At 33.9% G+C, this 72,089-nt stretch overlaps 1 protein-coding gene and 1 long non-coding RNA gene across 2 annotated transcripts; both read right to left on the reverse strand.

Annotated features, from left to right (window-relative positions):
- Window positions 1-21,264: 21,264 nt before the first annotated feature.
- Window positions 21,265-25,291, reverse strand: LOC127836210 (uncharacterized). Its single transcript, XR_008028658.1, has 4 exons — window positions 25,021-25,291; window positions 24,049-24,275; window positions 23,178-23,282; window positions 21,265-22,475 (listed from the first exon to the last, which is right to left on the reverse strand). It is a non-coding gene; the product is annotated as an uncharacterized LOC127836210 (long non-coding RNA).
- An 11,646-nt stretch (window positions 25,292-36,937) lies between these two features.
- LOC127836194 (gamma-aminobutyric acid type B receptor subunit 2-like) lies at window positions 36,938-51,622 on the reverse strand. The gene is made up of 16 exons (XM_052362673.1): window positions 51,492-51,622; window positions 50,180-50,347; window positions 49,185-49,295; window positions 46,951-47,016; window positions 44,246-44,435; window positions 43,532-43,681; window positions 42,469-42,600; window positions 42,112-42,201; window positions 41,632-41,782; window positions 41,247-41,361; window positions 40,863-40,973; window positions 40,566-40,691; window positions 40,294-40,437; window positions 39,616-39,804; window positions 39,337-39,472; window positions 36,938-39,294 (listed from the first exon to the last, which is right to left on the reverse strand). The coding sequence occupies exons 1-16, from the start codon at window positions 51,600-51,602 to the stop codon at window positions 39,143-39,145; spliced, it is 2,142 nt and encodes a 713-aa protein (XP_052218633.1). The 5' UTR covers window positions 51,603-51,622; the 3' UTR covers window positions 36,938-39,142.
- Window positions 51,623-72,089: the final 20,467 nt, after the last annotated feature.

Raw genomic sequence — 72,089 nt, forward strand, 5'->3', positions numbered from 1 at the left:
CTAATGATTTATGATAAACACATGTTTTGTGGATATTCTGAAGACATAGAATATTTTAATCGTTGTTCTTATATGTGTACTAAAGTGAATAACATAATATATTTAAATTTTCCATTGAAAATAAAGAAGTGAAACTCCAGGTGCTGGAGCAGTATTGCATGTTAGTGACATGCAATTAGTTGGTCATTAATTTAAGACAAGTGACCAATTGCCAAATAGTAAAACACAGCACAATTCAAAACAACATAAACATATATAAGAATAAACCTTGGGTCACCGCCTGGGAACGGTCAACCTCACACTTGGCCCAGCAATATTCATGATACATATTAGTGTGAATAAAATTTAACCTCATAGCATTGCAACTCAAATTAAACATTAATAAAAGGAAACCAAAACGCATTCATTTTAATTACCATTTAATTACTCAATGGTAGGGAAGAGACCAGTGCAACAAAGTTACAACCTTTTGAGGAACGATGAAATGAAATTACGAACAAGTGTCAACTACATCCCTTATTTTTAGAAAAAAGATTTGAGAATATAGCAAACCAACTTTTATTTGAATAACATAAATCTTTACTCAAATTAAAATATATAAGGCGTAGGTTAAACCTAAACCCATACATTCCAGAGTAGGTAAGCAGCTAGAAATTCTCGCATGATTTCTTGGCTTCCTCAACTGACTTTTTTCTCCTGGCAGTATTTGATGTAACATTATGCAGTCAATTTGTTTACTGAAAATGACGAACACATATTTTATAGAAAATGTTTAAAGATATATTCATGTTCTGTAATCAAATCCCTTATCAGTAAAACAAGGCAACAATTTTTCCCCATACATGTTGCAAACTGACACATATTGAGCAACATTTCAAGGACACGTTCTTGATCGTTCTTGTCGATGCCCTGTGTTAGTGTCATTTTCTTTACAGATTAAGATGGAACAATATTACATAAATTGGTTGAAAAGTTCGCAATTTATTTTAACAAATATTATTAAAGCGAGACTATACGATTTTTGTATGTGTTAAATTGTAATATATTGATTAAAATATGTTACAATAACGCAAAATAGGAAAGAACAAATATAGATTGAAAACGAATTTCATAAAATGCAGCAAAGACAAATTAGCGCCCCGAGCCGATTGTGACGAATATATTTCGTACATATTTTCCTACAATAACCGAAGCATTCATCTTTTTATTAGGTTCGGAGTTAGTGTTCGTGTGTCGTATGAATATATATCGTTGCTGGAAATCAAAATGATCCGTAAAACAAAATTTAGATTCACATCGTACATGCATGATATACATGCTGGCGAACTGGACTGTACAGACATTGTCGATTTCAGAATTAAATATCAGGCTTATTTTTCATTTTTCGACACATGTCCTTCTTAACTTTTATTTTAATTTATATTGGAATATATGTATAATAAGTTTTTACACGTTTTATATAAATTCATAAATATTTGACAAAATCGTACAGTCTCGGTTTAAAACGGAAATAATACAGTTTATGAAATGACATAAAATAAATATTGAACAAAGATACGCATGTCTATTAAAACATGCATACTTAAAATAATATACAGATAAAAAAAACAGTAAAAGCATATTACGATACCATACAATATGTACTGATATATATTTGTATAATTTGTAGTTACCGGTATATGTCTGTTTTTGTTTAATTTAAATTTGTTGCTGTATTAATTTGTTTTAGTTATATCACTGACTTATGTCAGTCAACCTTCTCACAAAATATGTGAACAAGCCCCTTCAAAATCTTACACTTTCTTCCTTCCATGACCATACCAGCCCATATAAAAATAAAAATGACCCCACAGGTTAGTACAGGGGCAAGGTGGGGACCATCCTTAACATGGTTAGAAGAGGCAGAATGAAAAAAAACTTTGAACAATTATTCAAAGCAAAATTAAATATATCAATATGTTTAAATGTATTTTGAAACAAATATAACTAGTTAATATAAAATGATTAAGAATAAACTAAATTTATACAGACATGTTTGTATTCATATTTAGATGTACAGTGGCATAGAGATGACATTTACTCCTCTTTTTTATAAACTGCACTCCTCTTTTTTCTATCTCGTTCCCACGACATACTAACTAGAGGGAACTATGTCGTGGGAATGATTTATTAAGTCGAGAGAACGAGATACAAAAAAGAGTAGTGCAAAACTAAATAAATAAAGAGTGCAATGAAAAATGTGCAGTGCAATAAATAAAGGAAAGTGCATTAAACACTTTACTGCACCGCTCTTTGTTTCGTTGCACTCCTCTTTTATTTAGTTTTGCACTCTTTTTTTTCTATCTCGATCGTTCTCTTTACTTAGTAGGTGTCGCACAACATAGCTTACTCGTTCCCACGAGTTAGTAAGTCGTTCCCTTGAGATAGTTAAAATGCTCTCTTCTTTTGTTTTATGCACCCCTCATATATTTACTGCTACGCTCTTTTTTATTGCACGCCTCTTTCATTTAGTTGTGCACTCCTGTTTTTTTCTATATCGTTCCCTCGACTTAGCTGACTGTTCCCTCGAGTTCGAGTCAGTAGGTCGTTCTCTCAAGTAAGTATGTCGTTGGAACGAGATAGAAAAAAGAGGAGTGCAATGTAAAAAAAGAGGAGTGATTAACAAAAAGGAGTGAATGTCACCTATATGCCACCGTACTACTGATGATCAATACATCCATCTTTCTGGAACGTTTTGAACAACTTTGATAGAGGATCACCCATTGATCATTTATGTGAAGGTTTGTTCGAATCTTCCCAGTGGTTGACGTGTATTTTGAAGCTGATTGTAGACTAAACAAACAGAAGCCAATAACCACGTTAGCTAACTCTCAGTAGAGGACAAAAATACAAGATGCAAGGAAAATACTAAAGCACAGAAGATTTAACAGTATGCAGTCGATAAAATTCTGATCAACCTTCAACTTAGGTAAGTCTCGGTTAATCTCTTAATTTTGTTATTCAAATTATGTGAACCTCGTTTTGTGACCAGCTTTTACCACTGCATTCACATTTAAACAACTGCTGTAGAGAATCACTATGCATTTACAGCATAGGCATCAATTTACATAACCTAATTGACAAGGCGGTTAAGAATATAATAAGTTATAAGTAGTTTTTGGTCTATCGATGTGTTTAAAAGGATGTTGTCCCTGGAGTGCGGAATGTAAAGACTCCAGTATCATAATTAACAAGGATGTTAGTCAATATATATAATATGAAACCTATTGGCATTGCATTTTGAATGCGCTGATGTTGAATATTATGTTGATATTTATAAAATATATATAACCTATGCGACCCTTCACCATTCAGGCTATATTTCATTTGACTAACTTAAAACAATCAAAGCATTTATAATGTTCATAAGCGTTTTCCTTTATTTGACGTGGTAACCTAAGTTTTGAATACACTTTACTTTGATTTCATCTTTGTTGTGATATTGTGATGATACAAATTCTTACCAAATGTGATCAACATTTAGTCATAAGGGTAGCTTCTACAGTTGTGACAACTTTAGCGTAACCTTTAACCTGTTGACCAGGTTTTTTTTTATATCAATTGGCCCAAATTTTACTTTGATTCAAATATTGTCGAGATAAACATTTTTCTTTTATATTTTATTTGGCCTTAACCGAAAATCGGAGTTTGCTTTATTAGATATGTACTGTCACTTTGCTCTACTTTGCTGCCGGTGTCATGAACTGTAATGGAATCCTTGTAGGTCCCGACTTTGATGGCATGAAAGTATTAAACTATGCATGTTTTGTTGATTTACCCAGACAAAATGGACATGAGTTAATTAGAAGCGAATTAATAATTGTCATCGTGAGGTAATCACCAACGGTTTGGAGTTCCGATGAATAGGAATTAATTACAAGCATCAGAATAACAAACCGTTGGTTATTACCTTAACAAACAACGTTAGCTATATATAATTTTAAATCTAAAATGATTGTTCATACATAATATGCCTTATTTCCACACAAAAATACATACATTTGTTTTCATGACGACAACACACTTAAATTATAATAACTTTTGTCAGGTTCATTAAGATTATTTGAGGAAATTACATTCAATAACAATATTAAGCTTATCATGCAAAATGTATACCAAGTAAACAGGTTTGGTAACTTATGTATGAACATTTTACTACTTTAATGTGGTTTCACTGGGCCGAATGCAGAAAAGATATGTTTGTCAAACGTCTCCTATATCACATATTTAAGGAGGCACATTTTACTGAACTGAACATCTGGGAATTCTTGAATTACCATGACAACAGAGGGCTCTCTTTCCTTTTTTGTGAAGTAAAAGACGCTCAATTTATTTGAAAAAAATCCCACAAATTTCTAAATTGTGAGAAATTTACTCACAAACTCCTCAAAATTTTACAAACAATATTCACATACTTGTAGAAATTGTAAAATGATGATTTTTATGCATAGGTATAGTAAAATATTTTCATTGGCTGGACACTTTTGCTTTCGAAAAATAAAATCATACATCATATGAGCAACTAAATTCTGACAGGTTTAACTGTATCTTCAATGATCCATAGTCAACACTTTTGACAAACATTAAAATGTTTGTCTATGTGATTTCTGTTGTGTGGCTAGACACATTAGTTATACATTGAATTTTAGTTCTCGTGTGAGAAATGTAAGCCATATATTTTTTCCAAGTTTAAAACCTTTGTCAATAACAATTGTGCTATGTCACATGCGCATAGGATTCCCTATAAATCATACATAGTAACAATATTTTACATTAAAAAGCATTTCATGAAAATGCAATTTAATATATTTGAAAAGAAATTATTCAAGCTTTAAAGAAAATTAACATATACAAACGGATAAGAATACGAAAATCTACTTCAAATTGCTGTCCTTGCCTCGCGCGCTGCCAATACTACATTACTCAAGTGTTTTCACTTTCGTCACATGATCTTTCTGATTCAAGGTATTTCCGTTGTAAAAGTGCATGCTTAAATCTTACTGTGATATCTTTAAAGTGTGACTCCTCATTCAAACAAATCTGGATCCCCATGCTGACTTTTTAAACAAAGGATCTCAAGTTTTACTAAACAATTTACTGACGGTCCAATGCACTGGTGTGTTTTATTTAGCCGAACTAACGTTACAACACTGGTTTCACCAGTTTCATACTTGTAATTCATTAACAACAAGCAAATGCGTTGAATTGATATCCCCCTTCTCCTCATTTATATATAGACACCTATGAAGTTGCTTGTTAAAAAATTTAAATAGTTTCTGAGATACAGCTCTAAAAAGTTTGTGACAGACAGACGGATAAATTGTACTTTTGAATATAAAATGTCTGTTAAATGTCAAACAACTTACAGAGACTGGTTTTGTAAAATAGTGTGGATATATTAGATTTGTGAAATGCTTGCATCAAAACTGTGAGATGGCTGACCCAGGCCACACGCAAAGAAGGAAGAAAGCCCAACAACATTTACAGGTTTTGAAAGCAGAATAACTCTATAATGTATTGCAGTATAACCACATGATTTGTCGCAAAATAATCTTAAATTTCAAACTCTGTCTACATAAAATAGGTAAAGGTGGTGGAAGAATGATAACTAATTAAAGCAAAGTTAAAAATGATTCTGTAAATTGCAGTGGAATTGTAAACTTGTTAAAATCCACTTTATACTGCAATTTAAACCAAAATGTTTGCTCATGCCATTTTACTAAAATAAGGCAAAAGGAAATTATTGCTTATATTGAGGTATAAAAACCATTGAAAACAAATGATAAAAAATTTATATGCAGAAATATGCAAGTACTATACTGCCATAGATGATCTAGGAGATAACATAGCACATGTATGTGTTCTATATGATTAAACTATATATGTCAGTCAATTACAAATAATTTGCAAAGTATCTCGTGGAGCTTGCTTAAAATTGTATAATAAGTGTACGAACTGAATGTTCTAAAAACAAACCTCTTTAACCATTGTTGGGTTTTCATACTCAAGATACTTTTTCCAAGTATATAAACACAATGATGGTATTGTTAAGTTGAGTGTGTCTTTCAAAAATCACTTTTAGTTTCAATTAAACATTTCTCATTATGAATAAAATCTTCCTTGTTGAGGAGAACAATCTAGTTATTAACTAGTGGTTGAAGTATGCATTCATGACTCTGTATTGAACCACTTGAGAACAATCTACCATTCATCCTCCTCCAGTATAAATGTCAAATTATTAAAAGTGTTTTTGGAAGAGAGCATAACAACATTGCCAACTAACTTTTTTTTATAGATTAAACAATGTCTAGCATTATTTCATGTACAGTAAATTGTGGCCTTCAATTGTTTGCGTAAAATCTACTTAAGTTTACATGGAAGGCAGATTGTTTGCGTGAAATCTACTAATGTTGACATGGGAGGAAGATGCAAATAGCATGAACATACAAAAACATTAACATGTGCGCAATTATATCTGCCATCAATTTTCTCGCTGCATACAAGTATGGAAAGGAATCTAGGTCAAAACCTCTGGATAAGACAGCGACAGTAAAACAAGAAGGTCAACACACTCCCTTGTTGACTGTGATTACTTAAATAGTGGATGGCTGGAAATAGCAATTAATAACAATTGCATCCGTTTTCTGAATAAGTGGCTCTTGACTGACTTCATAGAAATACATGTTGAATGATATAAAGCACGAATCTTTCCCCACTGCCATGTCTTGATAAAGATACATAATTATGTATATTGGGCACCTATTGTACATATTTCCATGTGAGCTGGTAGAGTCTTGATTGTGAAATTCTGTCTAAAAAGACTGTTAAAAACACATAATGAGACAGCATACTTTGCACAAGAAACAGATTTTAAGATACGATGTATAGATCAGTATTGTAAAGTCAGTAATTAGTCACTAGCCTTAAAGGGGCAGTCAACCAGATTGACGAAAAAAGAAAAGTTCTAAAATACCGTTCTAACTATAACCCTGCGAGTAACTCGCCGACTGTTCAGGTTTTTATGCTGCTTATCAGTATCTATGGGTTGATTGGACTCTGCATTAGTCTGAGCCAAATGTAGGTCAGCGTCAACAGCAACATGAGGTAAGGTTAGAGTGGGTGTGTTGATAGTGTTCAAGGACAACAGCCATGCAAGTATGAAAGCTTTGTAGGAAACATAATTGATATTCTATGGAATGTGCCATTTTGTGTCAACCATGTAGAGATGGAAGGATGAGTCAATCATTATATACCTCTCAGTCAGTCAATGCCGGGGCATACAAAATATTTTGGGATTGGGTCTACTTTTTAATATATTACTGTAAGTACCACATACAATTTGGTGTCACAATCAAGATCAACGGAAATAGCTACTTGTGAGGAGCGGCAAACAGATCTGGTAAACGAAAGGGCATACTTAAATGTTGACTGTGAAGGACCGATAGTTAAGTAGTGCTATTATAGTTCATAGATACAATAACAACCAAATTAAACACGATAAGAGTTAACAACTTAACAGATATATCAGATAGTCACTAACAAATTGTCCTATGTATATTTCGCTCCGGATTCATTCAAACATTGCTAATTTTGACCGGAAAAAAACTAGTTGGACTGCCACGATTGCATCGCATTGTTAATACACGATTTCTCACGTTCAAGCCCTCCTTTTGCCAAGTTTCTGCACCCCGCCAGAGGGCATTATAGATAGAGTTTATGCAATAATACCACAATAACCAACGGTTACCCGTCGATTATTTCTTAAATTACACACATCTACCAAAATCTACCCAAATCTACCTAAATCTTCCTACATCTACCTAAATCTACATCAAATTTATCCAAATCTTGTAAAAATAATTATTGAACATCATGTTTGTGTTATGTTTTATCTTTACTCGTCACAATGTTAAATCCCCCCCAAAAAAAAACAAACAAAAAAACTTCAAAATCAAATATAGGTTACACAGCACTTACTATTTTATCTCCCCAAATCTACATCCCAAAACCTTTTAAAAATAAGTATGCTACGTCTTGTTTGTGTAATGCTTCGTCTTAACTCGTCACAATGTTAAATTTCGCAATAAAAATACTTTAAATCAAATATAGGTTACACACTACTAAATATTTGATCTTCCCAAATCGACCCAAATTTACCCAAATCGGCATCAAATATACCCAAATCTTTTTAAAATAATTATTTTACATCATGTTTGTGTAATGCTTCATCTTATCTCGTCACAATGTTTAATTTCCCCCAAAAAATACTTTAAATCAAATATAGGTTACACGCCACGTACTATTTGATCTCCCCAAATCAACACAATTCCAAACTAATTCAAGCTACTTTTGTCATAAATTTATTGAAAAATGTTGAAAAGACCAACAAATGTCTAAAAATTATGAGATGGAGCTAAATCAAGGTACGTAATAACACATAGAACAGCCAATCAATCACAGCGTACTGAAAGCGCAGTGTCAGTATCGAAAGCGAACTGTTAAATGTAAGTACTGAAATAATCAGTTGACCAGTTAAATGTTCAATTATAGAATAACATGAAACTTTTGTATTAATTCAATTTTCATGGACTATATCGAACGAATTTGATGTAAAGCGCGCTACATAATGTCAATGAACGACGGCGCCCACTAAAACACTAAAACAAGATGCCTCAAATATTACGGGAATCAATTGCGTGACAAGTAACGCATAAATAAAGCACGGAACGCGCATCTTTGTTGTTACAAACAGGGGTTAAGTTTCGATAATCGGTACTATTCGTATGGTATAGTCGCAAACATTTAACTTGAGATCGGGGCGTGGGGTGGCGTTTAGCGTAGACGTAAATGGCGCGTTTATTTAAAACTGGTAAAGGCAATCGATTGAGACTTCGGTGTGATTATTTGATTATTAAATCTCCCCAAATATACCCAAATCTACCTTAATATTTGAACAAAAATTATTTGACATGGTGTGTGATGGACACTAGTGTTTTTGTTAATGCTTCATCTTTACTTGTGACAATATGTAATTTCCCCCAAAATAAAATACTTTAAATCAATTAAAGGTTACATACCACTTGCTAATTGATTTATTTTCTGGCTTCTCTGGTACCCAATACATTTTGGTCATTAATGTTATCGTTGTAGTTTATGTTATTGTCCTTGAGATCAAACTTGTTTAACACTTGTTTTTTTTTTAATTTGTTTGTTGCCGTACTCAACAATTTCAACAATCAACTCGAAATGGTTGGCTATTCAACTACCCAAATCTACCGCAAATCTACCGAAATATACACAAGTCTTTTAAAAAATCTACACAAGTCTTTTAAAAATAATTATTGTACATAATTTTGTGTGATGGACACTATTGTTTTTAATGCTTCATTTTCACTCGTGACAATATGTAATTTCCTAATTAAAATAATTAAAATTAAATATAGGTTGCACACCACTTACTAATTGATTTCTTTTCTGGCTACTCTGGTATCCAATACCTTTTTGGTCATAAATGTTATCGTTGTAGTATATGTTATTCACTATTGCTCTTTATATCAAACTGTTTCACATTTTTATGTGTATTTGTGTGTTGCCGAACAGTTTCAACGATCAGCTCGAACTGCCTGCTTAGTTAATTACCTAAATCTTCCCAAATCTACCCAAAATCTAACCAAATCTACACAAATCTTAAAAAAATAATTATTTTACATCATTTTTGTTTGATGAACACTTTTTTTTGTCCCCTACCGGTTTCATCGGAGGGGTTTTATGGTTTGCGCTCTGTGTGTGTGTCAGTGAGTCAGTGAGTCAGTGAGTGAGTCAGTGAGTGAGTCAGTCAGTGAGTGAGTCAGTGAGTGAGTAAGTGAGTGAGTGAGTGAGTCAGTGAGTGAGTGAGTCAGTCAGTTAGTCAGTGAGTTAGTGAGTGAGTGAGTGAGTCAGTCAGTCAGTCAGTCAGTCAGTCAGTCAGTCAGTCAGTCAGTCAGTCAGTCAGTCAGTCAGTCAGTCAGTCAGTCAGTCAGTCAGTCAGTCAGTCAGTCAGTCAGTCAGTCAGTCAGTCAGTCAGTCAGTCAGTCAGTCAGTCAGTCAGTCAGCAGCAGCCAGCAGCCAGCCAGCCAGCCAGCCAGCCAGCCAGCCAGCCAGCCAGCCAGCCAGCCAACCAGCCTGCCTGCCTGCCTGCCTGCCTGCCTGCCTGCCTGCCTGCCTGCCTGCCTGCCTGCCTGCCTGCCTGCCTGCCTGTCTGTCTGTCTGTCTGTCTGTCTGTCTGTCTGTCTGTCTGTCTTTCTGTCTGTCTGTCTGTCTCTTTCTCTGTCTGTCTCTCTGTCTGTCTCTCTGTCTGTCTGTCTGTCTGTCTGTCAATCCGTCACACTTTTCTGGATCCTGCGATAACTTTAAAAGTTCTTCATATTTATTCAGGAAACTTGAAACATGGATAGATGGCAATATCGTTAACAAAAATTGGGTTTTATGGCATATTTTATATAATAAAAGAAAAAAGACCATTTGTATATACCACTATTGTCACATATCAACTAAAGTTTAAGCAACACGATAGCTGACGTCGAAAGCTATGGGATGAAACTTCTTTACGCGCTACTTGGAAAAGGTATATATTCTACTTCAGACACTTCAGCGTTTGTGTATTTAGAGAAGGCTAACGTTGGAAAGAGGTATTCTGATACCCAATTGATCTTTGCAGCAACATTATACTCAGAAAACGTGTTCAATTACGAAGATCACATAGCGCATGCGCTGCTTAATAGCGGCGTAAACCAGCATGGCTTTACATCTGCTATATGCCTTACGAGACCGTTCAGTCGGGGGCAAATTACACTGAAAAGCAACGATCCATTCGACCATCCGACTATTGATCAAAAGTACATAGAAGATGAAAGAGATAAGAAAAAAAACGGATTGGAGGGAGAAGCTTATTGAGACACCAGAAATGAAGGCACTGGGTGTTTGAGATTTTGGGAAATGTTCGTTAACCATGTATCCAAATGTCGTTTATCTTTACACTTACAAAGCGTTTCTGCTCAAATGTGTATTTAAGCCAATATGTTTTATAAGCATATGTCTGTTAATTAGGGGGCATAATGTAATTTCAAGAAAATAATAGAGTTTTAACTCTTAAAACTGATGTATTTTATATGGAGTCAGAACATGCGTATGGTGTCATATGCTAAATGAAACAATATACACATGTATCACCCATTTTATTCGAACGAAAGATTTTCTATTCGTGTTTGAGATTAATTCATTTTAAGAAGATGATTGAAGTCAATATCATGAGGAATAACCAAGCATGTTGATAGCTGCTTTAAATGTTTATTTCTAAATATGGCATTTGTACACGACTTCTCATCTTATAATTACTTGTGAAAAAGTATTACATTTATATTTACATTCATCCCACGAAATGTTGTAGATAAAAACATACACGTTGAACGTTTAATTGGATAATAACTGAACTCGTCAATTGAAAATCTTAAGAAACGATATCTGTACAGTTTTATTTATTTTTAAATCACTTTTCCTGTTAGCAAGGATGTGTCAATAAAAGAGGTGCTTCAGTTTTTTTTCAAGATTTTAAAGTTGTCGTCAACACTTATGATATCTTTTATCGAAACATTGAGGTTTATGCTAATACAGGATCTTAATATACACCCAATATTTATCTATGATTATTTTCCCGGTGAACAAGGATACGTTGATAGTCGAAGTGGTTCGTGTTTTTTTTTTTTTTTTAAAGATGTACGTCATTATTTGTTTAGCAAGTGCAATAGCACGAGATTTACTTCAAATATCGGTAAAACGGTCAAATGTTTACATCCCTTTCAACCGTTAAATTGCGTGCCACTGCGTAGGTTCTGACCTTGCCCGAATTATATACGTATATATTTTAAAGCAAATGACAAATGATTTCCTACCCGGACAGAGTTCAACCTACTAGTATCCGGAAGACACTTACTGACCAACTGCGTCAAAACTGCACTTTTTTCGGAAAACAAAAACGTTGGTATACTTTAAATTACATTTCCATGAGGCGTAAACAAAGTTGTTTGCTTCCCCTAACCCGACCGAACCTTATTTTTATGTGCAGTCCCTTAACATGTTCTGGTATTAATGGTTAAGTTTGTGATCATGTTTGCTAAATTTGATCATATTCATAAAATAAACTATTTTATTTTGATTTAGTGTTTGTAACATGCGATCATATTTGCTAAATTAACTTTAAATTAACAACAAATACATATTAACTACTGTTAAATAGAGATTGGGAATGTTTCTGCATGTCTTACATATTCATATTAAAGTGGGAATCATCAAACACATGTTGAAGAACAAATTTAAGCCGACCTACTTATCGTCATTCTTATTGTGATGTTAGTTGACACAAATGGCATTTTCTATTTTGGCCTGAGGTTGAATCTTTGCACTTGTTCTTTATATGAGATACAGGATATAATATACATTCAGGATATAATACTTAAGCCGATTTTCAGACATGATTACGGATGTTTTGCAAAAGCAAAGACGTCAGCAGATGCGAATAATTGACACGAGCTACTTCATCCGGATAGGCAAAACACTTATTTTGTAGTGTCATAGAAAATGTAAGTCGTTAGAGGGGCATACAATGAAGTAAGATTATAACAACAGTATTAAAGCATTAACAAACACTCCACAACTTTTAACATATCAGTTATTGTACTAGTACTCTGCGATATCAACTTTCTGTTAAAATATATGAGGCTTTATTTTGTATCCCTCCAATACCTATGCCTTTATCTTTAAGATCTTGATGGCAGTGAGAAACTTTAGGCTAAAACAAATTTGATATTATTTCAAGATAATATGATTACACTTTAATTAAGATTTCGACGTAACTACGATTGCATAAGTTTGTAAATCGCGGTTTGCCGGTGCAGAACAGTAATTTATTAATTCGGGCTTACTCGCGGGATTTTTTTTAAATCAATGGCTCTTAAGATCTAATATACTCGCTTTAAACATAAGAGATAGTTTTACAATGTTGGTGACCCACACTTTTTATGTAAGCAGATTGAATGTCACGCTGAATGTATCGTCCTAATAACTCTCCTTAAAGACTAGCAGATGTTAACAAGAATTTTTCTCCTTATAATTATGTTAGTGAGTAGCAATTTATTGTTTTCCTATACAAATTTTGTATCGATCTATGTGAATTTAGTTTGATCAACTTTTTTTTGTAAAAGCTGGGCTTAATGCATGTGAAGTCTGAACTGGCTGATCAAGACGACACTTTTCGCCTAAATGGACTTATTTGTTTAAGGGACGTCTCTCTTAACCGAAAATCAAATTTTAGTTTCGTCTGTACAGGCTTATCAAGGACGACTCTCGAGGCCAAGCCTCGAAGGCTTTTTTTAAGCTTAACTCATATTTAGTCAATATTCCAACAATTTTAATACATGGCAAATTAGAGTTGTTCGATCAGCTTGTTTTACAAATTTCAAAGTATGGGTCAGAATCTGGGGCTTAACTGAGTCAATGGCAATTAATCATCATCATCATCATCATCATCATCATCATCATCATCATCATCATCATCATCATCATCATCATCATCATCATCATCATCATCATCATCATCATCATCATCATCATCATCATCATCATCATCATCATCATCATCATTACATCATCATCGTCACCATCATCGTCACCATCATCATCATCATCATCATCATCATCATCATCATCATCATCATCATCATCATCATCATCATCATCATCATCATCATCATCATCATCATCATCATCATCATCATCATCATCATCATCATCATCATCATCATCATCATCATAATCATCATCTAATAGGCCAGCACCTTCAAGATGAGAAAAAAAAAACTACCGAAAGAGTATAGTTTCACGATAAGAGAGAAATCGTTTAATTATCTAAACACAAATGTTTGCCGTACTTGGTCAGCCCGTCTGGAAATCGTTCCTAAACACCTGAATAGGCTACCCTTATTTGCCAGTTTGCTTTGAATTACACAGTTTGGATTCAATTTTATATTGAAAAGCATTGTGCTACAATGTGTCATTTTCAATACGCAATGAGATTTTTTTAAAGATCCTGCGAAAATGGGTCTTATGCCACATACGCCCCAGCATAGCTATAGCCCGGCCTGCGCATCTTGCAGTCTTGTCAGGAGATGAATAATGAGACCATTAAACCTTGCGTGATTATATAGCGGACAGCGTCGCCTCTGACCAGACTGCCCAATTGCACAGGCTGGGCTTGAGCTATGGCGGCCGAAACGCCTTAAGACCCATTTTCGCATGACGAGGCTATGAAAGCGTATTCTATTCAACGTACTCACCTCCACCCCATATGCTCCCCAGAGAGTCTGTTGGTGAGATCATGGAGGTCACTAATGGTTACACCTTGAGGTCAATGTCATTATCATATCTCACATTAGAGATAGGTCTGCAAGCGATGGAGATGGAGTTGTGGTGGTCTTGAAGGTCTCCTGCATAATCTTCGCAAGGAACATGTTATCCAACGATGTCCTGACGAAGTGTCCTATCTGTGCATTAAGAAGTAATGCGCTGCTGTCGTTTCCGTAGAGTTCTAGGAGGACTTGAACCAGCCCTAAGTCCATCAAATGCAATCGCCCGCTAGACCAGCATGTAATCTATCTCAGGGCTTAACATTTACGATAGTCTATTGTTCAGGATAACCAAAATATAGCTCCTGACACGTCAACCCAGGGGCATTTTTTGTGGTAGAAAACCACCATACGATGCTGTTCACCGAATATGAAACCACTGATCCCTGTGGTTTCAGAGAAGATTTTTTAAGTTATTTACATGTACTATATAAGTCTATATAAATCTTGTAACTCCTGGGCGTGGCCAGTTTTGACCCGTAAGAGCTTGATTTGTACAAACTTGGAAGACGACTGCCTACGAATTTTCATGCCGGATACCAAACCTCTCGGCCTTGCAGTTTCAGAGCGGAAGATTTTCACTATATACATATAAGGTAACAAGTAACCCCAAGCTATAGCTAATTTTGACCAAGGGCATGCTTTGTACAAACTTGATAGAGAACCTCGAGACGGTGTTGCACACCAAATATTAAACCCATGACCCTTGTGGTTTTAGAGAAAAATAGTGTATAGTTAACTCCTTTTATCTTTATATGCACTGCCCAGAACGATTTGAACAATTTTGAAAAAAAGAGTCGCCCAATGATCATTCCTGTGAAGTTTCATGAAAATCTGCCAAGCGGTTCAGAAGGAGAAGTCTTTAAAAGCAAAAGTTAACGGACGGACAGACACACGCACGGACAATGGACAACACGGTATCCTAAATTGTAATCATGAACATTAGATGATGAAATGAGCTTAAAAACAATGCAGATGCCAATACATGCGGTGTACAAATAAAAATTCGGTTTAACTGTTTAAAAAAGCAGCGTATAGCTCACAAATTAAAAACATAAAAGTTAAAATAATCAGCATATTTATTAAAGCATATTTTTTTCAATCGGCTACTATTTAGTGCGTTCTCAGTTGAACTTGGGTATGAGACCATTTATGTTTTCCATTTTTACAATTAAATAACAAGGTTTATAAAATAGTGTTAAATTCTCCTTTATGATTATCTCCAAGTTACTCTAAATTCAAGTACAGTATTAATTTACAGAGTCTAAAGTCGTGTTCACAGATTACCCCAATGTCAATTTGCCAACTTGTTTCAGAATCAAAAAGTGAAGAACAATGTACATCAGGAGCAGTATAACTCTAATGATTCATACCGAAAATATAGATATTCCTTCATGCGTAATCATAATTTGAAATTTGTTAAATTATAAAGCGTTACAAACACGATACCACTGACAAATTTAGTGTGTCATTTTTTTGTTACAAAACGTGGATCGCATATGCATGAAGTGTGCAATCCATTATTCAATATAACAGTTAGGCGATACCCTATCAATCAAAAGAGGACCGGTTCAAGCTCCGTTGGTGTAAATTTTAATAGGTTTTCAACGAAGTCGTTATACATATAGGACGTGTTGTTAAATATATATGGAGAGATATCATTATGTATGGAAAATACATAATATAGTTTCTTTGTAGGTGTTTGGGTGGTACACCAATGTTTTGTTTTAATCATTTTTCATTAAACTTAAAAGATCTAACCTGTTATCGCGTTAATCCCGTGATATTTCACACCTGTGTTATTTAAAACCGGATGACGGTACTGAAACCTGGCAGATGAATACAAGCAGTCTGAATGATTGGTTTGTTTTCCCTCGGAGCTTCGGTTATAAAAACCATTGTCCGAGCACTCTGCTTAACATCAATTCTCTGCTGTAAAAAGGCAGTGGACAGCCCGATTTTACTGGGCTGAACCATATATACATAGGGACTTCGCAGAGTGGGTGCGGTGCTTTAATAAAAAGCTAACTATTTACAAATATCTCTACATAGGACTATACTGTTTGAAAACGCGCTATAAATGCTAAGAAGAAGAAAACAACTCAACAGTGAAAAATCTATGCTTGCCTAACTTCGCAGAAAAAGCAGCTTTACCATTGGCTAATAGCAGTTTTATAACATGGCTCCGATTAGCCGAAATTGCTTAATTTAAAAGACAAGTAGGTCCATCCGTTTTCTGATACAAAACTTAATTTCGCATCAGAAAACGGCTTGACCTACATAGAAGGGCGTTGACAACATAAGCCGACGCCGATTGGTCTAATATAAATATCCACCAATCATCGTCAACTCATATTGTCAACGCTCTTCTATGTATTGACAATCGAAAGAAACACATGTCATACACTATACTAATAAAATGTTATTATTATTATTATTATTATTATTATTATTATTATTATTATTATTATTATTTTTATTATTATTATTATTATTATTATCATTATTATTATTATTATTATTATTATTATTATGATGATGATTATTATTATTATTATTATTATTATTATTATTATTATTATTATTATTATTACTATTATTAATATTATTACCATTACTAATATTATTATGATTATGAGTATTTTGTATATGTTATTATTCTTTGTCTTATTTTAAGTATTTTGCTGGGGGGGGAATCAAACATTGTGACGAGTAAAGATGACGCATTACACAAACATGATGTAAAAGAATTATATTTAAAAGATTTGGGTTTATTTGATGCAGATTTGGGTGAATTTGGAACGATTTATGAAGATCAAATAGTAAGTGATGTGTAATCTATATTTGATATAAAGTATTTCATATGGGAAATTAAACATTGTGACGAGTAAAGATGAAGCATTACACAAACAAGATGTAAAATAATTAGTTTGAAACGATTTGGGTATATTTGATGTAGATTTGGCTAGATTTGGGGGAGATCAAATAGTAAGAGGTGTGTAACCTATATTTGATTTAAAGTATTTTTATTGGGAAATTAAACATTATGACGAGTAAATATGAAGCATTACACAAACATGATGTAAAATAATTATTTAAAAAAGATTTGGGTATATTTGATGCCGATTTGGGAAGATCAAATATTAATTGGTGTGTAACCTATATTTGATTTAAAGTATTTTTATTGGGAAATTAAACATTGTGACGAGTAAAGATGAAGCATCACACAAACATGATGTAAATTATTTATTTTTAAAAGATTTGGGTATATTTGATGTAGATTTGGGAAGATTTGTGTAGATTTGGGTAATTCGTGTCACCAGTCAAAATGGAAGAAAAAAGGAAACGCAATTCAAACTTTTCGCTACAAGATTCCTTGCTTCTTACGCAAATAATGGGAGAGACGCATCCCGACTTCAAAGATATGGACATGCCTTTCTACAAGGTGGATAAGGCTAGATTCAGCAATCGTACGTATCAAAATATTGTAATCAAGCTTTAGACACCAACCAGAGAATAATTTGCATAACACTCAGTCTTCGAAATTAGCTTTGAAAAGTTATCTGCCAGGCTGGCCAGCTACTGGATGATTCTCTTCATGCCTTTTAATATTTTTATATGTCGAATGTTTTAACAAAAAATAAAAATAAATGATTTTACACTTATTCCTACAACCATTATTAAAGCTCTTGATTTGTTGGAAAGTCAGTGTTTCAACACAGTATTAGGTATCAATAATAATCTCTGCAATTAAGAAGGATCAGTTTCCACTTGTAATTTTTTTTTGTCATCTTACACAATAACCATTTCATGATTTGATGGGCATTCAATGTGAAATTTTTTATTGGCCCAACAATATTTTTATATGCTACGGGCATTCGGACATGTGTTAATTTTTATGACTGTGAAATGTCAGTGAGCAGAATGGTAATAATATGCGAAAATAGCCATTGCATTATGTCACAAACTTTAAATAAACAAAGAACAGAAAAAAACAAAAAATAATAAATGTTTGATTAAAATATGTGCATATTATTGAATAATAATCTATTTAACATGAGATGCTTCATGTTACAATGAATAATATGAATAAAACCATTGTTAATAAATATATTTCATAAACTACAGTAACTTGAGCATTATTCATTTTATGTACATGTAGGTAAAAAAAAGAATATATGTACGATATCAGGAATCAGCAAAGCAACAAAGAATGCACTGTGGGTGTCAGTTGCCGAAAATTTCAATGCCAGAGCCCAGTTCAGAAGGGAGCTATCCATTTTGGAGAAAAAATGGGAGAATCTTCAAAGAGATCACAGCCATCTATATATGGATTATCAAAGAGAAATTTCTTTGACAGGTACCTTAGATATTAAACTAATTGTTTACCATTTCAAACATTTGTCGGAATGAACTTTGTTTTTGAATGTAAAAGTATAATTATGAAAATTGACATTTTTACACGTAACAGGAATAAATTGTAATTGACTCATGTAAGAAATAGTTTTAAGCTATTTTAAGTGTTCATATGCACATATAGACTGATGAAATTATTTTAATCTCAAAGACCTATTAATAACATGAAATTATTTCATTTCACCTAATAGAGGTGTTTTTTAAATATATAAAAGAATGCATTAAGGAATAAAATAGGTGTTTGTTTCCATCAACATCGCCCAAAAAAATTAGGTAGTTAGGTTGCCATACCTTTAATAACTTTCATCTTTACACGTTATTTTACACTTTAAAAGGGTAATTTCAATGACCAAAGTCTCACAAATGTATATACAACATTATTTCTACATAATTATGAGATGGAACAATCTTTATTTTGATAAAACAATGCAGTTTAAATTTTTTAATAATAACAATTAATTTTTAATGTAAACTTTACTTCAAATAGCAAAAAAAGTTTAGTCGGCAGGGGTTAGTAAAAACAGCGACCTTTTTTAGGCCCAATGTATAACCAAATATGCTGAAATGTATTAAACAGGGCGAGGTCAAATTGGCAGAACATTGTCTGTCTTCACAGAGGCAGGAATTGATGTAATTGGCAGTTGTTGGGACAGCAGAAGCAGCATTTGACTCAACACTGGCCACACTTATGCTTTAAGATTCACAAAACAGTATAATTAAAAATAAGTTACTTCCCTAACTTTATAGACTCAATATATGGATCAATATTGAAGAGGAGAAAATGCTGAAGATACTGATGATTATTTTTGAATTCAGTGTCAGAACATATTATGTTTCATGTATGAATGGTCAAGTTTTTACAGAAAAAAAGTGAAGTACAATACTAAATAGATGTAATCATTTAGAAAAAAGATAAACCCAAAAATAATGTAATAACTAATAAAGGGTAAGAACTCACAAGAGAACAAAATAATACTATTTTACTGCACCATTGAACACAATTCTATTATTATTTAAATAAATCAATTACAGAATATTTAAAAAAAAGTGGCATATTTTTAAGCAGCATTTAATTAATAGTTTTAGTATAAAATTTGAATTCTGCAAATTAAATGCAGAACAAGCCATTGATATCCCCCTTTTAAACTGATATTGTCTGATTGCTTGTTTTTTCTGTGTTTTTAATTTTTCAGTCCTCAACAGTTTGACCTATGTGGCAGTGAAGAAAGGTGAACAGTTCTTCTAATGTTTGTGTAATATTAATGTTTCAGATGTAATCACTATAAGGCATGACAAACCATACTCATTCGGGGTAGTGGGAACAAACAGCTTTTCTATTTAAGTCATGTTTACTTAAAACACACAATTCACATCCAATACATGCAAATCACATAAAAACATGTTAATCACATCCAATTAAATAGCTAAGCACAACCCATACAGTAGTTGTTCCTTTATTTGCTATTAAATAGTTTATTAACTTCCCATGTTAATTAAGTATGAATAAGTTACCAACAATGTAAAAAAAAATGAAACTAATACTGCAAAATGTTTACGTCAGTGCATATTTTTCATATCAATACAAATTCCCATGACATCTACCATTCAATGTATATTTTATTTGATTTTTTTTTCAGAACATCAGTCTCGGATGGTCCAATCTTCAATGTAATGGATCTTGTTCCAGTAACACCTTCCCAAAGGTATGATACAATTGTATAATACAAGCATGTAAAACATATTGTACAAAGCTGATCTTGTCAGTGTTTTAAAGAAGGTAAATGACATTTAAACAGTTAATCAATGCATTAAAACTATCATTACAGTTTGCATCAGTGATACATGTACATAATGGTATTAAAGCTCACTGTTTTTATTTATTTTAAGTAATCTCATTATAAAATGAAACGTTTACAAAGTTTATACAGTTATTTTTACAATTTACTACATATTGTGTAACTATCGCGTTTTGTGGCAAAATCTATGGACAGAACTTTTATTTCAGAGTCCAATCATGTTCAACAACAACCAGTACATTGCCAAGGTATTATTATAACATTAATAATCGATTTGTGTTTTCAAGCTATAAGCAATGATCTCTAGTTATTAAATTATTTATTAAATTATTATAATTATGTAACTTCTGTCACTTTCATTTGAATGCTGCTGCATTCTGATTGTATAATCCGTGCACATGACCGTTTTTGCCATTATTAATGTCTATTAAAGTCATTACACAATACACTTGACATTACACATTCCTGTCAGTAAATGCATGACAAAATATTGTAACTCAATAAGAAAATTCCATGACTTTGTGTAAACAAACAACGTTAATTGGAAATGAAAACTTTAAATCGAAATGTCCTGAGATTTAAAGCATTGCATGAATAAGGTATGCATGAACTTTTTTTCAGCCCAAATCAAGCGCACTAGAGTTGCAGATAAATTTTTATGAGCGACAACTTAAATTGTAAAATGACCTATTAGTTAGTGTTTCTTTGTTAGTTTTTCAATTATCTTTTTTACAACAGTTTTTATATCATATCAGCTATGTCCCCCGGCCCCCAAACCAATAATATCAGCGATGGCCTCCGGCCCCCAAACCTATATTATCAGCTATGTTTTCTGGCTCCAAAACCTATCACATCAACTATGTTCCCTGGCCCTGAAACCTATAATATCAGCTATGTCCCCCAGCCACCAAACCTATATTAATCAGCTATGTCTCATTCAGCACACGTTTTATAGACTTGTTTTGTCTCTTTTAGATGAAAATGAACACACATTTTTAAGACTTGTTTTGTGTGTCCCCCGGCCCCCTAACCTATATATATAGGATCTGGCACGAGTTGTCATATCATACCATATTTTATTAAACGAGTAAAGGAAGCCAAAGGCTCGCTTACTAACGAATTTCCTGAACGAGTTGAATAAAATATGGTATGATATGACAACGAGTGTCGGATCTTTTTTATCAGATGCTTTTAAATGAGCAAACTAAATAAATATTAACGCAAACATAATGATAAATCCCGAATGTTGTTTACATATCGTGACGTCATTTGAAGTTGCAACGTCATTTCAGCAAAATAAAAAAATCGATTGGTCAATAAACGAAAACTAAGCCAATAAAACGCTTAAAAATGTTGTATTACACATATGTAATAAAAAAAAATTTGTAATTGTTGTATTTCATGGGAAACAGGGTATAGCATGTGATAAAATCATCTATGTCTAATTCAGCACACATATTTAAGACCTGTTTTGTCTTTATCAGGTGTAAATGAACACACATTTTTAAGACTTGTTTTGTCTTAATCAGATGTATATGAATACACATTTTTAAGACTTGTTTTGTCTTTATCATATGTAAATGAACACACATTTTTGTCTTGTTTTGTCTATATCCCCCGTAATTAACAATCTAAAATACTGTTCACATATAATATCACGGAAGCGAAGTCCATCTTCTGGACCAACATGAATCCCGTCATTGCGCACAGGATCTTCCGGTAGATAATCAAATCTGGTACACTATGCAGCTTGCAGATGTTGTGCATATCTGCACATGCAATGATCACACTGTCAATACACATTGTTTGTTGTTTTGCAATATATACCACTTTCACAGTAAAAAGATATTTTTATTGATATTGTTTACACATATAAATCCCGCACCCCATGAAGCTTGCAGATATTGTGCAAAACTGCTCACGCAATGATCACTCTGTCAAATACAATGTTGATTTTCTTGCAATATATAACGCTTTCACAGTAAAAATGTATTTTTATGTCCCCCCACCACTATAGTGGGGGACATATTGTTTTTGCCCTGTTTGTTGGTCTGTCTGTTTGTGCCAACTTTAACATTTTGCCATAACTTTTGCTATATTGAAGATAGCAACTTCATATTTGGCATGCATGTGTATCTCACGGAGCTGCACATTTTGAGTGGTGAAAGGTCAAGGTCATCCTTCAAGGTCAAAGGTCAAAAATACTAAGTCAAAGCGGTGCACAAGGGGACAGAGTGTTTCTTACAAACACATTACTTGTTATTTATAATATTTACAAATAAAATCGTATTTAAAAGCATTTTTTGCAACAAACAATCTTTTTAATTTGTATTAATTACAATGTACATTAATTTTAATGTTTATCTTTTTTGAAAACAATGCATAACTCAATATTTGATTAAATGATGAGAGTTTACATTTATTACATCCAAGTTACCGACACTTTAATAAAAGTTCCTAATGGTGTCTATTGTCTGAAAAAAAAATTTACTTGCACGTTTTTTCTGGAGCAAGTCTAACTTCTCCATGCAGAATTCATCTGCGTTTAAGCTGTCCCATGCCCCTATCAACCTTGCTCCTTGTCAACTTGTGTGCCCTGTGTTTTAAAAAAAAGTTAAAATAACATGTTTTATGTAATCGCTTTATGATTCCATTATAAATATCAGATTTAAAAAAATTGGTATGTTAATAACATTATTTAGACATAACAATATTTCCTTTATTCATTTCATTATTTAAACAGTACACTATTTCCATTATTCATTTAAAATTTATTTAATGCGTATGTATCATCGATTTTAAACTTAACTGTGAGGTTTGGGGATTTATGAAAGAGGAAAACATTGAGCACGTTCATCGTAAAATTTGTAAAAGAATATTGAATGTTGAAAGACTCATTATCGCTATATGCCGAAGTTGGTCGATTTTCCTTGTATTTAGACAGATATGTCAGGATCTCGAAATAATTTTGATATTATATACTGTAAAACATGGTATTGTATTCTAAAACATCGACGATGGATATCACTTTGTTTATGGCTTATATGTGTAGTATTTATCATATATCTTTCACAAAGACAATACAATAACTGATTAGAATAATGTTATATTTGCAACATTTCAACTTCGTTTTACATTATGTAGTCACTATGAATTAACCTCATCTATGTGACATTCTCACTTAAACATGTTGTATGTCATACCTATTTCAAATTGATCTCTCCTCTAAAAGATTTATGTTTTGTATACATGTATAATTATAATGCATGCCATTATTGCATATGTATGCTTATGGCGATGAGCTGCATGCTTAAGTCAAAATAAAATATTATGTTCTGTTCCATTTATCTTTTTACATTGACCTGTTATACGCTTCCTGAGCGTTATTAGCTGGTCTTACATAAGGCGTCAACAGCCAGCGTTTGCAGGGATATCCACTATCACCCAAAAGAAAGTGGTCATTCTGTGGAAGCAGGTTTCTTTCGAAAACTTGCCACAGCCCACTTCCTCTAAGGATTCTGCTATCGTGGGTACTTCCTGGCCATCTGGCGACAACGTCCATTATCATATCATTATGATCAAACACAATCTGAAACAAGCAAATTCATAGAATGTATATGAGGTGAATCAGGCAGAGCTTTGGAGGGACAAAATCAATTAAGGGGACAAAACTCATGAAAATCCAAACTTCAATTACTGTGAAACAGCTCTTTTTTGAAGGACACTGCCAAATAACAATATCCGTTTCAGATGGGTGTTAATAAGGTAGCACCGGTTAATGACTTTTAAGTATCGCACTCGACACAAGCAGCTATAATGTAGACAAGAACACCGCATAACGGGTGCCACGCTTGGCTGCAAAAGCTTGTCAGATTTTTTTTGTTTTTTTAAGAGGTCACAGAGACCTTGACCTTTGACCTAGTGACCCAAAATGAGTGGAGAGTGTAGAACTTATCAAGGTGCATCTACATATGAAGTTTCAAAGTTGTAGGTGGATTTTAGAGCCAATGTTAAGGTTTTAGCACGCCGCCTAGGGCGGACGGCGAGCTGGCTATGACAATAGCTTGGGTTTTCTCGGAAAACAGCCTTAAAATCAACAATACTACAATTAAATGACACTGTGTGCATAAAGCAAGTCAAACAATAAAAGGGTTAAAATCAACAATAATACAATTAGATGGCAGTGTTTGCAAAAAGAAAGTCAAACAATAAAATAGGTTTATCACAATGCACATTGTCTTTTCATATGGGGAATACACAATCTGTTAAAAACACAATGGTTTACAACATACGATTCACTTTGCGACATATTTCACAATTTTAAGAAACATTACCTGTGTTTTGATGGAATGGTTACCCATTCTGTTCACGTACATGGGTTCATCAATAGATGGTGCCTGGATCTGTACATGAGTCCCATCTATGACACCGATCACGTTTGGGAATCTAATTAAAACAACATGCAGAAAATGCAGTTGTTAATAAATTGAACAAATACCTGTTGCAAGGGCACAATTTAACACAATTATATGATATTCCTATTTTATAATAGGATAAATCAAGTATTTTCATCATCAGAAATGAAAAAAACCCATCATATATCTTATAAAGTGAAGTACCTAGCAATATGAAAAATCCTTGTTTATTCCTGTTTAATGACTCGATGGTTGTTGGGAATCTAATGTGTTTCCTAACAACATTTTGGGAGCTCAGTGCATCAAGTGTTTGAGAGACTGCTCTCGAAACACTTGATTGAGCTACAGAGTGCAGATCACCGGTGTTGAGCTGTATCACACCGGTAGCCAGGTACCTCAGTGTGATCAAGACCTTGTTGCCAGTAGATAGGCTGTGGCTCCTGTCAGAATTTGGTGCTAAGGCAGCATCCAGCTGGGCAATGATATATGCCAATGTGGCATAGTTGACACGATATCTCTTTTACAGGTCATCATTCGTCAACTGCGCAATGTCCATTCGCTCACGATTCTCGCGAACTGCCATTTTGCTGCAAGCTGTATAACCAAAGTGTTGTAAATATCACAATGTACTGTATGAATTGCTATATGGTAGAAAAGTAACTTACCATCAGATATATCCTGCCATTTATGGATTGATTTTCATTATCTTGCAAGGCAAAGTACATACAAATACTGGAACAGAATTCGTCCCGATATAGTAAGATTAAGACCAGCCAGATTTGTAACCTTTATTTCGTACAGTATCATCTTGGTGACCGGATATTTCGAAAAGCCAATGTTGTTTTTTCATCTCCATATTCAATACAATGGGCGTCTGTCATTTTGTAACATAACGTTAAAAATGGCAATTGAATTGATAATGGAAAACATACTGTAAACGTATAGAAATTCGTCGGTATGAAATTTCGTGGTTTAATAAAAAACAACTAATTCGTTGACACGTAATTTCGTGGATTTCAAATAAAAAACAACTAATTCGTTGACACGTAATTTCGTGGATTTCAAATAAAAAACAACTTACCGTCATAATTATTAAGGTTTTAATAAAACAACCAGAGTAATAACGAAGCATAATCTGCTTATCTGTGTTGACAGCACGACTCGAGGTTAATGTGCACTGAAGCGTGAAAGTGTTTCCGATAATTGTCGATAAGAGCAATAAAGCGGCGCGCTTGTGGGTCCCCACTCGCTAATTTCCATCAATGTTGTTTTAACAATATTTGTAAATCACAGCGCAATAGGTCCCCTAGTCGTAACAATTGAGTAATAAGGTCCCCAAAATACAGGTGTGAAAACTGTAATGTCTCTTTTAAGTTTAATTGGCATTAATTGACATATGTGATAAATCTTCAAAATGTTAATTTGACGATGTCCCGTAAAAGAGGATAGTCGTTGATGTACAGTTTATATACCGTGCTTGATTATAAAAGCATTACCAACCAAACACTTATCAATAAAACAAGATATCGCATTAACTTGCGTTCAAACAATGTCTCTTTCACAATGGTTGAAAACGGGAACAGTACCGACACGTTCTCCTACTATGGCAGGATTGCCCGACCCTGCAAAGGCTCTGTCTACGACTGAAGCTTTATTAACACAGGCCGCTAACGATGCAGTAGAAGAAATGGTCATTGGACGTTAACGGAAGCGTGGGGAGTACGCTTCTTACTGTGACGAAACCAGGGCAAAAATTGCGCGTTACGTTTATTAACCATGATGAATAAAACGTATATTTGCAATGATGAATAAAAAAGAAAAACTCGCACGACTTTAGTGTTTTATTAATGCACTGGATGGCGAACAGATTGATATTTTATATAAACACACTACTTGTTATTCATACTGATTAATCATTAACATCGTAGTTCTTATCAAACTAAGAAATCATAAACATCTTAGTTCAAACATATTTAATTTACAACAAATTCGTGGAAAATAACAACAACATTTACAATTTTGAAATATTTTAATTAGTCGAGATAAAAGTGTAATGCGACCTACTGAAGTGAAGTTACTATTACAAAAAACAAATATCTCGGACAACTGACAACAAAAGAAAATGGCGGAAATGCCATTCAAAAAAGACCGATTTCGGATTAAAATGTATCAAAAATCGTTGGTACTTGAATTCGTGGTTCGGCAGAACCACGAAATCCACGAAAATTAGTACCACACGAACTTTAATGATTTTACAGTAATCAGTTTTAATTACTGGTTACAAAATAACCGATTTGGTTACAAAATAATCGATTTATGCTTACGAAATAACTGAAAATGCGTAGCTACGAGTACGAAACGGCTATGCTACGAAATGACCGTAAACCCAATTCAACATTTCCGGATTTTCATCGTTACTGACTCAAACAAACAAGTATGATTCTTTCATAAACACAAAAACACTTCACATCAACTGCTTTTAAATCAGTGTATACATTTGTATACCAAAATAACAGCTTGAAACCAACGTGCGAAAACTTCCTCGATATAAATGTTATCAATTCCTTATTTTTTTTTACATACGGAAGTAAACATCGCAACTTCCTGTCTCGCTAGCAAATATAAACGAGTAGAACAATTACTATTTGAGTATTTAAATCAACTGCACTATCGATATATTTATTTAAAGAAATAAGATACAGCCACCGATTGTGATGATTTTCTAACTTCTCTGCTTGAAAACAGGATTCCGCGTTAAAATGGACGCTACGTTAGTTTTTCCCTTAATATTTAAGGGTCCTCCGGAGGTTCCTTAAAAGTTAAGGCGAAAATGCCGACTTAAGGCAAAACATAATGGCATTTTGTTTTGTGGATAATACTTTAGGAAGATCTTAAAAATAAGGGAAAATAGCGAAAATTAAAGGAAAAAAATATTTAAACTAAGGCAAAAATCTCCCTAAGGATCTTTGTGGATACGGCCCCAGGTCTACATATTTACTGACGTATGTATAATCAAAGTACTGACAGTACTGGTGTGACGATGCTTTTGAAAAGGATTGATATAAAATCATCTATTTAAGTTTATCTACATCACCACAATTGTGTATTTGGGTACGACAATTTTGGGTAGGAAAAAATGGGTACAAATATTTTGGGTACAAAAATTATGCCAAAAAAAAATTTGGTACAAAAACGATTTGGTTACGAAAAAAAAAATTTGTTAGGAAAAAAAATCGGGTTATAAACAAAATTTGGGTACGAGCAAAAATTTGGGTACGAAAAAAAATTGGGTACGAAAAAATATTGGGTCCGAAAAATGTAGGGTACGAAAAAAAAATTGGGGGTACGGGGAAGTAGTACCCGTGAGGAACTTGATCCATTCAGCGAAACTGGGAGGCGGGTTACATTCTTGATCAAATATAACAAGAAATATCTTTAAAACGATTTTCGACGTGTATTTTCTGTACCACTTATCTTAAAAAACCGTTCTGCCTGTGGGTGTTAACATTACGTTTCAGCACATACATTTAAAACTTGACATGCTCTTTAATTACACCATGCTCTTTAATTTCACATGTATATCATTCCAAGTGCTCTTACGACTATGTTCTCATACCTACTTTCGGGAATCATCAGGAAATTATTGCCGTACTTAACGAACAAACGTGCCTAAGCTTATTAAATTAGAGAAAAAAACAATAATCAAAAGAGAAAAAGTATATGTTCATGGGCATATGCAAAATGAGAAAGCACGCATATGAGCGAGTTTCACAGATGTCACACGTCTAATATGCTGTTTATATACCATAGTCGCTACAACGTTTACAAATGGCAGGTTCGAAATAATTCGTTTTCTTTACACTCATGATCGCGTTGACAGTTAATTACACACGTTATAATTCGCAATTTATTTACTGAATCACGACAAATGTCAAATACATTACAGAAAATGCGTAGTTGTTTCATTGTTCTATAAACATATAATGGATTGAATATAACTGATTTAAAAATAACGTTTTCAAACTATTATTAAATCTTTTTCCCGGAATATGCTGTCCTATTTATAGCTGAGCTTCCTATACCTTTATCAATGATAATCAGCGAAGTATGCCGATTAGAAAAATCTAGCTATCATTATCGGACTGGCTCGGTCTTTTACATAGCTCGCCATTGTGAAGAATTTTTTCATGGTATGATAACTTAGACGAGCTGCTTCGCAGAATCGTCAAAATAATGTTCCTTTTTGTTGTTGAAGTTTTGAATAGAACAACTCATCTTAATTTTACTATTTAAGTGGTACAGTAAATAAAACACTAATAGATAAACTAATCAAGACAAGTTTTGCCTGACAATAACTTTTAAATGACTCATGTACATTTGTTCTCTTTTGAAACGCATTAAAATAAAATTGGATTTTACTTAGTATATCGAACAACGAGTAGCTAGAAAACAACTTCAATATGTGAGCATACATGTTATATTTAATGTATATCATGATGTGAATAATTGTATTAATGTAATATATAAAAATATGAACTTTTCCTTTTATTGTATTTTAACAATCATACAAAAGACACAACAGCACACAACTCAAAGTTCCAAAGTCCATTGTGACAAAACTGAAATAAAATTTGGACTTCCAGATATTATGATTTGGACTTCCTCTGTTTACGTCATGGAAGTAAGGACTGCCAACTTTTAAAAGCTAGTGGAAGCGCTGCTTTTATCTCAGTTAGGGACCTGCGTCTCCAGACCCCCCGGCCGCATTTTCTGGACTTTACTTTTGGGACAATTGACACGCCTGTTCATGCATCAACTTTATGAGGGTGGATATAGATTTGCCCTTGTCTGTCATTAATTCTGTCCTTCCGTCCCGTCATTCCGTCTTCCAGTCCGATCCACACACACAACCATGGATATGAATGGATATACATCAACATCGAATTTTTGGCCTAGAACACAGGCTTGTAAAATAAAGTAATTCTGATGTGTTTCTCAAAAAATTTTGTTTTAAAAAGTGAAAAAAGCACCACTTACTGGTGTGTTTACATCCATTAACGTCCGTTTGTGAGCCCCATAAGGTTCCGTGATCGTGCACCCTGTATTGTAAGGACGGTGGGTTTTCTGTTGACGTTTTTAAAAACAAATTTTATATTTTTATTCAGATGAGTAGTTAATTATTTACTTGAATAATTTTGACATTAACAATTCACTGTATTCCGTTGTAAGTAGACACTATTTTTGACTGAACAAATACAACATTATTGAATGGAAAAGATGGTCGGCATGATCTTAATATTGCCTTTTAAACACAGAACAAAATCCATTTTAAGAACAGGGTCCAAAAATGTGCATATTCATGTGCTTTATGAGGTTGCAAACATATACCTCCTTTTTACATTTTTAACCTTTCATTTTTTTCTTTAAGCAAAAGATTGTACTATGCAGAAACTCTGTAATTTTAAATAAATGAATTTCAGTTAGTTTTAGTTGAATTCTTTAAATATACACACCATGTTTTACCTAGCATATTATATAAATATAATACCGTGAAATAAATTTGAACGCTGATATTGTGAGATGAAATAATTCTTTTTAGAGCTTACATATATAGCGGGAAATTTACGTTATGTATATAATAAATGCTCAATAACGCATCTTCTCGGTTAAGCAAATTTAACAACTTTATCAAAAGCGCCATTTTCTTCTTATTATACTGTACAAGATCCCTCTCTGGAGCATTGTCGAGCAAGAAACCGGATATCCGAACCGGAAACCGGAACTGGACATTTTCGAAGTAAATAACCGGCGTCTCCTGATTGATCATAATGATACAATAGATAAAAATGATCAAATTTACGGCTTTTAAATATTCTAAAATTCTTTTCTGTTTTTATTGTGACTATATTTCGAATAACGCATCTGGTTATTTCCCTTTTATTTGAATCAATTAGCAAAATATTTGCTTTAAACAACGCTTCCACAGTGGGGATCGAACCCGTGATTTCCCGGTCGCTGGGCGGACACAGGTAAAAGAAATTAGATCAATTTTATTTGATAACAACAATTTTGCATTGCAATTGAAGCTTTAACTGTCTTTTTAAACTGATACAATAGGCGTTTCATTTAATAAACAAATACGATCGTTGAATTTAAAAAATATTTTGCCAGTCAACAAAAAGACAACATTTCATTTAACAGAAAATGTCACTTACTAAATTTGAGTGAATAGACAATGTTCTCTATTAGGTACAAGATGTACCACCAGATGGCAACTGTTTCTTTCACTGTCTAAGTCATGCAGTGGCAATAACTTTTGATCATTCTCAAATGTTTCGAAATCTGATCTGCCAAAGTAATGTCAATACATAGGACAATGGCAGAATAAGGTGCAAATGTATCATGGCCATGCCATGTCATTAGATATTACAAAACTGGTATGCTGGATGGTAATTGGTGGGCACATGCGTCTGAAATTGAGGCAGACTCTTATTTACTAAAGTTTGACATCAAGATATCTTTATTGGGCGTAAATCGAAACGGTCAACAAACCTACAATTGGTTACATATCCAACACATTTAAATAAAAAAGGACATTTCTTTGCTGCTGGGAAATGATCATTTCAAAGTATTTTACCGTCTCGTAAATCATCAAAATTCTACTACCAAAACAAGTGTTATATTAATGGTATTAAATCACGTGTTTTGGTGGGTGATATAATTGTCGCTGACCTACCTTGCATTAATTCCTAAATTATGGTAATTTGAAATCACTTTGAATTACTTTGACTTTAAATACTCAAAAAAATAAAAAATAAAACAAATATGCTGCCTGGCCCTTGTGAAATCTAAGTACAGATTGCAACATGGAGAAATCATTGCTGATGCCAATGACGATGATGTGCACCTGCAAATTATAATTGACAAAGTAACAACAGTTGGCTGTTCTAAATTTTTGCATTGTATGTTCTAGTTGATTGTTTAGTGTTTAAGGAGGAAATGCCAAGTACATGCAGGCCTTTTCCACCCTATGCCACGGGTCCGAATATCGGCCCATTCCCAATGGAAATCTGGTTGTTTCTCCCCAATTGAAAAAAATCCCAATTCCAAAAAAAAAATTGTTTTTTTTCACTTTAAATATATAAGTTAACCTGATCCTGTGTAGAAAATATAAAAATATTGCATAATTAAATTATCTATTGCCTTGAATTTGTTTGAAAAAAGTAAAATATGTTAAATTGATTAAATTGATTATTTAAGACTTTCCTTATTTTCCCCAAAATCCGGCGTTTCGCGCAATTGTTTTCCCTTAAAAAGGCCAGGCCCTTTCCTCAAAATCAGATAAAAAAAACTGCACTTATCACACATGTTCATAATAGTTTGTAAAATGTTAATAATATGTTATCAAAATAGTCTTTATTTACCAGTTAACGGCTTTTTATGTATAAAGTTTTCGCACTGTCCGTCGGTCAGTCTGTCAGTCTGTCACACTTTTCGTGTCCGCTCGTAATTTAAATAGCTTTCATCCGATCTTTACCAAACTTGGTCAGAAGTTGTATCTAGACAATATCTAGGTTAAGTTCAAATATGGGTCATGTCGGGTCAAAAACTAGGTTACGGGGTCACTTAGTGCATTTCAATAACTTCTATAAAAGCGTTTATTGGGGGCATATGTCATCCTATGGAGACAGCTCTTGTTTGAAATATAAGAAACAATATTTACATGCGATTATTTTTCCCAATTGAGCCAGTTTTGCGATTAATTTTTCCCCAAATGGGGTTTTCACGACGCGAAATTCCCAAAATTCCAGTGTGGCGTTTTCCAAAAATGGAGCGGAAAAGGCCTGGACATGCATACTGAATTAATATTTATGTCCTTGGTAAATACCAATCTTTGTTTGCTTCACAATTTGTTTATAGTTTCATGCATTACATCAACTTTCACCTATACCTCTTCTATTCAGGTATACATAATTATTGAAGTATAGGTCACTTTATGGTTTAGATAGTTACTTATAAAAATATTGAAGTCATTTAGTTAAAGGACTGTTCTGTTGCTCTTATCCACAGTTGGTATTCGAATCATATGTTTTTCTACCAGATTTGTGCAGATTTATGTAAACTACACAGTCGGCAAATTAGTACCATTTTACAAACAGAAGCTGTTGTGGGCTTTTCAAACATTACCTCATGCGAGCTTTTGAACTGACAATATACTTGTTTTGATGCCCCGATAGAATGACATATAGCAGTTGGACTTTTCGTCCATCTGTCCGTCCGGCATTTCATTTGCAGGAATTATTTTCAAAACGCTTTCAAATATTGACCTGGTATTTGATGTGAGAGTCTACCCGCATTTACTTACGGATGAAGTATGCGTTTCGTTCCTGTCCATTGATTTTTTTTGCGAAGTTATGGGCTTTGGACGAAGACAAAGAAACTTTCCTGTTAAAAAAATTACGAGTTTCAATACCTCTCTAATTGCTCCCAACATTATTTGTTTTTCAACCGCCTGTATTAGCTTCCATTCGCTGCTTCTCTTTCCTTGGTCAATCAAAAGAGGTGTTACATCGACCATCGATAGATGAAGCATTCATGATCACAACGGGTAATTGACTGATGGGGGATGTGTGTATAAGGCGATAAGAAACTATTGCCTTAGGGCTTATCTCCACTGTCGAGCGCTTATCCCTTTGATTATCAGGCACAATAAAACACATCTGCTATTTTGTTTTGAGGGAGTGTGCTCTGTTGGCCGTTTCATGAGATAACAATTTGAAGAATGCCCATTATTTACAAAAAAATCCTAACTCAACAGCCAGCTGGGGGGGCCCGAGCCCCAGGGCCCCCGGCCTGGGTACGGGCTTGCTTTAAATTGCCTGTGTTCATTAATCACGTAAACTAAAATAAGCCACATCATTTAATTGACAATCATGCAATAATGATTTTAAATTGTTTATTAAACGAAAACATCATGTGATCGAAGTAACGTTAGCGATAGCATGTGAGTCCGACGTGAGACCGCAACCGCATGTAAGCATAATGTTATACCCTAAGTCGTATGGGACAAAGTAATGCGCATACGAAACGACAAAGTTCAAAGCTTCGTCATTATAATTAGGCAATAGCTGGTATATCTTGTATCTGCTAGTTATACAACAAGAGGCCCATGAGGACCTGAATCGCTCTACTGCTATAAACACTGTGCAAGTTTGGTAAGACTAAGATGGAAACTGTCTACTTAATCGCGCAAACAAGGAGATTCAAATTCAAGGGGAGATTATTGTGTACTTATTTCTCCGATACTGCTCATATTCAATGGGGTTCAAGTCTTCATTGATATAAAAATACTGTGCAAATTTGGAAATAATTGGATGAAAATTGTTGAATTAATTGCGTAAACAAGCGGGATTTCAAAATGTTCTCATATTCAAGGGGAAGTCATTCTGGACTTATTGCTTCGATATTGCTTTTTTTAAAAAGGGTTTGAGTCCTCATTGATACAAGTTTGACAAGAATTGGATGAAAATAATGAACGACTTATAACTCCGATATTGCTCATTTTCAATAGGGTTTGACTCATCATTCAGATAAAGGCACTGTGCAAGTTGGGAAATAATTGGATGAAAACTGTGGACTTTATTGCGTAAACAAGCCTTATTTCACAATTTAATCAAATTCAAGGGGAGATAATTCTGGACTTTTTACTTTGATGTAACCCATTTTTAATAGGGTTCGAGTCCTCATTAATATAAAGACACTGAATAAGTTTGAAAAGAATCGAATGAAAACTGTGGACTTTATCGCGTAAACAAGAAAAAGTCTTACGCACGCACGGACGGACGACGGAAACCACGCCATGACATAAGCTCTTCCGGCCTTCGGCCATTAGAGCTAAAAATCGACAGTAGCCTTTAATGTAGTAGGGAATTAGGATTTAAGTTGATACTCTATAATTGATTGTTTATCCTGCGCAATGCGCTATGCTACCAACAAGCGAATGTAGCGTTATGAAGTATTCATATTTATATATAGCACAATTAAATTAATGTAAACTGATGAATCGTAAATAATAATCCAATTAAACATATTTATAATTTATAAATATAATAAAAAATAAAAACGATATTATTCTCAACTATAATTAAAGTCTTCGGAATAAGCAGAAGCAAAGTATTATTGTAATTCAGTCAATTATCGTACGATGATGCATGGTCTGATGTACAAAACATGCGAAAGCATCTTAACTGCAATCATGTTCGGGGTCTGTATGGTTTATGTCACCAAAATGCAAGAAGGGATTAAAACATCTAGATCCAGAGGGGTTAGTCACGTGATAGTCAAGATGGCAACATCCATGCCGAGACTGGTATTTTTCGCCGTTTTAATATAAATTATTGCAAGAAATAACATCTTTTCTCAGATCCTATATGTATACGTTGCTTTCGATTAATAATGTAGCGAGGTTTTCAAATTTCTGTTCATTGTTTTCTGATATTATAGTTATATTTTCATCTCACCACGTCGACGTCAACACAATACTTGATTCATAAGGACTTAACTTTATCTTCGTTTGTCATAAACCAAACAAAATCCACAAATCGTATAATTGAAATATAAACACACACTGTTTCGAAAATAGTTTTTCTGCATGAGCTGTTTGTTGTTATAAAACCGTATGGCAATAAATTTGCAAGAAAATAATTTGAACTGTTCTTGACTTAACAATTTGATTGTATAAAATCAACTGTTTAAACATTCATATGTTTAATCAAAACAGTTGTCTGTTCACTACACAAAATATTGAAATTTAATCGCGATATTCTGAAACTTTCCTCACTCAGTCTAACTTGATCTTAATTACGAAAGCTTTTTATCTAACGGTTCGCACCTCAACTGGGTAATTCATACACCTTAGTGTGGCTCGAGTTTACTCGATTTAAGGAGACTGTAGTACGGTAGAACACCGACATACGCGAGAATACATATACTCATAATTTGAATGTATATGTATAACAACATAGAATAACACATTCAAGGTAAAATTAAGAATTATTTCTGAGTGAATAGTGATGTCCGCGAAATTATGTAAACATGCATTTTTACAGTTAGACATATTTTCCTGAACACAATGTATACCTCTGTCTCGTGTTTGTGTACGTAAACATTGTATGAATTTTGTATGAACATGTTCAAACTATTTTCCTACATAAAGAAAAGGCTTCTGGCAAATAAATAACAATTTTGAAATTGACCATATTTGTGATTTGTATACGTGAAGCGAGCAAATAGCACACGCAACCTACGACGTATGTTACAAAACCTAATAATATATACGTATGTTAAAAACCCATGACCAAGCACCTATTACAAAGATTGGCATACTTTATATGTACCGCAACATCGCGCTTTTAAAACGTTTGAACAACGGTATACCTCTCTGTAAGATTATGTCTAGCACATGGATTACCATACTAAACCTATGGTCCGCGTATTTCTGTAGTATACTTAGCGTATTTAGGGTTTGTCTAGCGCATGAATAGCGGATTCACCGTTTACCAATTGCCATGTTTAAGCATATTTGATAACAAACTATTACATCACTAGTAAGATCCAATTTCCCACATTGTTGCATTTCATTATAAATAACTAGGCGTTTACATATTTGGTTAATTAAGTAGATAAAACCTGAGGTTTTCCTAAACGTGACTTTTACCCCCACACCACTAATAACATTTGATGCACTGACCAACCAATAACCAAAGCGAGTGATTCCTAGTATAAAAGCTTCAAACTTAGTTTTCGGGGATATACAACAGCCCTTAAGAAACGAAAAGAAGTTTTATTTAAGTTTATTTGAACGTACAGGATACAAGGGATATATCACAAATACTATAGCAAATAGAGTCAAAGTATATCAAATTATCTAAAAAAGGCATTCTTAGTAGCTTCAGATTAATTCAGCTTTATCATCGTCTACATTTCAAAGTGTTCATTTCATAAAACCATCACACTTCATAAACTAACAAAAACGAAGACAATACTATTTAAAGTATGATTTGGTATTTCACGTTATATTTTCAATCTTAAATATTACTAAGTTGTTGACCACTTACAAACAAATGCACGTAATGGCGAATTTGAGCATTACGATCAATTTGCACAACTAAATGTTGTAGCAAACTGCAAACAAGCAAACTAGGCTTTACTACCCACAATAAATACTGCATAACATATTGAAATATCTCAACAGCATTACGTTAAAAAAAGTAGGTTTCACTTGCTCTTTAACCACACAGTGGCCAAGATATTTAAGAATATTAATGCAATTGAAATTCTTTGAATAATTTGCCACGACCACATTCAGTTTCTATCTGAAATTGTGTATTTATTTACGTCAAATTTAAGTTAAACTCAACTGTTGACGATTTAGAACAAACATTACAACACTTAATAATTCAATTACACTCCTTGCAATTTAACAAAACATAAAGTCAGTTACTGAAGAATCCTATCAAGGTTTCCCACCAGCTAACATTTTATCAATGTTAATGTGTACTTAATTAAATACCAGTAATTTTTTATATTAATACCAAAGACAATGCTACGTGCAATCTTACAACAGACTCAGAGCCATATAAGAGTATACAAACATTCATTGAGTCAATAAAAGGAGTTGGTAATATTTGTATACACTTAAACACACTTACTGATTTTGTAATTGAACTACAACAAATCCTCCCCACTCTTCTTTTGCTCTCAAACTTATGCCGTTTTAAGTAGCACAGATAAGCACATAAACAAGAGATGTTTGTAAAACATATATATATACCCTAACGTGCAGTCAATATCTCATTATGCGAAATGTTTTTTTCAGATAATAAGCTCCTGTGATCTTCACCTTTGATCTGTTTATCTAAAAACTGAAGGGTCTTCGCCTCGCATGATTTACTATCCTATACAAAATAAAATAAACTTTACCTTAGTAAAGAGGTAATATTGGAGACACATTTCATGTTAATGACCCTAGGTACCTTGACATTTGAGCTTTTGTACCAAAAAAGCACCCTACTATAGCCAAAAGAAATTTAAATAACAATTAAGATGATCTTTCGTCAATCATTCTCTTAATAATGTCCGGAAACAAATTCCATGTTTAAACCCTATGCGAATTTGACCTTTGACTTTGTGATCTCTATTGGCATGATATTTCCCCTCACCTCAAGTAACTAGCACCTTGAAAACACTGTACAAAGCCAATAGTACTCTACATATTCCACGACAGCCAGGCGGCTCTATTGCAGAGCAATATTTACTCAATTGAATTTAAATGTATGACCACCATTTTATACTTTCAATAGAATCGTGTTTACTTGTTAATTGGATGAGCTGATTGATTAGGTGAGTTTGATTGCTTGTCATCAAAGCGGGCAAATAGGGTTTACTGCACAAACGTCGGGTTACACATTAACACAGAAACACAGACATTGATCAGTTTTAAGTAGATGTGCTATACTTCAAAATTCAACTTTTTTGAGTCTCGATTCCAATATGGCAGAGTTGTCGGGAAGCATTCAGAGGCCTAATACAAGACAGCCTAAGTGTATGTCTGTCTTTAGCTGCATAAAATGCTACATGTTACAATGTTCAAAATAACTAAAACTCATACAGCGAATTACACTTAAAATATTATATATAATATAAGTTATACTAATTATAATTGTTTGCTTTCAATCCAGTCATGTCGTAAATTCACTGTGTGTTGACAAACCAATCTTGCAGTATGTTCTATTTATATTGTTAATCCTATCTCATGGTAAGTTCAAATTATAATGCTATTCCAATGTCGTAAGTTTTATGTTTGATGTTAATTTACACTCACCAAAGGTTCGATGTTTAATATCAATTCAATCTTTTTATGATTTATATTTGTGATGTTAATTTAACATCATCACCAGTTCAATTTATGATTTAAATCCAATCTCGTCGAAAGTTCAATTTGTGTTGTCAATCTAATCTCATCGGAAGTTCATTTGATTTGTTAATCCAATCTCGTCGTATCATCAGTTTGCGTTTCCTTTTCACATGACACTCTCGTCGTATCATCATTTTGCGTTTCCTTTTCACATGACACTCTCGTCGTATCATCAGTTTGTGTTTCCTTTTCACATGACACTCTCGTCGTATCATCAGGTTGCGTTTCCTTTTCACATGACACTCTCGTCGTATCATCAGGTTGCATTTCCTTTTCACATGAACGACTGACGCCTAATTCAATACGGTTTGGTGTTATACTCAAGGTTGTCGATGATTGTACATTAGTCAAGGCAGTCTGTGGGGTTGCAATGGGTTTCCGGTAAACTGCTAATATCTGTTTAATTAAATGTATAGGAAACATATTATGAATAATGGAAAAACAATACTGTCTCTAGGCGACTGATTTTTTGAATAATATTATTATTGTTAATATATTGCTAAATTATTGAATTCGTGTTTGTTTAAGTACAGTGTTACCTTTGGGAGGAATACCAACGTCTCCGATACGAGAGTTCCGACGAAGAGGCACACGGAAGTGACTCCATTCAGTACAATCGGTTTGTCATCAAGCATCATAGACAGAAACAGCCCCACGATACTCAGAATAACAACGTTGTACAAGCATACACCGATCGTCTTGGAATCGTTTAAAGCTTCTATGTGTACCTTTAAATACCGAGTAATTGTTAGAAGATACAAGATACTCAACAATTTGTTTTATACATGACTGTTCGCGTGTTTTAAAAAGTAATCCGTTTAAATCTAGATTAAAGTGTTACGTAGGAGAAAGTATATTTGTTTTCAATTAAATATTTGCAAGCAACTAATTTAAGAGAATTGTACGCTGTTAGTGTTGACCCGTTCAGGTGGGCAAAAGGTGGGAACAAATAGTATCACATCGTATCAAACTGCTTTTTAACTCTTGACATTTTCCAAGTTACATGGTAATGCTAAATGACATCATGTATTAAAATGACATAAAAACATAATACAACAAATAAAGACTCAAAATGGTTATATCAAAATAAAATAATATATAAAGTAGTGACGAATAAATGATACAAAAAGGCGTAAACATTTATCGAATGACTAGGTACCGTGTGAAGTACATTATCAATTATACCATGACACTGGTAACAAGAATAAAGCATTTACTTGTCTGGTTTCCCATGCCAAAAAAGCGCCCAAGGCAATGAGAGCACCATTCACTATTTTCAGGGTCCAGTTGAAATAGTTGGAGTGATCCGACACACAAACACGAGAAAACACTAAAACCTTGTCCCCTTTGTCTGTGGTAACCTTTGTAATATTACAAAATACATTTTAATACAATAAACAACAAAGTCAAACATACTTATTCCACTTAATAAATGATCTTTTAAGACACAATATGAACATTGTTTTTTTTATATACAACTAAAACATACATCCTCTGTCGCATGCCGCTGCTCTTTCACTTGATGCGGCGAGTAACTCTCCCATACTATTAACACAAGTGTTTCCATGATAACGAGTATACCGATGATGACCAGTAGGTGTTTGTCTCTTAATGACTACAACAATACAGCAGAAATTTTGTTATCAGTATGAATTTATATGCATACGAATTAACATGCATATTTCAAATTGAGTAAATACATGAGATTTGTGTAAATAACGCAAATGTTTACATAAAGTAAATCGTAACACAATTATATTTGTGCATTTAAAACATGTTGACAAACCAATTTCTGTTTCATTTGTTTATTTGTGAAAATTCTGTAGACTCTCCATGTCTTGGAAAACATGGAACCAAATAGAGTAGCGAATCCTATCCAGAAGCAAAACAATCGCACCTAAATAAAAAAATAAAAACATTATGCCTAATGCAAAACTCGTATAGATTAAAAAAACATATATAATGTTGGACATGAATGATAAAACATATAACTTAAAAGAACACATCGCGCGGCTTGCAGTATAGGGTCATACTTTACAACTATTTTATGATAATATGCCTCGCTTTCTGCTGGTCAAAATTCTACATGATAAAAGAAATATAGAATGACATACGAAACGCATAGTTTTCATCCGCAGCGAACAATTCAATTGTAATTAATTTAGCTTACCGCACACACTGTTTTGCTTGTCGTTGCCATTGTCTTGATAATTATAGTTACATACATTAGTAAACAGCCGACAAGTAAAATACTGTTTATGTTTGGTGATGACATTTTCACTATCCTATAAAATATAAGAAATTGCGTAAAATGTATTTAATGTTATACTTTAGACATTAATATGATCAGAAAATATTTATTTATAGCGATATGGTACGGGCAACAGGTATAGCTAATTTGTACGTTTTTTTCTGAAATTAACTGTTACATAAACGAATAATCGAAGCATTTTACCAAACATCTTAACGCAGACGCACTTATTCAGTACCAATCATATCTATATGTTTTTTCCTTCCAAATGTCAATTTAAAAACTGAACCTGTTCACATACTACCTGTGCTTTCTCCAAAATACGTTGAAAACGAAGAAAGCGATTGTGCATATGATTCCAATACCAGCTAATATACACATCGTCAAATATAATGACATCGGGACGAACTTCTCTTTGAGAATTGTCGAAGCAGAATCAAGTGGGATAATGTTATCTGGAAAAAACAATAACACAATATGTGGCCGTATTTCTATAACATTTCGATGATTCATTTAAACACATCATTCATCGAAACAATGTTTTATGGTTCAAGCTTAATAAACAATATTGATCAGCAGGGCATCGCATTGTATATGTTATCAATTAAATAATTTGGTTTTGAATACAAATCAACCAATATATATAGCTCCTTAAATAGAAAAATACCATTCAGTTAGAATTTGTGTATGATAGCATATTGGAAAATTGCGACCATGTCGGTGTTGTATTCAGATTGTTTATTTGTTATATTTAAATTGTGTAATAGATGCATCTTAGTCTGACCTTTCCAAATAAGTGCTCCATCTATCCACTCATAACGAGAATTTGGGTGATAATCCTGCCGAAAATATGCCACCACTTTTGTATTCGCATCTGTAAAATCATATTAACTCGTTTAAACTTTAAACCAACAAAGATACTTGAATTAAAACCTTGAGTAATCACAAACGCAGTATAACGACTTTATCTTACATTTCTTGTCCCCCTTCAATATATTTGTTGTACCGAAAATAAGGTAATTTTGCCACAATTGTGTTTTTAGTTTTATTCTGGCAGTACTCTCCCAATCACCAAAAATACTACAAAATTTCCTAAAAGCACAATTGCATGTTTAAGAAGGTGTGCATAAGGTTTAATTACCTTGGATTCTTTGCAATACGGCATCTGGATTAAGAGCCCCTTCTGTAAACCTTATTCTACCCGTCGTCCCTACAAAATCTAACTTATCAATGCAGTCGGCAGTGATATTTTGTCCTTCACCCCAAAGGATTTCTGAAAAAAAAGAATTGTATGCAGAGTTTATACAATTGTCCGGATAAAGTTCAGAAATTAATGAGCATGTGCGCTTGATCTGGACTATCGAGCTATTTTCTATCATTTGGAATACCAGATTTTGAACCGGAATTTTCAACGCTCACGCTTTCGCTGAACGCACACATATTGGTTGTAGTTAACATGAAAAAGTTCATGCCTAAGTGTCACAATATTAGCTTCTTCATATGAGGCAATCTTCATTTTGGGCATAACAATAATTTGTTTACCGTTTGATTGTTTCAGAAAAAATGGAAACAGTTAGCAAACATTCCACTTTACACACACTCTTAGAAATACATTAGAAAACGTTACTAGAATAACTTTGATTAAGCTCAGTTTTTCCAGATTTTGAAACTTAGTTGTATAATTATCCCATTACTAAATGAGACTTCCGCTTCTCTACATGAGGTGCATTTAGCCAAATAAACCAGATTTGTCACAACTTCCACGACATATTCTAAAACACATATCATGTTTGACATTTTACCTCTCATTTTGACTTAACATTGGGCTAGAAAATTATGTCTTAGTTCCACAGGTTGCTTATTTATTTAAACTTACATTACGTAATGGCTAAATGATTGAAATATCTGAACTTTGAACTCTAAAAGTTAGCCAAACCTTTGCACTAAATAGTTATAATCTATTTTGCGACAACCGTTATTAAAAGCTTCATGTTATACGTTCTGCTATTATACAGGTTTACATAACACAGCTGCAAACTAGTATATGTGTATAATACGAATATATCGTCATGCACTGTGTGAGTGCAATGATAGAGAATATCCAGCATCGCTAGATTCACTAATCTAATTCACATAATTAGAAGTCATATAAAAACCTTTCAAAAATATGGTTTTGATTAGCATACAGTATCGAGAGAACTTACCACTGTCTAATTTCCCAAGTCTAGATAAACAGCAGTTCAACGCCAAAGCTGCAACCCAAACATGATCGTAACACTTGCCGACGGCGTAGTCAAATGGTTCGGATTCTGGTACATTAGCGCGATGACGAATATCTGTGATGAGGTCCGAGTCTTTATCAATAGAACAAAATGTTTGATTAAAACATAAGTTTTCTAATTTAAAATAAATGCTAAGGTTTAAATTCAGTGTTTGAATGACCAATCGAATGTCGTTATTTTTGCGACATGGCATCATAAAAATTAACATGGCATCAGTCAAAATACAAAATTTATAGTATTTAAGATATTCTGGTATATACAAATGTATGTTTGAAAATATACTTAAAGTATAGGGTACTCATCAACATATTTATTAAATATTACATTCAAATCGTACCTAACATTTTAAAGTAAGGCTCTATGAAGAGAACAATTCCCAAACTATTTAATTAATTGAGTACAATTATTTAATACAATGCAATATTAAAATACATAAAAAACTCGTATTAACAATTTTGTCTTGAGCTTAAGTTTACCATCGAATATAGATAGCATTCCGAAAAGTTTGTTTTACGTTTCATTGCAAAATAAATTGAATAAGAAAAGTCATTATGAATAGACTTTTTTTTAGGTTTTAGGCGTTTTACATCCTTATAGCTGCTTGTCGATTTTCTCATTTTTAACGATTCTCCTTACACGTGATGTTTGCAATTCCCTTTTCTTTAAAGGGCTTATCATTCACAGTATTACAGAAAAATGCCCCTTCCACTGCCCTCTGCCTTTCTTCTTCCGTGCAATTGACATCGCCAACCTTCCAGAACTCATCGGAATATTTTTCCGTAAATATCCAAACAAACTGTTTCCCGTATAGTCCCAGCTTGTACGCCTAAGTTAATTGAATGACATGTATGATAGAAATATTAAATAATAACGACATAATAATGTCAAGTTTTTGCATATATACGCAATCACACAAAGTTCAATTAATATGATTTAGTTGCAATATTTTTATTTAAATCTATGTTTTTGTCTTGTTCTATTTCCAACAGCTGACATTGTTGTTATTGCACGATCAAGGCCCCTAAACATGGTATTGTGTACGTTGAAAACTTGTTTCGTATGAACGTTTATAATAAATATTTGAAATACACATCAAAAGCTGATGACAGCAAAACTTGTGCGTCAAATTAGAGTATTAACATAGTACTGACGTATTGGCAGATTTGACAAACGCAAGCCATTTAATGGGAGAAAATCGTAGTTTATAGCCAGCTTATGAGTTACCTACTCCAAACGTGTAGTGTTTTCATCTTTTGCTAACTATATGCTAAGCTTCAGAATACGAAGCAAACGCAACTTGGCATGTACAAATATATGCTTTGACGTATGTCAGCGTGTGTAGCTGAACAATCCTCAACATTTCTCTAACGTGTCCTAACTTACACTGACGTATATGTGAAATTGTTCTTATGCTTATATATAGTCCGGTATCAGACGCAAACAATAGACCCTTACAGTTATTGACGGTTTTTAATTATCTCCCTTGTGTGACGTCATGCGATGATTATCGAGTGTATCGATTGTAAACGAGAAAAGAGATCTTGTTTGAAAATGTTTTTTTCAACGATGTAAATGGACTGACCATATGCACGAAGAGGTTTATACTAACTAATTGTTAATAATGTATTCTTTTCTAATGACATTTTGATATCCGGTTTACACTGCTTATAAAGCAGCGGTATTGTTCATCAGAGAACGTGCTCGGAGGACTAAATACTGAAAATCCCATAAAACAAAACAACTTAATAAGCCGTATTCTTTCTCATAGTAAGACATTTATAAATGATGTTTCAAAAATAAAGAAACATATATTTATTTGATCACAATTATAAGTGGTGTGGATATTGTAATTGTTCATCAGCGATCGAATGTGTAAGAGGTGCATTTAATCAATTGTAAAACGAAGCCCTTAGCAGTTAAGTTGCATAATATTTTAAATTTATTTATAGTTATTAAACATTGTATTATTATAATTAAACTGGCTAATCTATATACACTAGTTCCTGTAAATCCATTTGCGATATTGTCTTCATTTTGTTTAAATGCTTACATATTTAATTGAAGCAACTGTTTACTATTGTTGCTTTGAAATTTGGTTAAAATGACTGCTTAATATGCCAAGGGGGATGACATGGGAATATGATAAATTGTGTTTAATTACCAGACACTAGGCTGCAATATGTGGTTGATGCAGGGACCCAAGTATAGGTCCCTAGATTTATGACACCTTGTTTTCTTTGTAATTGTGTGGACAGTATCCGATCACAACAAGATAATCGGGTTGTGATGAACAAAGGTGCAATAAAACACCGGGATAAAAATTCTGCAACAAAGAGTGTCAACATCGGTGTGGACAATTAAAACAAACAATAACATTTATCAAGAGAATTTATTTTATGTGTAACAAGGTAAGGTTTTTCAGACAAATAAAGGTTCAAATCACGCACAATATGTTGCGTACATAAAATCGATCTATTTGTTGTTTGTTTTTATCATTATTTGTTTCCGTTCGTTCAATTTAATTTATTCTGAAATAAGTTCAATTTATGAGCAATTTTTAACCACAAAATGGTCGCGAAGTTCCGATTATGGAGATTTTGTCGTAACTACACACCGAGCTCTTTCATTGTGTTCTAATCCCGAGTTTGTTTTTAGTAAAAACAAAATAATCGTTTCACAAATGCAAATGTTTTATTCAGACATAATTAGTAAAATTATTTGATATTTTGCATGATTATCATTAAAAACGATGATTTTGTCAACCTTCCCTATATGCGCTTTTGTGAATTACACCTCTTTTTGCCAACCAGTGGGCGGTGTCTAAACTTTGCAGACGGGGTGAATTGACACTTCAACTCTAATTTACAATGATAAAGGTCATGTTCGCAAGTGGTAAAAAAGCGCTCAAATCATATCCCAACGATCATTACCATTAAAACGTTCGGCGCTTTTTCCAATATTTGGCATTTTCATAACATATTTACGTTTAAAGTTTATTGGTAACAGTACGGGATTTGTCTTGCGACACACAAGGTTATTGAACGGAATGTTTAATGTATTTTCACGCGTCAACGTAATAAAATGAAATATGCAAAAAGCGATAGCTTTAATAATAGGCGTCAATATAATAAAAAAAGAAGAAATATTTGTGCAATTTAAGCATATATAGTGCAAGAGACGTTGATATTATCAGAGACACTGTATAATTTTATCTCTGGCGGATTTTGTTATCATCTCATTACGTCACATCCGGCTAAGGGACACAACTCTTACAATAGTAAATGCGAATAACTGAAAGGGTCTATTGTACATGTCATTGAGATATTTTATCTAAAACTTACATTGCATACGATTTCCAGAGTTGTCTTTTGAGAAGCACTTACAACAATGATACGTGCGTCCAGACTCTACAAAACAAATCAATTCAATAAAACCATATCAACGGTGGCCCTGAGGAAGTATCCTAATATGCTTTTCTCCCCGTGCACATATACAGATCTCACGTGTACCAACTTACATTAAAAAATTATAACCAGCCCTAAGGAAGAGAAACATTAATAACATATTAATTCGAAAACACTCCAACTGTGATACAAAAATGGAACTCGTAATTCTTTAAGATTGACTGGAAAAATGTACATGCACTCGTGTTTAATCTTAGTATGGTAACATATATCAAAAGGCTCCAGTTCAAAATAATTAACAGATTATTGGGAACAAAATCCCTTATGTTCAACATGAAAATGGTTGCCAATAATCAAAGTACATTCTGTAATAATGAAGTGCGAAATAATATGCACTTGTTCTGTTACTGTCCATATACCCAAGAACTTGTTACATTTGTTGTCGAGGTTATTCGTATAAGTAGACCAAACATACCTATACATATTACATGTCAGGATCTAGTACTTATTTAAGAAAAAAATGAACCATTCAAATATAGTTTGTCGGGAGCTTAAAAGGTACATCTTTCACTGGCAGAGGAAAACAGTTCACATAATCCGTTCAAAGTATGGTCGTGTAAATAGAATGAAACACACTTACAAAAAAACAACAACACATTACATCAGACGAAGAATTAAGAGTCTGAGCCCTTGTTAAAATATTGACTGACATCTTATATAACGACAATACTAATCATATCACACTATATAAATCATGTTTATCACATATTTTTATGCAATGAAATTTAGCACTTGCTATTAAATTCTGTTATGTGCTGTTATTTTGCAGAAAAAAATTATATATACTTGTACTCAAAATTTATAAAGTTTTCATGGTAAAAGCTAGTGTTTTCGTTGTTGTACAATACCTGAAACATAGAACAATTCAAATGTATATGAATGTGTGCTAAATTACGTACAATTAGATTTATGTTACCATAGAAAGGGTGTACATGAAATACTTCTTTTGGCAATGGTTATACATGAAATTCATAGTACTTTGTATGTATGTATGTATGTATGTATGTATGTATGTATGTATGTATGTATGTATGTATGTATGTATGTATGTATGTATGTATGTATGTATGTATGTATGTATGTATGTATGTATGTATGTATGTATGTATGTATGTATGTATGTATGTATGTATGTATGTATGTATGTATGTATGTATGTATGTATGTATGTATGTATGTATGTATGTATGTATGTATGTATGTATGTATGTATGTATGTATGTATGTATGTATGTATGTATGTATGTATGTATGTATGTATGTATGTATGTATGTATGTATGTATGTATGTATGTATGTATGTATGTATGTATGTATGTATGTATGTATGTATGTATGTATGTATGTATGTATGTATGTATGTATGTATGTATGTATGTATGTATGTATGTATGTATGTATGTATGTATGTATGTATGTATGTATGTATGTATGTATGTATGTATGTATGTATGTATGTATGTATGATGTATGTATGTATGTATGTATGTATGTATGTATGTATGTATGTATGTATGTATGTATGTATGTATGTATGTATGTATGTATGTATGTATGTATGTATGTATGTATGTATGTATGTATGTATGTATGTATGTATGTATGTATGTATGTATGTATGTATGTATGTATGTATGTATGTATGTATGTATGTATGTATGTATGTATGTATGTATGTATGTATGTATGTATGTATGTATGTATGTATGTATGTATGTATGTATGTATGTATGTATGTATGTATGTATGTATGTATGTATGTATGTATGTATGTATGTATGTATGTATGTATGTATGTATGTATGTATGTATGTATGTATGTATGTATGTATGTGTATGTATGTATGTATGTATGTATGTATGTATGTATGTATGTATGTATGTATGTATGTATGTATGTATGTATGTATGTATGTATGTACGGATGTACGGATGTACGGATGTACGTATGTAAGTATGTATGTATGCAATATTCTACCTATATATGTAATATTCTACTGAGAAAATACAATTTTCAAAAATAAGATCTGTGTTAACACGCACGTGTACTGGTAACACTACATATGCAAATAAGAACATTTATACAAATAACATGATAAAAACTTGCTTACCTTTAGTACCTCCAACTGTTGCAGCACAGGAGTCGAGCCCACAGTTATGGGCATTCCGGCAATAACATCTACTTTCCTAACATTGAGTTCCTTCATTAAGTCGCTTGTAGTCTAAACAAAGCACATACTTTGAAGTTACGATTTATAATGGTGTCCGTTTACATTCGGATAAAATAATGTATGTGAATACAAAGTTGAACTGGTGAAATGCGGAAATTTGGTGGAAACCATGAAGTTGGGGAGTATATTTTGTTGACATAATAGTTTAACTTAAGAACTGGTCACACTAATTACATTCCAAACATTCCAATTTAATTTAAGTCCACCGAAAACAATTTAATACATGATTAAATGACCTTAAATTACGAAACATGATACTCCTTAAAATGGGGAGCATCAGGTAATAAAATAACGTTTCTATCAATTAAGTTTAATGAAATTTCCTTAAATTAGGTTTTAACTGTGTATGTTGTGAGTGCTTAAGCATATACACATGTAATATAAAAACCTACAGTAACAATAACAACAGCTTATATGAAAGAAAGTATATTTGCGAGCTACAGAGTTTGCGCAATTTTAATTGTGGACAAATGCACGCGATCTTAAATTTTGTCAATTTGGCGCTAAAATAAGTTTTGTTTAAAAATACTTCAATGCTTGGGGAACCTCAAAATCTCTTTCGTGAAAATAAACACCTGTATTCTGACATTTGACTTTAAATTTGATTTGGACTCTAAAGGCAGCTGCATATAGGTGAGCATTTGTGCCGAATTACAGAGAAATCTTTCAAAGCACCAGGAAGTAATATTCGTTTCAAGCACTAATTTGAATGTAATGCCTGTTAAAATCCCCGAATCGCTGGGCGAGTTCAAGTCCGAAAAAGTTTTGGGACAGAATGACAGACTGACACACAGACGGACACAGGGCAGATCGGCTACAATACAGACTCTCTCCTTAACGATGTGTATTATAATATTATAATAAAAGTCCGTTACCATTGGCAAGTTATCGTTCACTTCCTGAATGATCGCTATACGAGTCCAGTTGAAGGTTGCTAACAGTTGCACAAGAGCATACCCTAGACGTTCCGGAGCTGTTAGTCGGTATAACTTGGGGTACAGCTTTCTATTAGCCAAGTTGGCAGATGTAGCAAGATATGAAATCTGATTAAACAGATAATAATGTATATATCAATTAAAACAATCAATACGAGGTCCGTAAACGAACGAACAACATTCAGCATCACAGTTACATTTCCAAGTTAAATAGTATTAAATACGAAATTAGATAAAATTTAAAAATCCATGTGTACAAACCATACATAAATGCGTAACATGAGTTATATTTAATAAAAGATGTAAAATGATGATAGCTATGCCACACATGCAGTTCATAATTACTGTTAATATAGTTTGAGTGTTGCGGTTTCTTTTCCGGTAAAAGTAGTCACCGTTTTGCAAAAAATCTTTTACATGTCGTATATTTCTATATTTAAAACAACGCTATGAACAAGTCTAATACAACTAAACATACATCTGCTACTTGAAAATAACAGAATAAAATACCGAGAGGATTCGCCGCTTTGAATCCCAATGAATCCTAACGTTTGTTTTCTTTGTCAATATTTCATATTACCTCCCTGCTTATAAGCATGAACGATCTTTCTTCCAATACTTAAGTTTATCAATTACTTAAGACCAAATTAAAAACATCTCCAGAATATGTGAATAAAAGTCTTTAATGCTGGGATTGAGTTATCAACGTGTAAATTGCTTAAGTCTACATATAATATAGTAGTGTATAACGCAAATACAATGTTTTTAAGTAGATGTGTATTAATAAAATTTCGCAAACCCTGTTTCAGTAATGTTATTAAACGTGCTCGTAAGCGAAATAATGTTAGATGGAATTCTTAAAAGTTCAATAATTACTTTTGAACAATATTTCAGGGCATCAGTTTGTAATTATTAAAAAGAAATATAATTATTTGGGTTTTGCTGTTAATTGTCTATATCTTCTGAAATTGTGTCTCTTTATAACTTATAAGAGTTTCGAAATATGACAGAAATGAGCACACAGCGCGACATTGTTTGTATGACCACATTACTTTGACTCTGAATAACGAAATACGTGGCTCATCTTTATGTTTTAAAATATAATGAAAGACGTTAATTACAAACATTAAATAACATTTGTTTTATATTAGTTATTATACACGTCATTTTATACAGATTAATAGGCACATACACAAGCTAGCTACGTTAGTGTTTTAAGTGTACATAAAAATCACTATTTTCGAATTCCTACCTGAGGTGCGGACGAGAAAACTTCTAGAACTTTTATAAACTGCTCTGTTATAGTAGGACATACCCCACCGATTAGGATATACGGAAAAAACCATTCACCATTTGGCAGCATGTAGCAAATGCCCAATATATCATATCCGCTACACTGAAATAAACAACAATATAATAACAATTGTGTGCTACACAATGTAAGAGAAACTTTTCTCTGAAATATGTAGTACGTGGGTATAAGAAAAATATGTAGTTTCTTAGTTCTGCAATTTGCCAATTGTTAGTTCTAAGGTTGCGAACAAGCTACATGTACACACAATAAGTGTACAGAAATTTGGTTTATAGAATTGCACATTCATCCATCTCAACCCCATTCACCACAGACATTACATGTTCGGTTTACCATTAAACCGTTATAAACAAGACTATTGTCAAGCAATATTTGTCCCCTACCGGCTCCACCATTGTCAGTTTTTTTATATTTGTTGCCCTAGCAACCAGAATTTTTGACGTAGGAACAAAATGAAATGACGTGCATAATGTCCACATTGCCATCTATCCATGTTTCAAGTTTCACGAAAAAATATGAAGAACTTTTAAAGTAATCGCAGGATCCAGAAAAGTGTGACAGATAGACTCACAGACGCATAGAGCGCAAACAATAAGTCCCTTCCAGTGAAACAGGTAGGGGCCAAAAAAATTAAGCGACATTTAAAATTCAAGACAACATATGATTGTTACATGCCTTAAAACGCGGTCTACGATCTTACAGCAGTTATTAAACAAAAACATTGTAGCGCCGTTAAATGTCGCATCGCCGTTATATGTCGCAGGCTACGAGATTTGTCGCAACGTTGACGATAAATTCGCAAGGAACGTTAATGTCGGAAATCCTTCTGACGATATATGTTGCCACTTTAACGATAAATGTCGCAAAAATTTCAACTGCCGATATGTGTCGCAACATTAACGTTAAATGTGTCACACCTTTGTAAGTCATGTTAAAAATGAAAAGTTGAAGTAAAAATGACTAAAACTTTAAGGTTAGATCTAAATTACCCGACGACGTTCTTTGGGCCGACTTCTATCACAATGGTCAGTTTTTAGTTAGTATTTAAATAAATTTCCATTAAGTTTAATGCCCAGGGTTGCGAGAGAATTTACATATTTTACTTGCATACAGAGAGTTAACCCTTTAATTTTATGTAGTGTCATTTTAATATTCAGGGTTGCTCATGCATTTGGTGTTTAGTTATTAAACCACGATTTGAAGTTGTTTTGGAAAATTATCTTTATTTAGTTTATATCTTATGATAAAATATGACATTTCTGCAGTTAAATGACAACAGTGAAAATAAGCAAATTGTTATTTTCACCGGTGAAAATAACACATTTTCGGAACTACTTTTTCTATTTTTAAATTATCATATCAAGATTTACTTCAAGATTTATATATATTTGTTATGATCACGAGTAAATTAAAAACGATATTCCATTGAATCCAACACATTTTCGTTTTATTTTATGCTTTTTATCACCGTTTATTTACATTGTAAAAGAGTTTAACTGGAGAATTTCGATGGTACAATGACGTCATTATGTGTATTAAAATGTATTGAGGCACGCCACGGCAGAAAGGGTAACTTTTCAGCGAAAGGGAAACAGCTGTTAATTATTTCTGAAAACGGGGCATAAAAGAAACAGCAAATGTGTTCATGTCATTGTATGATCGTTTGTTATTTCACGAGTGATCATAGAAAAATATTATTTCCACTCGTGGCTGCGCCACTCGTGAAAATATATTTTCTATGATCAATAGTGAAATAACAAACGATCTTACACTAACATGAACAAATATCCTCTATATCTTGAGGAAATATAGATTAGAGTGTGCACAAAATTAAATCTTCAAAGCAAGTCGCAATATTAAGCTTACCAGGATCAGATTTTTTGTAATTTAAAAAAAAATGTATACAGTATATTTTGCTAAATAAAAGAAAGACAATGACTCCCAATATTGTGCTAAATATATATATGATTTATTGTACGATTATTTAAGAGTGAATAAAAAAACGCATGGGTAAAAAATAATACACGTATTATAAAATCGTTACCATGCGCTATTTTTAGAAATATTAACTATACAATATCCGAGTTTTTTTGGAACGTACAATACTAGTTTTACAAAGAAATTCAATACATGAACACTAAACGTTAGCCTATGAAGTAAAAAGCATCTCGGGTCGCGTCAGGTATTCCGAATCACGTCACTTATTCCGAATCGCAATAATGGTAGTATTTTGTCTCATCAACCTTGTAATAGTATTGAACAGGCTTTACCGTTTTTGGTTTTTCATTCCACTTTTATTGCACGTCAATTTGATTGTATTGTGTTTTAAGTGGCGCTGCACTTAGACGTTGTCTTATATTTTGTTTGATATATGAATTTTTATGTACCTTTTGCTTTCTAGACCGCCACACACATAATAACGCAAATCAGCTTGGTATGGAAGCGTGACGCTTATATGTAAGTGAAGTTACCAATGTATCCGATTGAGGTAATATACCGTTATTGAAGCATGTCTCTTTAAATCGAAAAAGAAACGTTCAACTGATTCGGCCGATTCACCATATTTTGCTAAAATACCACTTTAAATATTTAGATTCAGGCCACACATCCAATGTATTTGGTCAAACATTCACTTTGTCGCTTTTATTATTTGGTTCAATGTCCTGCGCCCATAGTTCAGGAGCCAAAAGTCCAAATCAAGACTTTTCTCGAACAATTGATTATCAGGTTCTTGTAGAGAACTCAACAACCACAACGCTGATAGTGTCGTGCCGTCTGAATTCGTCACATGCACGTGACCATTAATACACGTTAAACTTCCTTTTTTTAATTTTAACGCCTAGTGCCAATGTTTCAGTTGCCAAAAGTTTCATACAAGAGTTTTCCAACCATCAACTTATACGTGCTAGTAGAACACATGACAGCCACGTTACTTTATCACCATGAAAGCTGTTTGTCTAATCTACACGTCATTTTCTTAGTGTCGTTTGGTTATTGAAACAGAGTAACTGTACGTGAAAAGTCATCCGTCTACACCTTTTTATCTAGTGTTTACTGTACATATTGTCCATGTGTCTGAGAGATCCTGGGCTAAAGACTAAGACAAGTTCCTGCAAAGTTGGTGTACGTGACAGATCATTAAGCCAATTTGCTTACAGCGCAATTATTTATATGGTAACGTACAGCGACCAAATTGTAGAATCCCATCTAAATTCGTCACGCCTACATGATCATTAATCTAATTTAGCGTTTTCATTGTTTTTTAACGTACAACGACCATTTTAAGTGGTCAAAAGAAGCAACCGAGAGTTTCCGGACTATGGCCCTTTATTTGCTTGCACACTACCAGAACATAATCGTTACAACGCAAGGTTCTTACCAACGAGTGTTTACTGATCCATGGCAAACTCCCCACGGCTACTAGCGATAACCACTACCATCACAAGAAAATCCTTCCAGATCTGGAAAGATTTTTTTGTTTATGTTTTCATTATGAAAAGAAGTATTATTTACTTTAATATTTTGAAAATAATGTATAAGTTTAGGTTCATTACAACGAAATACCTTAATTAAAAGAAAAGTGAACATAACAACTGGATGGTCGTTGATACTGTAAGGCGAAATTATTGTACCACGTAGCCCGGCTATCATCACGTTTGCTGGTTATAACGGCAATATTTGATGTATACAGCTATGCTCGGAACCAGTCAAATCTCCGCGCGGAGGTTTGGATCCGCGGGGCTAATATCTGATATTGTTACTTTGGATAAAATTAGCTTTGGTTTGATATATTCGAAAAATAAACGTTTCGCGTGAGACAATTACGTGATGAAGATAATACACGGATACACATGATTTAAAGTTTAACATGGTAAAAATACCAAGGCAAAATAATTAATTAAATTAAACACCTTAACATATATGATTTTTCATTATTTTGCATGTAATTTTAATCTACCAGGGACATTATTTTAATCAATATGATAAAAAAGTATCATTTTTACAAGGCATCTTGAAAGTGTTCTAGATTGAGGATACCTATTTATCCGGTTAAGGTAGGCTTTGAGTTGAATACATGTAAACAATATTTTCTGTAACCTCACTAGTCAGTTTTATATCAGGTTATAAAACACAAATTGCGCAAAGCACTTCACTTTGTGGCATGTTAATTGGTTCGAGATAGGTGGGTTTGTTACGAGGGAATGTTTAATAATATGATTTTTATGTTGATATTTTTGGATTTCAGGTATTTTGTAACCTATTAGGCGCTGTGTATGTGAATGTAATTACGATAGTATCTTTAATGCGGCACATGTAATAAAATAACCAAAAATCTACCATGTTAATTTGAACCTTATAGGAATGATTCATGCGTGTCTGAATTAATCAGTTTTTAAGTCAGCAATACACCAGGTCATCAAAATGTAAGGTATGTATTTTCTTGCATGTTTAATATTTCCTTTGGGTAAAAATAATGAGGAAAAGAAAATACATTTTTGTATTGCTATTTAGCAAATGTGAATATTCATAAAATCCTACTAAGTTAATAGAACATTTAACAGTATTTATCACTGCTCCAGTATGTACATGCATATGAACACATGCCCTTATCACTCGATATATTTTCCGGACTGTAAATGATGTATTTGTGATTTTAAAATAACTTGACACAAATGATTACCATGTGGAGACAACTTGTCTCACAAAACACCCGTGCCATAAGCTCTTAGGGTCAAGATGAAACAAAAAGATCAAAGCGAAAGAATGGCAATTCTAAATTCTACTAGAGGGTTTAATCCCGTGACGAGTACGAGTTCAAATTCTAAAAGGATCGGGAGTCTAATAAAACAAAATTACTGTGCACGGAGGATGATCTTGACACTGTTACTCACCAAATATTTTTATATTCACGAAAGTAAAGGAAATAACTAATAGAAGGCTAAGTTCACGGACAACGGTGAGGTATTGTTCACATGAGTACCGTTGCCTATATGTTAAGCATTAATTGAAGGCAACGATATTGAAAAAAATAAAAAGAACATATCAGTCTTCTGTCAGTTCATCAGTATACCAGTACAAACTACGGCATATGCCAGTGCGTCTGCAAATAGTAATATATTAACTAAGATAATGATACATGTACGACAGTCATGTAACTAACATACACTATCAAATACAATTTTATAGTATTTGTGTCGCTGTAATAATGTTACAGTTTTATCACATCTTACAACCTTGGCCAATCTTGTTAACAGCAGTCCATTTTTCACAGGGAAATTAACAACTGGCTACTTGAGCCAAGAATGATAAGAATTGATTGGGTCAATATTGACCACAACTGAGCATTTCGGACAATACTGACCGCAACTGACATTTATGGAAAATACTGACCACAACTGACCATTTCGGACAATACTAATTAAAAATAGACCATTCTGGTGGAACCTCGTCGAGTAAACTAGATCTAACCTTAAAGTTTTAGTCATTTTACTTCAACTTTTCAATTTGTACATGACTTACAAAGGTGTGCGACATTTATCGTTAATGTTGCGACACATATCAACAGTTGGCGTTTTTTTTTACATTTACCGTTAAAGTTGCGACATATATCATCAGTAGGATTTGCGACATTTATCGTTCCTTGCGAAATTTATCGTCAACGTTGCGACAAATCTCGTAGCCTGCGACCTATAACGGCGATGCGACATTTAACGGCGCTACAAACATTAACAAAGTCATTTCGATATTGGGTGCGAAGTATACTTCAAAATAATTAAACAAATTAATAAACAAAATAAAATATCCCCACATTCTCAAATTTCTACTTCACTAGAACACAACAATTCATTTAAATAACAATAGTTATAAGATAAAAAATAATCATTCATAATATATTTTTTAATTATAATGATGATGATGATAATAATAATAATAATAATAATACTAATAATAATAATAATAATAATAATAATAATAATAATAATAATAACAATAATAATAATAATAATAATAAATAAATAATAATTAAAATACTACTAATAATACATAAAATAATAATAATAAATAATTGTAATAAAATTACTGAAAAATAATTTATATCTTCATTTTATAATTACTTCCGTGGAGACGTAGTCATAAGGTAAATCTAGTTTGTATCCTGCCCTATTCACTAACAAGTTTGGGAAAGCGTTGATATCTTCCAGAGCTTTCTGTATGGTTATGTTGCACACTCTGCCCTCCTCGTTCATCGCGCTGTCACTCGATGGAAGCTGTGCAAGTAGACGTAATTCGGAAATTGCAACACTGGGCAAAAGAACGTTTAATTCCGTTATGATAATTATTTCAAACATTAAAATCATAGTTTTTGCCATGTTTTAATATAAAGTTTAAGAAGTTATATAACGGTACGACTATCGAGAAATCCTAAAAATGACCACTGAATGTATTCCAGCCTCCAGTAAGTGTTCGTTTGTCGATGGACCTAGCCGTTGCTTAATTCATGTATTAAATAACTGCATATTTACATTCACTCTTAATTTTCTGTAGAAAAATGAACGAGTTCATTTTGCTTAACCCGTACGCCGGCGATACCGCCTTCGAAGGCGGAGCTTCTAAAATCGGACCAATGGTTTCAAGACGCTGACGCGTAGTTATACAGTGCCCAGTACCGTGACCGCACTTCTTTTGTAAATATATACGAACATGAATAAACATTACCCGTTCGTTAACTTGTGTTTCTTTGATGTTTCATTTAAAACAAAAAGCAAAATTGAAGAAAAAATAAATTTATAAACAAACGTCATTAAATTAAACCTATTAATACATAATAACCGCCACATGTATATATATATTTTAAAACATTTAAAATATACATGTCATTTACAAAACCGAAAGTAAATCGTTCGTCTGCAGCAAGTTTCAACATTTGCAGGCATAAGAATGGCGGAATTTAATGCAAACTACGGAAACTTCGATTAAGGAGAGTTTTATAATTCTTTATCTGATTCAGATAATGAATATTTGGCAACAATTGATCTTGGCGATTTGTTGATAACTCGCTTGAAAATAACATTGTAAAATTTGAAGAAACCAGCAAATCAGAGACATAGTTGGACTAAAGACAGAGGTACATGAACAGGACAATGAGTGTGTCAAAAATGAGACTGAATCTTATTATGAACCTCAGCAAAAAAGGGTCATAAGGGTCTGGCAGAGGCGGATATTGATAGCTTAGAGACAAAGCACCAGTCTACAGCTACTTAGAGAAACACACAATGGGGCATTAAGCTGTTTCAAGGTTTGATATAACAAGTTTTAATAATTTTAAAATAAAAATCACACTTACCAGAAACCGTCCGTTCAATATCAATCCGTTTCACATAGGAATTTGGTGATTATAATTATGCACCAATATAACTATCAAAATGTCTTCTCAATAGTTTTACAAGAAGACAAGTCAACATCATACAAGTGCAAACAGTACATTTAAAGTCCATTTTTTTCAATTACAGCTATTGAAATAAATATTTTACAGAATATTGATAAAAACGAGGTTTCTCATATAAGAACTCATCTAATAAGTTGTTTGCAATTTATAAATTAGTTTCTGAAATAAAATACCGTTGTAAAGATAGCATCAATTTGCCCATTTAATCTGACAGTAATTGGTTCAGTATTAAATAGAGCATTTAAAAAATCCCCCAATTCAAAGATAAACAATAACTTTTAAGACCTGTCGGAAATGCAACCACAGTTATTGTTTAAAAGAAATAATTTCCTAATTTTTTTTATAAAATAAATACTGATATAGTTTCTATTTTTTTAGACTGACATCAGGAGGTATATGGCGGGAACTTAGATTTCGAGACAGTGGGAAAGGAAGATTGGGCTGAAAAACTGTCTAAGTTTTATTGCGAGGCCACGGCTAAACCCAGCGAAAAAAGAGAGCAGGCACTGTCAGAGCACCACATAGAAAAATACCATAGGAACACATTGGTTAATATCAGGAGCGCCATTAACGGGTATCTTAAGGATATCTGCAGAAACATTGATAAAGTTCGAGATATTGAGTTTGTACGGAGCAGCCGCACTCTTGATGGGTTTCCCAAAAGCAGGCCAGAAGCTGGGCTGTCAAGGCTTACACAGCATACAGAAATCCCGACAAAAGAAGACCTTGAGAAAACAGCAACCTATCTTCAGAAGTATGAACACTCTGTAAGTTATACTAAGAGAAGCAGCATGGCACGTGATCGCAGTGCATTTTGTTACTAGGGGACGTGGAACTGTCATCATCAACTGAGGAAAAATAGCCTTGACTTCAAAGGGGATTCAGACTCGCAGTATATAATCTTAAACCAAGAAATCAAACAGTAAAACCACCAAGGGGAGCAAGCTCAACGAATCCCATGTCTGAAAGCGAATCTATGCAACAGGTGAATATTTGCGTCCAGTTAAGATTCTGAAATTATTTGGTGAAAAACAAAGTCCTAATGCAACCATGCTCTTCAATCAATTTGACAACAACGCCATTCTTCAACCAGAATCATCAAATACATAGTACACAGAGAAGCCATTAGCAAAACGGTATTTTGAAAACTTTATGAAGAATATCAGACATTAGTGCCAAGCTCTCTTAATATTACACTGGTCACTGCTTGCGAGCGACAGCGATCCAAGCCATGAATGATGCTGGCTATGAAGCTCGTCACATCATGTTCATGACTGGTCACCGAAACGAGGCCTCCATTCGTTCATACAACCGTGGCTGCAATATCACAGAAGAAGTCGATGATCAACACCCTGTCAGCTCCTAGAACCTACATGAAAATCAGCAAAACAGCTCATCAAGTGTCAATAAGCCATATCTTCGAGCGAGCAAACCGTGAGACCAGTCCTAGAAATGCAGATACAGGACTTGCACAACGGGGGGTGAAATGTCTGCAAATTCTCAATTAGTGCAAAGCAATGAACAAAATATTTGCAGCATGGAACTCTTAAAGGGAGCTTGATTGAGCAATTGCACTATGAACGTTACAAAGCAAAATTAGAATAAACACAATATGTTTTCCCTAGAAAATATTGACAATTAGATCTAGCAGTTGAATATCAAGGCAATTAGATTTAAGACTAATATAAAGTTGAACAATTGAAGTTTTTGAACTTGACAGCTACTAGCAAGTTAAAAGTTAAATAAACTTGTTCCTAGCAAGTTAAACATTGAATAAACTTGTTCATTTGTTTCAAAATTTAAAATGAGTTCCTTAAACTTGTTTTAAGTGTTAAAAAAATACAACTGTAATAAATTGCAGATGAAATAATTAACTTCCTTGGCTAAGTTACTTTTTATCAACGCACCAATTGTCCTCTAAATTCGCGAATACACAATGATTGGATTATGCTTTATTATGTAAAATATCGACCTTATAATAGTTGAACACTTACAGAGATATAAAACATAATAGGTTATCCTAGTTTTCCCTCTGGAAAAGTAAAATCCGTATATATATTTATATATTTAAAATTAATCCGGAACACACTCTCTTCCCACTCAACTTCTCAAGCTGATGTCAAGTGACCGTGACATTCTTGTCGTGTGTTTGTTGCTCGACTATCCTCTGATCCTCTGGATTAATAAAAGTAAAAATGATCTATGAAATCGTTGAATTACATTTTATCTGTATTACGAACTACAAAAAAAATACATTTATCTATAGACAGCTCGATATTATATGTTCAAAGAAATATTTAAATAGTAAAACTTCAGAACTGCTTTTCTTCGCGCAAGAATAATGAATAACACAACCTTAAGGGGCTGGTAGTAGCTGTTATCGAAACTAACATTGCAACAGGTGTTGCCTCCCTTAAAGCATACAATTCTGAGTTGTTTTTATGCTCGGATATGTTTTAATTGTTTCAAATCATAGGAAAAATATAAATAATTAAGGATTGATTCTTATTTTTCGGGTTTTTATGCAGTATTAACGATCAGGGCGAGTATTGAAAATTTAACGAGAAGGACCTAGCGCGCTTCACGAATTTTTCTAAAACTCGCCCTGAGCGTTCATACTGCATTAAAGCCCGAAAATTAAGAATCAATCCTTAAGTTAACATTGGAATGCAGTGGCTCTTGCCTGCCGAGTAATTGAGACTATAATGACAAAATAATTGTGAATTAAGCCTATTTTATGCAATAATACCAACACAAATTGGATAATTAATGTGAATGCCAAGTCTGGGAATGACTTGTTTTGTCTCGAACGTATATCTGATTGTTGGACTCGCCCATTCAAGTGCCTGCCATTTCGTCCCTCAATCCTTGCTTGCGCCAATCTATCTATCTACTTATCTTTTTATCCATCCGTCGTAAATCAGTAAATCAATCAAGAAATCAATTGATCAATGAATCATTTAAATCAATTAATCATTTAATCAATTAATCCTTTAATAAATTAATCCATCCATGGTATGACTTTCTAATGTAAGCACATCATTTGCATAAACACACAAACACCTCTCCAGGATAGACAATACACAGGACGTGTCCTAACTACGCATCTACAGGAATTATACCGAGGTTAAGTGGATATCAGAATTTCATCTTGCGCGTTAGCAGAGGGCATGCGTATACGGGAGCTGACCGGGTTTAAGAGAGGTCAGTTATCCAATTTGTTTTGGTATTATTGCATAAAATAGGCTTAATTCACAATTGTTTTGTCATTATAGTCTCAGTTACTCGGCAGTCAATAGCCATTGCATTCCAACGTTTAAATAGTTAATTTAATACAGTGGCGCCATCAGGAAATAAGCAACAGGTCCATCGACAAACGAACACTTACTGAAAGCTGGAATACATTCCGAGGTCATTTTCGAGGATGTCTCGATAGTCGTACCGTTCTATAACTTCTTAAAATTTGTATTAAATCATGGCAAAAATTATGCTTTTAATGTTTGAAATAATTATCATAACGTAAATTAACGTTTTTTTGTCCAGTGTTGCAACGTTCGATTTACGTCTAGTTGCACAGCTTCCATTGAGTAACAGCTCGATGAACGAGGAGGGCAGATTGTGCAACATAACCATACAGAAAGCTGTGGAAGATTCCTTTCTTGTTGCATAGTACTACCATACTCACTAAACCATCCTTCAATCATCTAAATTTTGTTTGTAGACATTACACTTCTTCACAATTACCTATTTGAATTTGGGCAACTTTAATTCTATTCAATTTTCTGCTCCAATTAGAAGTTATATTTGACAATAGGTTTGCAAAATGACATCTTTATAACATCCATAGCAATTAGATCTAAGTTTTATTTTACTCTTATATATTTTGCCTTACTTAAAACCGCTATTTGAAGTTGACAACTTGAACAATATTTTCATTTGTAGTAGTGAAATATGTTCATAAAGTTTTAGCTATTATCGTTGAATTGTGTTTTAGAATATGAATAGTCTCTTATAACTCAATTATGAGTGGCATCTATGGAGGGTGAGCAAAGTCATAATTGTAGAATCCAATCAGATGATAAAGAAAATAACGTAGGGTTTGATTCGTTGCCGAGTTTCGCGGAGACCGCAGCCACAGCGAGGCTTTATTTTAGGTTACATTGCACTTAACCATTTTGTATCCCTCCGTGGTCCCAATAATCTTCCATTATCTAAAGAGTTATTTTTCTCTTCTGGTTTAAAATAAATTAAGTGATCGCACCCATGCTTTGTGAGGTTATTTCCGGCATCCTATGTGTGTCTGAAACATTTCGGTGTGTTTCAATGGGGACTACGCTGAAAGATTAACGTGTGTGAATGTCAGAGTTTATTTACAGATCATCGCCGAGTCTTCATGACTACCTTATGTGCTGACCTGCCCCTGTGATCTGTCAGGGGAAAATAGTTCAATTCTGAGCATAATTAGGTCAAATTTACACCGTTGGCCGGGTATTCGCCAACGAAATAATTTTGATCCAAAAAGACCAGTGCACGATGGCCTAATGAGACCTTTATGTGCACTGGTAGACAATTAAAAGACAAATCATGTCTGGTTGCCCTTAAAAGGGGGGGACAAAGTAACTCCACCAATTGAGTGCTGAACAATTCGACAAAGACCTTAATTCTTCCCGCTTCTCTCGCGCTGCGCCGCCTTTATGGCCTCTAGTCGTCATCGGCCGTCGACCCGAGCCCCAGAACGGTTTTCTCAGGACGTTGAGCGCACTGAGTACCGCCGTCTTGGGACACTTCCTTGTTCATAGGGCCACGAAGATAAACGTTTGTGCTGCGTTTATTAAAGAACGGTACTTTTGTCGAAATCTCACTGCCGAAACCCTGTACGCGTTTTGCATTTGGACGCATTTTACTTTCTTACAAGTTGGGAGACTAAATATTTTTGACTGCAATTATTGGAAGAAGACATATTTGTCTTTAACATGATAGAAGACTTGCAAATTTGATACATAGGAAAAGCATGAAAAATGCTTTGAGAGTTGTCAGTTTTATAATGGGACCATATGGGAAATGGAATTAGTGTAATCTCTCCTTTATGAACAACAAAACGAGCCGAAAAACGACATCTCCAATAAATACCTTAGAGATGAGGAAAACATTATCCGTTCCGATCATATACCAAACATCAAGTGTATGTCAAACTGTATGGTAAGTAGAAATTTATGCGAGTTGATTTAATAAAAAAGTATTTAGCTTAGGAATTATTGCTCGTTACATTACGGACAATAATATTTCGGAAACATGTTATGACAAGGCTATATCTTGTATCTTGTATCTTGTATCTTCTTTTCCCTCCTTCTTTGGAGAACCATGCAGGTGCACGTAGTCGTAATAACGTTAACACCGTTCACCAATACTTTGTAAACAATGAATGAAGAAGCACAATGTTCGCACTGAATTAACACTGTTGTTTATGCAAACATCTATTTACACTTTTGTCAGTTCAATTTTTGCCAAGCCCGACAATAATATTTTTCTAGCGCAATCAAGACCGAATAGCAGACGGCTACAGTGCTTTTCGAACACATAAAGTTCAGGATTTGTTGGTGTCCTTAGTAATGGACCTTATAGTGGCCAACAGTTTATGATCACTTGAGTTTTGCAAGAAGCATCTAATATTCTAAAATCACTATTTGAGATATACGTCCACTGGTGTGCGATGTCTGGTAATACATTGTCCAATAATGAACACTCGAGGAGGAAATAACTGCTTGTTTCTATTTCTTGTTGACACAGTTGACATGTCTGGTCGATGTCATATTGGTTGAAGTTTTTACGTGTAGATTGTAAGTAGTAAGTACCGGTTGCCAGACGCAGTTTAACTTTCATACGGTCTGAATCTCTAGCTGTGAATTCTGGAGCGAATATATGTAGCACCCTCCCTTGTCTGAATACTTCATCACGCAAGAATTGAATGCATCTTCAAGGAACCATTGACCTTGGTCGACCAGTATGCATTCACCGCTTTATACAGTTCAGTTTTCCATGTGAATTTCGATGGCATGCCCTCAATAATATCTTCAAGAGACCCCAACTCGTACTTCCATAAGATTTTACGTATTTCAGTTACCCAACTATTACTGTCAATGGTTTTCACATGAATTTGCCTGATTAGAATCTGCTTTTCAATGCTGCTTTCATCAAGCGAACAAATGTTATGTAAGAATGAGAGAACACAAATATCAACTTGTGCTTGTATAGGAAGAAGTCCCGTTATGAGGTAAATTGCACAGTTTGCTGTGTTATCTGGCAGCTGAAGTATTTCTTTAACACATTTTCTATGAAATGTTTCTAGCTTGTTGATCATTGATTCTGTCGGAAGTAGTAGCTCTAGCCCGTATAACAACACTGGGGTGACGTAAGTCAAATAAAGGTGCACTATGGTGGATATATTCAAACCATTATGTCCACGATAACCACTACCAAACAAACTATAAGAAGCTCTACGTCCTTTCTTAAAGTTTTCTTCCACATTTTCCCTTTGATTCGCAGATAGTGAATCAGTTCGTATAATGCCAAGATGAGTTGCCCGTTGAACGGTTGGAAGTTCACAGTTATTCATTACACAAGTGTCTTTTGAAGCTTTCGAACGCTTATGACTAACTTTAATGTGTACCGACTTATTTGGATGCAATAGATATCGTTCCATGTTGGCGAATTCAGCTAATGTATTCAACAAGGCTTGAGCCTCGGCTGCAGAGGTAGCGCATAAACAAATATCGTCTGCACAGGCACTAGCGGCGCTTCGAATATCACCAATGGACGAACCCATACCAGACTCCTGTAGACTATTCAGCAAGGGATTAACATTACACTTGTACAAGTCCGTACTTAACACACCACCCTGACGCACGCCCTGATTAACACGAAATTGAGTGGAAATACTACCACGCCACTTAATGGAGCTAACTGAGTCTCTGTGAAAACTGTCTATCAATGTCCAGTGTCGATCCGTTACAATTGTTGAAACATACGTCTCATCAAATGCCCATGATCGACTACATCGAAAGCCAAGCGTGCATTCAGAAGGATCAAATGTAAGTCAATTTTACTGTCTTTACTCTCTCTGTTGAGTCCCTTAATAACATAGGCTGCATTCGCAGGTGATGACCCTTTAGTGAAACCTCTTTGGACCTTGTTTTGCGACTGTTCGACGAACGGTGCGATTCGTGTTCGAAGAACTGACTCGTACTTTTCCCGATGAGAGGTAGGATGGTTATACCACGGTAATTTGTAGAGACTGTTGGTGAACCTTTCGTTAAAAAAAATTTGAGACACAAGTCCTTCTTTAAGAATACATGTATGCGGAAATTGACCCGTCTTGAAGATTTTGGTTACGATCACAAGTAAAAATTGTTTGACATCACTGTCACAGTATAATAGATGCTCAGCACGCAAGTTATGTATATCGGGCGCTTTGCCAGTGTTCAAATTCCGAATTGCTTTGTCGAGCTCATCCAACGTGACAGCAGTTATTTCGTGTTGAGAAGCCATGCTCGCAATTATTTCACACTCTTCCTGAACCAGTTCATGATAATCCCTTTCGAATAAGTCACCCTGGCTTTGCATACATAGTTCTTTAAAATATTTTTGAAATCCCTGTATAATATTTTCGTCTTTAAAACATTCCTCCTCCACATGCAGATCAGTGACAAAACTGTACCCCTTCTTTCGCTGGTTATTAACTAGATGATCAAACAGTTTTGAGTCGGAAGTTCTACTCTCAATTAATTTATGTTTAAAATCAAAGTCTTTCTGGGCAACAACTTGCCTATATGTAGCTCTAAACGCTGTCTTGGTTGCTTGTTTTTCCAAAAGTAATTGATTATCGGGATCGAAGGGGCGTCCTGCCCTTTTCCAAGTTAGGTACGCCTGTTTTCCTAGACCGAGCTTATCCTTGATGTCAAGATTCCAAAACTTTAACTTATGTTGAGACTTTTGTTTCCGCTTTGTATTACAAGACTGTAATGAGGATTGTCTTAAAATTGCACAGAATTGCCAACTATCTGTTCAAAATTACACTTTGAGTTCTGTAAAGTCTACATTAGTAGATAGAACTTGCATTTGTTCGCTGACTAATTGTGCGTACTGTACAGTATTAACCCTATTCCAGTTTATACGTGAAGAAACAGTTTGTTCATCCTTAACTGGGATTTTCTCAACGCATGATAACAGTTCCATTTTTACTGGGTAATGATCCGAAGTATTAAACCACATATCGCTTAAAACAACTTAAGTGGAAACGACGAGAGAACTTGGATTATTGTATAGAAAGTAGTCGATATCTGTACATTCACCACCACGGGGATTCATATATGTCTAACTACTATTTTCAAACTTCAAGTTAAAGTCAGAGATAAGTTCGTCAATTTATGTTTTCGTTCACGTTTGAAATATCCAATCATCTTGCAAAAGTATCAAATCATTTGTCTCAAGAAGTTTATTTACTGTTAGAGCACTAGTTACAATGTTTTTGCAGTTATAAGACACAATTTTGAAAGGTTCTTGGGTCACTGAATCAACCGACGGCGCATCCTTAATTAAGTCATCATGTTCTGAAGGCTGGCATAATATAAAAGAGGTGCTGATCAGGGAACCTCTGCTCTGTACAATTACTCTCCATATAGATCAGTGGTTGACCATGAACATGCTGGACATTTTGCCGGTTTGATGCGGTATCAGCGCATATATTGTCAGATCTAGCACGATTCTGTATTAGTAGAATGCTTTACGTATTAGTTGAATGTACCCGATCACATACTTCAGTTTATTGTTCGTTTTGTATTATTGGAATGTTTTGCATGCCCGATCACCTTCTTCAGTTGTTTGCTCACGGTCTTTTTGCTAAATTGTATGTAATGTCAGATTTCTGAGTCGCACTTTCGTCTTGCATATGTGTGTTTGAAGCTGTGATGTGTCGCTGCGTCTCGAGCACCGGGTTTGAAGTTGACTCCAAGTTTACTCGTGAACTAAACCTATCGAGTTCCTTTTCGATGTTATCGAACGCGACGTTTGTCAGTTTATTACGCAAATTTGCCATTTTTGTTTGGAACAAACTATTTTGCAGTTCAGATACCAGTAGTGGACCTAGATAAGTAGCAGGTGGTGGGTAAACCGTCCCCGTACTCACATTTACATTATTTGCATTTTCAAGAATTTCAATGCGTTTTTTTAATTAAGTAGACTATTTTTAAGTTCTTGGTTCTTTAATTCAAGTTTCGTCACATATGATTCAAGCTTATTTGTTTCCTTCAGCCTCTCCTGGCATTTCAATTCAGCAAGCCTAAGAATTTTGTAAAACACGTACAATTAGCATTGGTTTTGACACTAGAACTTCTAGACGTATCGTTAACAGTTTTTAATGACGTTTGCTCCTCAAAGCTATCAACAGTTTGTTCGCATTCAGAGACGAGCACCGAATCAGTCGAAATACCACTCATGGTGTGTTCTATAGCAGTTTCTTCGGCCAAAATGTCGAGTGCTAGAGTCTGATGTGAATGATCAGTTGCAGCGTATGCATTATTACATGGGATTGAAATACTATATTTAGGAAGAATATATTTAGATTTCTCGAGTATTTGATTTCACCGCATTTAACGTTTTAGACGGTGCACTTGTTTCAGAAGTTTTACAAAATCTACAGAAAATCGACTCGTCAGGCGACGAAGCTAATAGTTCAATTTCATCTTTTTCTTAAGCTTTTCTTTTGACAATGATAATGGATCCTATGAGAAACTTTGGTAAATAACACACTGTTTGTTTTGCATGCACGGTTACAACCTGGGTATTTATTAGTGTCTTCTTTACTGTTATTGATAGTTATCGCTGCACAAGCTTTAGACAGAGTATTTGTACTTTGTTTTCACAGAAATTCAGTCAACTTTTCAAACAGCAGGTCGTAAAACACTTTCAAATCTATATTGTTACTTACACACAGAAAGTCTACAAAAGCATTTATATTTGGCATACCGTCTCCCAAAAATTTCATACAGTCTTTACCATTTAGGAGAAATCTACTTGTGGTTACATAAACATTGAGCGTATATCTGGCACCATCGGCCTTAACGACCCTATAGACCCTTTTGGTTCGATTGACCCCAGTATTGTCAACTGTGTCCGTGACTTCCACATTACAGTTATGCTCCGACAGTTTATTTAAGTACTGGGAAAGTGAAATATTAATTCAAACAACACTGCGTCGGTTGAGAAGACTGTATTGCCTTCACTGAGTTTATATGATACAACCTGAGCTCTTTGAGCGGCCTCAAGTTTGTTCCTTAGCATTTGTTCAATGTTCAGGGCATAGTTTTGAAACTTCTGGGTTTTAGTGTTTTCAGCAGAGGTTTCCTTTTTCGAACTTCCAATACCATGCTCACCCCAAAACCACTCCTCCCGTTCCAGTAGTATGATTTAATCGAAAGATAAATAGTTTTCTTTTCACACCGGCACTCACAACCTGCAAAAATGTTGCAATCAGTAAAAGTTTCAAAGTCATAAAAATAGCTTAAAAACAACGAATTACCTGCAATAAAACATAGGGGCGACAATAAAACTACTTAAAATGTCATAAAAGAGTCTAAATTTAAGAACACTAAGCGTTAAAACAGTTTTTAAAATTCCCGAACTAAAAAAATCCAATATGGCGGCCAATATTGATTTCCTTTGTTCCACGTATTCACACGGTTATTTATCTACTCCGGGCGCATATATATTGAATTCGGGCAATGAACACTAATTCTGTCTTTCTCTTGAAGCTGTTCGTTGAATTGCCGAGTCTCCTCCACCTGAATAATGAATTAAAATATATAAAATGTCCTATCACCACAACTTCCACCACCATCCATATTGCGGCTGTATATTAGACGCTCGTTTGACAGCAAGTAAGAAATTCACATTATCGAAACGAATAAATTGGTGATGCTTTGAAGACCAAACTATTGAAAGATTGACATTGGCTTATTTAACAAAAATGTGTTGTGCCTGGCACCAATCGACTGCGCACATAGGGAGCCATCCACATCACATGCTAGTGGAAATCAGCGGAACTCCCCGTGGAAAGTGGGTCAATAGCTCATGGTTGATTCGCTGGGCAGTAACAGCCCTTCGATGTTTGGACGCTTGATGGAGCAGTCGTGTTTAAAGCTGAACGATTAAAGAAAATATACGAGACGTCTTTGCGTAAGTATAGATACATTTCTTTTCCTGATAGACTACCAGCAACCCATGCACAAAAGGCTAACCGGTATAAACACTTTAGTTGATTGTTCATACATAATGGAACATATTCCCTGTTTTCATCAATGATATGCAATTTGAAAAAACAACAAAGGCTAGCCTATGTCCATGAAGCCTCCGGGAAAGTTATCTCTCCCTTTCTTCTCTCCCCATGAATAGATTTATGACACGATGCACACATATCTAGAATTTGCATTAAATTTAAGCATTTATATAGTTTGACCACTCCGAAAACTGTATAAAATAGGCTTATTAAAATGCACTTGAAAAATCACGGCTTCATAAGGTTATTAAAGCAACGACAAGCATCCACTCAGTTTGTCCCATCCAATCATCTAGTCGCTTGTTCAATTAAATCCCAGGCAATTATTATAGATGATAAATAAAAAAGTTAATAGTATATTTCGCAAGTGTTATGAATTATGGATTCCAGTGATTGTAAATTCAGACCTCTTACACCAAATTCCAAATACTTCTTGTGAAATCAACAACAGTCCTTTCTACAGGCTATGTTATGGTCCTTTGCCTTGGTGCTTGAATTGTAAAATCAGAGTACCTGGGGCGCTTAGAAAATTTACGATCAGTGTACTTTTTCAGTAACTGCAACTAGCCATTCTGACAATAATGCAAAGTTTATTAACGCCATATTAACGGCGTTTGCGTTTTATACGCTCATGTGCACTTTGAAAAGGGCTTTGATATGGGTCTTCAGTTTATTTTTCCTTCTTTGAGACCCGCCGAATATCGCCCCTTTCCCCTGTACGTTTTTCTTTCCCCTCTGACAGAATTTCCCACAAACAATTAGATCTAAAAATGAAACCATGATTAAATAAGTTAACCCGATCCAGTTTAGAAAAATATTGCATAATTAAATTATCTGTTGCCTTGAATTTGTTTTAAAACAGTAAAATATTTGTAATTGATTATTTAAGACTTTCCTTATTTTCCACCAAAATCAGGCGTTTCGCGCAATTTTTTCCCTCTCAAAAAAGGCCAGGTCCTTTCCCCAAAATCAGATAGAAAACCTGGTCTTTATTTTGTTGCCAAATCTAGCCCCAAACATCCAACGCCCTGTGTATTATACCACCCGAAATTTAGGTAAGAACGTGTCATCTGTCAAAACAATGATTTTATAGGTCAGTAAACATATAGAAGTAGCTTACACAGTTAAATCCAGTAGATGATCTCGTAAACAAAACGTTCTTTCAACATTGAACATGATGATAATTATTTTCATAAGAATTGTTAAACAAATGAGAACCAAACCAACATACACATACGATACTAAATATAAATAAGTGTGACCATTTAAATATAATCAAATGTTTTATTAAAAAAAAGTGATTTCACTTTCTTCCGATTTTAAGAAAATGATGTGTACATGATGCTTGAAATCTACAGATACATGCACTTATTGATTGGTTGTTGTAATAGAATATGAACAGTACATAATGTGCATATATTTCATCAGTTGATTGTCACATGTTCAGTGGAAACACTCCCGTCCCAAGTGCACGTCTATTTTATCAAACCTTTCAATAGTAACACATGCCATAGTTTATTTGGATTTTCTTGAGCACTTTTATAGTCAATATTTACCAGAATTTCCTTTTAAACATGGCATTGGTGATTATATTATTATTAATAGTTAAACAATATAATGTTATTATTAATCACTTTATAGATGTTTCTTTTAAATAAGAGTAATAACGCATCAAAATTGTCATTTGACAAAGAAAATGTTTAAAAAAATATTAAAGTAGGGAGGGGGCACCCAGGGCATCTGAAAAAACAACCTGTGTACA

The sequence above is a fragment of the Dreissena polymorpha genome, chromosome 6, assembly GCF_020536995.1.
Source record: "Dreissena polymorpha isolate Duluth1 chromosome 6, UMN_Dpol_1.0, whole genome shotgun sequence".
Lineage (NCBI taxonomy): Eukaryota > Metazoa > Mollusca > Bivalvia > Myida > Dreissenidae > Dreissena > Dreissena polymorpha.

What these genes read in the sequence shown, in the direction of transcription:
- LOC127836194 (XM_052362673.1), bottom strand. Translation starts at nt 51,602, where the DNA reads ATGCTGCCAAATGGTGAATGGTTTTTTCCGTATATCCTAATCGGTGGG. An exon ending in TGAACGATAACTTGCCAATG is followed by an intron (nt 49,296 to 50,179) that starts GTAACGGACTTT and finishes TGCTTTGTTTAG; the next exon opens with ACTACAAGCGACTTAATGAA. An exon ending in AACAGTTGGAGGTACTAAAG is followed by an intron (nt 47,017 to 49,184) that starts GTAAGCAAGTTT and finishes TTTGTTTTGTAG; the next exon opens with AGTCTGGACGCACGTATCAT.